The sequence below is a fragment of the Pinus tabuliformis genome, chromosome 6, assembly GCF_031772625.1.
Source record: "Pinus tabuliformis cultivar Carrire ecotype Pingquan chromosome 6, CPIR1, whole genome shotgun sequence".
NCBI lineage: Eukaryota > Viridiplantae > Streptophyta > Pinopsida > Pinales > Pinaceae > Pinus > Pinus tabuliformis.
Window position 1 is genome coordinate 354,216,013 of NC_142292.1, and position 72,089 is coordinate 354,288,101.

The window sequence follows — 72,089 nt, forward strand, 5'->3', positions numbered from 1 at the left end:
CATGCATGCAACAACTCAACTGACCCACAAAGAAAGTGTATTTCCTTTTGATAGCTGCATGTGCCACATGTTTAGCTCAAACTGAAGTGCTCCAAGAGAATAAGATAAAGTTTATAGTCTAAATATTATTATGAGACAATAATATTTGACTTTTCTATTTTTGACTAGCAGTCTAAAAATAGACTCTAATCACTCCTGCTGTGATCCAAAAATAGACTTTGCGCCATAATTGGCCTGTGGGCCCACTTAGTGAAGGTGACTCCTTTCCACTAAGCTCCATCATCTTGTTGCATTCCCAACAGTATCCTCTTGTGAGTGGTCCTTCCCGCTATTCATATAGACTGTGTCCCTATCTTCATATTCTCTGTCTTCTTAGTTTAGTCCCTCTTCTCATGCTTCATCTCCTGTCAGGTAGTTGGGATCCATTTTCTCCTGAGTGATGTTCAGTGCCTCGCACTGGTTTTTACTTTCCTCTTTGTATTGATTCTTCTTGGGGATCACATTTTTCCTGTTGTTCTTGTTCCTGGAGATGAATTTAGTGAAGCCTTCACTGTCTTTTTTTTGCTTGCTTGCTCTAGAGTTTAAGGGGTTTTGTTAAGAGGACATATCAGAAGAGATGTTCATGCTCATGGAACTTCCTCCATCTGAAGGGGATATGTTCATAGTCTATAATTTGAAGCCAGAGTTCATCCTTGAATATTAAGTTTTTTGCTTCTGGAAGGGCTCCAGAAACATCAATGTATACACAGATATAGGCATAGGAAATGTTGTGTCCAGTTCTGGTACCTTCATATATTTTGATATACTCCCCCAGTTGGTCTCCTATTCCTTTTAAGACTGAAGGAGCCCATGATAAATTGGTAAGGAGTAAAGGCAGACACAGACTGGAACTCTTGTGAAATCCTCCTTTTCCGGTGTGAAGTTTTCCTTCCAAAATCTCATGTATAATCCAGCTGAGTTGTAGAAATAGGGTCCTCCTTCAAATATTCTATCTCTATCTTCTAGGAGGTCAAATATGACTGTGAAGAATCCTTTGGATCCCAAATAAAGTCTTATCTCCCCCTTGGGTGCCCATTTTCTTTGTATCCACAAGTTCAGGGCTCTTTCAGTTAGCGACATGCCCATAAACTTTCATATTACTACATGTTCTTGCATGTATTCTCTGTAGACTGCTACTCCTGGGTCGTGGATTTCTAGTTCCGGGATTTTCTTTGCTATGGGGTTGCAATGGTTCTTTGTTTTTTTCCTATGTTCTTGCATGTGCTCCTAAGATTTTGAAAGATTTGTGTCTGCAAGGGAAGGCATGTCCGAGACCTTTCCATTTGTTTTGCTAATATCTTTGTTTTTCCCTTTCTCTATTCCTTTATTCCTCTTAGGCGGTTCTTTTTTCTGAGAGTGGATTTTTCCTTCTTTATCAACATTTCCTCCTATTGAGTAGAAGACAAAGCTAGAGGCAAACTTTGTGAAAAATGAATCATGTTCTAGAGGCCTACAAGTTACCATGTCCTTAAAGGATTGGGTGTGGAGGTTCTGATGTGCTTCCATCATGACGTCCAAGGGGCAGCGTGGCCCTAACCAGCTGTGGAAAGGGAGGCCGCAAAGAGCACTAACACTGGGATTAGGTCACCTTCATCATAGATGCTTTTCACCTTTGAATGTCTTCCATCAACCGTAGAAGAGTTCCTATTTAAATTGTGTTATTTAACTCATATTTATTATTAAAAAGAGTTAAATTTAAACCAATACAATAACAATAAAGTGTTGACACCTAGTCATTGGGACTGGGAGAATATATGTAAATATATCTAAATAAGAAATAATGGAGAATAGGAATATGAAGAGACATTGGGAGGTGAAGCCCAAGAGTATCTCCCTCCTAGTATATATCCATGAGTTATCTCAATGAAAAGAAATAAAATTCAGTTTGAGGAGTTACCTCCTGACTTGACATGGTATTAGACCTAGCTCCCATTATTAACATTTTCTACATTGTAACTCTTGCTAATTTCCTACCATTATTCTCTTCCCCCCTGCCATATTTTGCATTTCTGTAGACAAGCATATCCATGCAAAATTCTGTGCATTACACTGGTCTAGATTACATTTTGTTCTAACTATTGAAGAATCAAATTGTTGCATTGAGGAATTTCTTTGCCTCCTGTGAAGACTGGAGCAAGTTGTTGCGCTGCCTGGAGGTGGTGTGTAATTCTAGTTCAATATTCAATGGTGTTTGTGTGTGGTAAGCCAGTTTAGAAGCATGTATGTTCAATGGTTCATGAATGGTTTAATGGCAGTGTTATATAAAAATTGATTGAGAAGTTCTTGAATGGCAGAAGCAGTACTGTGTTAATAAAAAAAATCATGTCTCTGTCATCGTTTTGTTTTCCCCATCAAACAAAGTTAAAACATCGGGTTGCATATGTTGGAAATTGTTTGAAAATTATGGCGCATTCGTGACTGTGACTGTGTATGGCGTTTTTACCATGCAACTGTGACTGCAACTATGTTAAACCTTCGGGCACCACAGAGGGTTGTCATTGTTCCGGCAGTTAACGTGTGAGGGATCCTATTGTTCCTCCTCTCCTCCATCTTGCAACATCACACTTCCTCCCCCCCATACCACCCACCGACTCCGTGTTACACTCCTCCCATTCATAACATTATATGCTCCAAAGGTTATATCGCCCAAATGCTTATGCTCCAAAGGTTGTATCACCCAAATGCTTACGCTCCAAACGTTGTATGCTCCTCCCCTATCCACGTGGTGCATTTTTTATATAAATGTGGTTTCCTGATACAATTCCTCCAGTCATTGTGTATTGTCTCCACTGTAATACAACCTTCCATACCACTTCGCACAGTAAATACCACCTCCCCTTCCACTTTTGGTTAACACCTCTCCACACCGCCTATTGGCTAAACAATGCAACCATTGACCCTCGTGCGTTAATACCATTCCATCTCCCGGTATTCATATTACATTGACTGTAGTGGTACTGTGTTACCATACCACGTGCCCGAACCTGCCTCCTCCAAACAACTCTTAGTCAGATAATAAGTCCCCCCAAATGCTGAACCCTCCCCCATATACCACCTCCCATAGACATAACATTCCCCATATAATACCTCTGTCCTCAAATATCATAGTGCATTTTTTTTTTTTACACAACAAGTGCAATTTTTTTTGCCAGTAGAAGAGCGATTTTTTTACATAGTACACATTTTTAATTGCATTCATTGATCTCTATAGTTGGAGTGGTTCTCTCTGGGAAAGAGAACTATCCAGAATGGTCGCGAAAGATAAAACATACTCTCATTTTCAATGAGTTGTCGAAAGGAATTGTGTATGAGAAGGAGATAATGTACCTGTATTTGGGAAAACAAGAACAACAAGGCCTATGCCTTGATTGCAGCATCTGCAAATGAAGAGGTGAGTCACCATATATCACCATTTTCAAATTCTTTTGAAGCCTTACAGAGGTTGAAGGAACTCCATGACTTACACTTTGAACTTGAATTTGTCCAATTAATGATTAAATTGTTCAGCCTTGAATTACAAAATGATGATCCTCTTGCTTTGGCATCAGAATTAAGATTTATTATGCATGATATCAAATCCACTGATGTTGAACTAGACATTCCTCTTATAGCTTTTGTTAAGGCACTTTATCCCACTTATTCAAATTATCTTGAGTCATTGCAAGCAAATGGAAACCTTAAAGAGATTACCTTTGACTCCCTTGTGAAGAAATTTGCTGAGAGAGAGAAAGATTTTGGTAAGAAGACAACTCCTTAGTCCTCTAAAGAAGACGTGTGTCTTACACATAGAGAGAAGAATCATGCCCAAGATTCTTCTAGAGGAAAAGGTGGTCGAAGAGGAAGAGCAAGAAGAAATTTTAGAGGCAGGGGGGGTAGACACTCTCAAGGAGAAAAGTTTGATCTTCATTGCATATGTTGCAATAGAGATGGACATGATGCATCTACATGTAAGTTCGCTTGGTACAACATTGAGCAGGAAATAAATCAAGCCAAAGTTAAAACCAATGACAAAGAGAAAGGTAAAGCACCTGAATCCACTCACTATGTTGTGTCACATTGTAATATTGAAGTAACTAAAGAATTTTTTAATGCTTCACTTGCTTCTTGGAAAAATGATTGGTTGCTTGATTCAGGAGCAACTTGCCACATCAATTTTAGAAGAGTTTTTTTTGAAGAATTTACTGAAAATGTTCATGGAGTAGTATGCTTTGTAGACAAACCAAAAATCAAGCCATCAATGCTTGGCGCAATCAGGCTCAAATTGCCTAGTCTTCCATAATTTATTTTGCATGATGTGTTATATCTCCCACAACTGAGGAGAAACTTGTTGTCCTTGGTTCACATGTATAAGCAAGGACACTCCATTAATATATTTGATGGCTAGGTTGAGGTTAGAAAATCATCAGATCACTCACTTGTCATGACGGGGATAGAAGAAGAAAGACTTCTGAATCTGCAAGGTATCTTTGTTCATGCACAAAATTTATCACACAATTCTCATTATGATGAAGGTACATTTCCATCAAGTCTTTTATGGCATGCCAGATTTGGACACTTGAACTATGACAACCTTCGCTTGCTGAAGAAAAATGGTGTTACTGGTTTGCCTACAATTCCTAGGAAACTTAAGCAATGTGATGCTTGTATTCTACAAAAGCATAGCAAAAAATCTTTTCATGATTCACATTCCAGAGCATATAGAAAACTTGAACTCATTGAATCAGATTTATGTGTTCTAATGCCTGTTCCTTCTGCAAATGAAAATAAATATATGATGACATTTATTGATGACTACACCAGAATGTGTTAGGTTTATTTATTGAAGAAAAAATCTGATGCTTTTCAAACATTCAAGAACTTTCATACATGGATTGAAAATGATGCAAAATCTCATATTGGCTATATTTGCACTGATAATGGAAAAGAATACACTTCAAATGAATTTGAAAACTATCTTCACCAGCATGGGATCAAACATCAAACAATTGTGCCTTATAATCCCCAACAGAATGGAGTAGCTGAAAGAATGAATAGGACAATCTTAAATATGGTAGGTTCCATGATTTTTTTCAATAATGTAAAATTGATGTTTTGGGCTGATGCGGTTCTATGTGTTGTGTATGTAAAGGATAGATGTCCATCTAATGCTATTAGAAACAAGACTCCTTATGAATTGTTGTATGGCCACATTCCTTCGATAAAGCATCTCAGGGTCTTTGGTTCAACCTATTATGCCTTGATACCAAAGGAAAAAGGAAACAAACTTGGTGCAAGGAGTCGTAAGTGTATATTCTTGGGGTATTCAAATACCTCCAAAGCATACTTTCTCTATGATGAAGTTAATAAGAAGTTTTTTGTATCCAAAGATGTAATATTTCTTGAATCTTCCAAAGCTGACAATGTTGTTGAGTGGTAGCTTGATTTCTTGGATAGATTCGGAGATACAAAATCGTTTCAAGAATTTGATAATCAAATTCCACATCTTGAAGGGGGGATTCCTATACTGGATCAATTTGTGGAATCTTCTTCTGAAGCACTCTCCCCCCCACATGAAGCTCCAACCACTGATGATACTTTGAGTGATGTGATTGACAGAATTTGGAGTCTCAATATTGATTCAGTCCCAACTCAATCAACTAAGCATCCTGGACTCTCTCAGAAAGGTCCCCCAAAATGGCTGACAAAAACACTTGAAAGTGTTCATCCCGACGAGGTTGGAAAGATAGGAACACGAAGTACAACCAAGAAAAATGAAGGTGATGTAGATGATTCTGATTCACCTGTTGATATAGATGTTTCTTATGATTGTGAACTAAATTTGTCTATAGATTTTGAACCAACTTTCTTCAGAGAAGCTACTTCTCACGATGAATGGAAAGAAGCAATGCAAAAGAAGTATGATGCTTTGATAATGAATGGCACTTGGAATCTGGTTGGTTCTCCATTGGGAACCAAACCAATTGGCTGTAAGTGGGTCTACAAGAACAAGTATAAATTTGATGGCTCACTTGACAAGCACAAAGCCAAGCTTGTGGAAAATTTTTTTGCACAAAAGGAAGGGGTCCATTATGAGGATACTTTCCCCCCCATAACAAAACGGGATACCATCCGGACACTCTTTGTCTTGGCAGCTTAGAACGATTAGAAAGTCCATCAAATGGATGTAAAAATTGCTTTCTTGAAAGGAGATCTGGAAGAAAATGTTTTTATGTCCCAGCCAGAAGGATTTGTTGTGAGGGGACATGAACATAAAGTATGCAAACTTGTGAAATCCTTGTATGGCCTGAAGCAAGCATCACGAGCCTGGTATGAAAAGTTAACTAAGCATCTTCTGAAACTCAAATTCAAACATTATGATCTTAATGATGCAACTTTGTTTGTCAATAAATTTGGCAAAACAATTGTATATCTTGTGGTATATGTAGATGATATTTTGATGATAGGGAACAATGAGAGCTACAATGCATCCATAAATAAGGGATTGAGGAAAGGTTCTGAAATGAATGACTTGGGATATGTTCACTACTATCTTGGTATTGAAGTAACTCAACATCTGAAGTATATATTCCTCTCTCAAAAGAAGTTCATTGGAGATCTGTTGAATAGGTTTGGCATGGTTGAGTGCAATCCTTTGACTACTCCAATGAAACATAACTTAAATCTCACATCCATTGAAGGAAAATAATTTGAGGATGCAACAAGGTATAGATAGCTTGTAGGAAGTCTCAAACACCTAACTACTACCAAACGAGATATTTCATTTGCTGTTGGAATCCTCTCCATGTTTATGCAAGAGCCTTGTGAGGGACGTTGGTCTGCTGCAAAAAGAGTTCTAAAGTACTTGAAGGGAACCCAAGAGTTTGGACTCAAGTATACACAGGTGGTTGACTTTAGCTTGATTGGATACTCAGATCCAGACTTCGATGGAGACAAATAAACTAGGGTATCTACTTCAGGTTATGCTATGAGTCTTGGATCAAGAGTTGTCTCTTGGAGATCACACAAACAATCAGTTCCAACAGATTCCACAACAGAGGTAGAATATGTGGTATCAGCTGAAGCAACAAAGGAAATTGTGTGGCTCAGGAAAATTCTGGAAGATTTGTAGGTAAAACAAGTGCATTCAACTCCACTCATGATTGACAACACCTCTATAATAAAATTGGCTAGGAACCCAAAGTTCCATGACCGAACAGAGCACATCAATAAAAAATACTATCTAATTTGACATCATGTTGAGGCCAAGACAATCTATCTATGCCATTGTTCCACTAATGAGCAGATTATACACAGCTTCACCAAAGAAATTGGAAGAGAAAAGTTCAAAAGGTTCAGAACGATGCTTGGACTCACCAACATCCCTTAAGATTAAGGGGGGAATGTTGACACCTAATCATTGGGACTGGGTGAATATATGTAAATAATAAATAATGGAGAATAGGAATATGAAGAGACACTAGGAGGTGAAGCCCAAGAGTCTCTCCATGCTTGTATATATCCATGAGCTATCTCAATGCAAAGAAACACAATTCAGTTTGAGGAGTTACCTCCTGGCCTGACATAAAGAACCAAAATAACATCAAATTGTTATATCTTTATTACTAGAAAAAAGTTCAATTGCCTCTTTAAGGGAGAACTTCCAATAGAAAAAATCCCCAACTACAAGTAAGTTGATCACAAACCTTATTTTACATTTCTTTGTCCTCTTCTTTAGAGAGAGAAAATTTTAATCTAAATTAGTAAGAGTTGATATAAAGATTAATTTAAATTGCTTGAAAATCTCATAACTTTAGTAATAAAATAAATTGTATAAAAATAGAATTTTTTAAAGTTGTATTAAATCTAAATTAATCACGCCGAGAGGTTCTCTGCAACTTATTATGGGAGAGACGTTGTCACATAATGTTACATTTAAAAATAATAAAATAATAATTGAAATTAACAAATTAAAAAATAGTAATAAGAAAATAAATTAACATCGGCCATAATTACAATACTTCAATTTACACAATAATCTTATATAACTTTATATAGAGATATATGTAACCAAAAGTAAAAAAAAATAGCTTTTATTATGAGGAAGAAATGTAATGAGTAAAAAAATATAATTTACTTTTTACTACAAGGAAAAAATGTATTTTTTTTCACATGATAAGAAATAGTAATATTGATACTACATTATGTGTAATTCATTCTATGTTTACATGTGATATTTAAAACAAAAATATATTTATAACAAAAAATATTTTACTAACAACCATAAGTAAAATATTTCAATGTCCATATTAAATAATATAATTTTATAGATATTTTATATAGAGAAAAATAAAGTAATTTAAATTGAAAATTTTCTTATATTTCACTTTAGTAAGAAAGATTGAGAGAATTCTTATTCCATAAATAGTTGCTTTCTAATTCAATGTATGAGGGATATTTGTAAAATTTTCAAAGTTTAATATGGATTTGATATGTAATATTTTAGAGAATATTAATAATAAAAATAATTAAATGTATACATACAAGAAAAATGTATGAGGGGGCATATTTCAAAATTTTAATGTGGAGAACGTAAATTATAAATAAAATATTTCAATGTCGACTATATATATTATACCAACAACCTAGATCCACCAAGCGCCTAAAGGGATCAAATCTCTTTTCACTCAAAAAGATGTTTGCATATCAAGAGATTTAGCCCCTCTCAGCGCTTGGGAGATCCATAGTTAAGATGGATCTAGGCTGCATATTGTAAAAATTGCTAACTTAAAGTTTTTTAAATTTAACAATAGATTGAATTTTATAAACCAATATTGAATTGGTTAAATTGTATTTTTGAATCATTTATTATTAATAATATTTTATATTAAAAATTGAATGAGTTACACATTTTCGTCTTTTTAAGAACTAACTAAATTATTTTACCTTTAATTATTTTATCGTTGTGAGTATTGAAATATTTTACTAATTAAGTTAGATTGAATATCAATGAACTATCTAAGCAATAGAAAAATATTTATCGTAATTTTACAATCATAGTTTCAACCATACTAAACTTTGTAATTTATAAAAATATCTTTGCATTTTTTTTAAAGTAAGTTGTTTTACATGCAATTTCATATATAAAAGTTTGATATAAATTCACCAATACATAATCTATAATAAACATTATTTCATAAAAATAAGCATCATGACGATAATGATCTAACAAACATAAACATCATCTAAGATACACATTCGAATTCACTACCATCATCTAATTATATATATTTTTAGTAGCACATACAAACGTCATTAGCTAGCATACAAATCTAATAATCTAATAGGGCATCATCATCGTGATCACATCTAACAAAACACAAAGATTGTAATTTATCATCATCACCACACATATCCTCAAATTAATGTAAATCTCATGTCAAATAACTGTTATCATAGCCCATAGGGCTTTGGATTGACGGTGAATGGGTGCACTGTTAAGGCACTCCTTGCTTTAGGTCACTGGTTCAAATCCCCCGTGGGTGCTTACCTACCAAAGTCACGTACACATTTATTTGCAAACAAATTAAATGAACATATCTAACATGACCTAAACAATATACACATGAACACCAACATATAAATTAAGTAAATAAACATGAACAAAAAAAATGCACCCCACACACACACACACACACATATATATAAGTCAAATAACTACATCATGGAATCAAATAAGTGCAATTAAATAGTTGATACAATGACCATAGTAGTGCCTCTGGGCTGTTCTGCAGTAGAAGACAACGTGTAACGCCCTGCGGCTTATGACGGGCGTGCGCACCTCCGGCATGCGAAATTAACTAAGTGTTGGAGCGTCGTCGCACTTGGGCGCGCGAGTTATATGACTTGCGACGATGTTTATACGCGATGGACGATGGGTAATGAGCACACCCAAGCCGACGGTGATAGAACAAAGACTTGGGGCGCTCATGTTAATATTTGAAGGGTCGGCCAGGATAGAACGCACGTTGTGTGAGGCGTATATATATGGCAGGACTGCGGTTCATTTTGGCATCGAGAATTCGCTCAGACATCTACGCAAAGGAGACAAGAAGAGTGTGCAGTTTAGGAAGGAAGTGCGCATATCTCATGCACATTAGACTTGGAGAAGTGCGCAGGACTTGTATCTTGGTTGGTGGTTGGCAAGCGTGCCAAGCGTTGGGTGAATTCTGTAGTACGGTTTGTGCAGGACTTGGTAAAGTAAATTAGTGGCTCGGGTGAGCACTATCCTTTATGCAAGAGGTGTACATGTATTGTAAAAGGCAGGTTGCCTATCTATTGTAAAATTTGGTTAAGTGTGAGACTTGGTTTGGCCAAGACACACTTGTGTTGTAAATATGATATTCTTAATAATATTGTCGGGCAAACTCACATTACGGGGAGTTGCCCCTCCCCTTTATACTTGTTGCAATTGTTGTTGTTCTCGGTTAATTGCATATGGATAATGAATGAGTATGGGCTTCATTAAGTATAAAGGATAATTGCTTTTACTTGGTTGCGAAACACAAACTAAGTATGTTAATGATGAAGTAGGCGTAGTCCACGAATGTTAGTATTGTTGAAAAGAAAGCGTTTGGTGGTGCCGCACCTCGCTACAAGCGGTTGGAAGACTACCGCAGGTGTAGGGGCGTGACAGTTGGTATCGGAGCTCGGTTGGAGCTGGTGAGCAGGGTTGCTCGTGACGAGGTACAAGGCATGGCAAGTTTGGGAGAAGGTGGAAGGAAGCTCTTGCTTACCTTGGACAGGTTGAAGAGGTTGAAGGAAGAGAGGCCCCGAATCTGTGAAGAACTTGAAGCCTTGGAAAAGGATGTTGAAGACAAGCTTCTTCAACTTGGTTGGACAATGGAGCAAGGTGAAGTTGCAGATTGTGCTAACAAGGAAGAGGAAGCCGTGATGATCGAAGATGTTGCAGACATGTCTACGATGGAGGATGAACTTGATGCTGATCAAGTTGAACCAGGATCGTGCAGTTTGTCAACATGTATGGATGAGGTCACTCACATGGAGGAGCCTCATGATGATGAAGTAAGTAATGGTACTTGTGTTTCATTTGGGCATTTGGGAGATGGACCGTGTGCAGGGAAGGGCAAAGCCAATTTGCCAAGGCAAGAGGACATCTTACCATGGATGACTATGATGGAACCTTGTATGGAGAAGCAAGGATTGTCAACCGTTGCAGGGCTTGTTGGGGTTACTTGTGACCTTATGATGAAAGGTGCAAGGACCCGGGACAAGGGTGGAACTTGATGATCGTTGTGGAGGATTGGGTCATGCTTTAGCCACATGAAGAATTGGCTAAGTGCCCGGCATGACTCATGGACAGAATGAGGAGGGCACACACTTGTGATGTTTTGGGTGGACTTCTCATGGCCAAGATCAAGAGATAGTCTTGGTGGACACTTTGGTGGAGGAGCTATGGTGAAGGGACTCATGACATGATGATGATGGGATGGTTGAGTGACCGAGTTCACTAAACCGAAGGTTGAAAACATGAAGACATGGAGCATGGCAGACCTATGTAGGGACATTGTGTGGAAGCACTTGTAGAGATGTCGATGGACATCCAAGGAGGAGTGCCAAGGCAGGAATGTTGTGCAGTTGGGCTTGCTGATGTGACATGGAGACTTACTACTTATGACTGATGGTGAAGTTGTGCACTTTGGTACAACAAAGCCATGAACTTGGATGGACTTGTGAGCAGCTATGGAGCATTCCTACTACATGGGGAGCTGAGGCATCTTGTATGCTTGCTGAGGTGTTGGTTGGGGATGGTTTATGGAGCTCATGATGACATGAGATTGTTGTGACTTTTAGGGACTTCATATGGTGAACTTGGAGGATCTAATGCATTGAGGAGCCGAGGTCAGGAGACTTTGATGCAGTATGGGATGCATACTTCCAAAGTACATGTATGGGCATGGCTTGGAAGGGTGACTTGATGTGGAGGATCGATATGAGGCACTTTGAGGTGATGGAGTTACAACGATGATGATGATGATGCTTTGGTGATACACTTGAGCATGGGTTGAGCCGAGACTCAACTACTTTCTACACATGGGAGCTGATTTGATCAAGGATCATGGGCAGCACATGGATAGATGAGACAAGTGCATACTTGTTTCTATGGAGACTTGAGGATGGCACATTGTAGATGATGAAGAGGCTTCATGGACCTGAATGAGGCACATCGAGAGTTGGTTTGAGGAGATGGTCTCTTCACATGGAGGAGACACACATATGGAAAACATGTTGCAAATGAGATGGAGGGAGTTTCCATGGACCTGAGCATGGATTATGGAGATACATACTTTGGTATGGGGAGCTTGGTGGCAGTGGTCACTACGTCGAGACATAGTGGAGAAAGAGTCTCTACATATGTTGCAAGGATGTTTGCCTTGTGTAGAAAGGTCGACATCCTGAATGATGATGATCTTGGTGGAGAGCTACCGAGATGATATGTTGTCAAGGACGACAACGATTTCAGGTGGAGGAGGATGTAACGCCCTGCGGCTTATGACGGGCGCGCGCACCTCCGGCATGAGAAATTAGCTAAGTGTTGGAGCGCCATCGCACTTGGGCGTGCGCGTTATATGACTTGCGATGATGTTTATACGCGATGGACGATGGGTAATGAGCACACCCAAGCCGACGGTGATAGAACAAAGACTTGGGGCGCTCATGTTAATATTTGAAGGGTCGGCCAGCATAGAACGCACGTTGTGTGAGGCGTATATATATGGCAGGACTGCGGTTCATTTTGGCATCAAGCATTCGCTCAGACATCTACGCAAAGGAGACAAGAAGAGTGCGCAGTTTAGGAAGGAAGTGTGCATATCTCATGCACATTAGACTTGGAGAAGTGCGCAAGACTTGTATCTTGGTTGGTGGTTGGCAAGCGTGCCAAGCGTTCGGTGAATTTTGTAGTACGGTTTGTGCAGGACTTGGTAAAGTAAATTAGTGGCTCGGGTGAGCACTATCCTTTATGCAAGAGGTGTACATGTATTGTAAAAGGCAGGTTGCCTATCTATTGTAAAATTTGGTTAAGTGTGAGACTTGGTTTGGCCAAGACACACTTGTGTTGTAAATCTGATATTCTTAATAATATTGTCGGGCAGACTCACATTATGGGGAGTTGCCCCTCCCCTTTATACTTTTTGCAATTGTTGTTGTTCTCGGTTAATTGCATATGGATAATGAATGAGTATGGGCTTCATTAAGTATAAAGGATAATTGCTTTTACTTGGTTGCAAAACACAAACTAAGTATGTTAATGATGAAGTAGGCGTATTCCACGAATGTTAGTATTGTTGAAAAGAAAGCGTTTGGTGGTGCCGCACCTCGCTACAAGCGGTTGGAAGACTACCGTAGGTGTAGGGGCGTGACACAATGGATGGTCAACTACTACCTGATTAAGTATGTCTGTCGAACTTAGCTGAGGTGGAGGACTAAGAGGTGGTTGGTCTATAGTAGAAGGTGGTCGGTCTGCATGTACTCCCTGTCGAACCAAAACTCTAGCTAATATTTCACAAAAGTCCATCTAAACTCGTAGACTAGCCCTATGACCCTGGGCGCTGACGCTCCCCTGAGGATGTGCCTCACCCTCTTGGGCCACACCTCTTGGGCCTCGCCCATCTCCTCATCTCCTTCAAAATTCGGTGGGGGAGGAGGCATGTCCCCATCGAATGTGTCGATGTGTACAAAATATATAGTACAAAAAAATAATTAGACAATTTCATTAGACAATTTAATAAAACAAGTTAAAGAATGTGCTAGAATAAATTTTATTCTAATTCATTAAAACAAGAAGATGAAACTATATTAATTTAAATAAAACACTAATATTACCTCTATCATCTGAAGTCTCAACCAATCTGAAGAAGAGGTTGAGACACCCTCTCCAATCAATCCCCACGTACGAATACCCCAACACGACAAACACATTGTCATCCTCACTGGCCAAAAGCACCAGTGCCTCATCCAAAATCTTGGTTGGAAACTCTGGCACACCCCTCTTGGGCATCATCTATCCCAAAATGCACATCTAGGCCTCAGTTATTATTCTAGGAGGTGATGATTAAATGTAGGCCATGTCTCAAAAAACCTCTAAAAAAATAAACAAAAAATATTAGAAGAAAAAGGGAAGGTCTCCCTCCCCTGTCTCAACAACACGCGAAATCTATCTAAAGTCATGCAAAACTGCCTAAAAAAAATGGCATACCATCTGATGCAACATGGCACTTGAATCAAATAATGAACATCATACAAAAGAGGGAAACTAATTCGTTTCCCATCACCAAAAGAATGTGTAATGGCGTTGACTAATAATGAGAGGCACCTAACCTCCTCTATAGCAAAAGAAGAAATGTGTTGTTGTCCACCATAGAACTGACACACTTGACCCTTTGACTAAATAAATAGACTTACTCTAACCACTAGACCAGTTCTTCCTACAATTGTCTTTGTAATCATGGTTCGTGGCTCCTTTTATTTCAACTCAAAATTTTTGACCCTCCTTCTGCAAGAGGCTCAACCCTCCTACTTTAGAAATCTCAGCCTTCCTTCTACAATAGTCACAACCCTTTTTGAAATCATCTCTACAACAAGGAACTTCGGCCTCCCTGTAATTGTTTATGCAATTCACATTTTCATCTTCCTCTCTATAATAGTCTTCTAAGATTCTCTACTTCCTCTCCATTTCTCAGTCCTTTTATAGTTTCTTTTAATTCTTGAACAAATGCTTCACTTACCTCCTTCAAATGGTGAAATATTAGGTTATTTATACTTATTGGTCAATTTTCACTTGATCCGACATGAACAATTTGACTTGAAACCGACTTGTAGGCTTGTAATGAAGGCTGACTTGATTATCTTTTGTTTGGAGGCCAGCTTTGAAGGATGAATGGTAATCCTTTTGGGAGAAGGAACTGATTTGGTGGAGGATATATTTAGACACAAAAACATTATTCCTTTCTTGACCTTAAGGATCCCAAGAAGGGTGTCTTATAATAATGACTTTGACTCTGACTCAACAAAAAATTGGCTTCACAATGCCCAAAAATGTATTTGAAGGCAAACATTTAAGCAATTAGATTTCAGAGGCCCTCCCCTTTCTCATTCAGTGTTGTCCTTTATATAATGGCTATGAAGTCAAAGGAACATTTTTTGTTAACAAAATATTTCCATGTAAAACGATCCATTTTCTAGAGTCGATGATAAAAGTTTAAAGAGATGAAAATTATGTTCATTACCCAAGTATCAACTCCTTGGAAATCTGTGGAATAAGCTATAAGTCGAGCACAACATCCCTTCTAATATGTTTGATCACATTTCTTACCTATTGATAGGTTCAAAAATATTTATTTATTAAGCTTGTAACCAATGCTATAGAAAAAAGTCAGAATGAAATTAAATATGAAACAAAAGTTTCGAAAGTTGTAAACCAATATAGAGATTTAGATGACGATGACATGTCTTAGAATGTTATCATGTGGAATTCCTTTGCATGAGTGAATGCTTATTGAATTTACCAGAACCACCCTTAGTGTACCATGAATGAAATGTGAAGCAACGATCTCAAAATAGGTATTTGGAATAAGCACATTGTTACACAACATTTTGTCACTGTCCCTGTACTCTCTGTTCAACGATCCTGGAGGACCTCTATAGTGAACCTCATGTGTTTTCCTATCATGAAGAACATGCCTTTACATCACTCTTCATCTGCAGAACATTTCCCTCTTACATCATTCCCAAAGAATATTCCTTCAAACTTGGTTTTAAAGGTCGACGCATCCTTTTAGTTTCTTCCCTGCACCGATTTGTAGAGTTTAACATTGAGCCTAGCGCCGATCAATGCTGGTATCCATCCATTACCCATGCTGACCCTCTTTTGGAAAGTTTTTAAAAATGGAATCGAAGCTTCCAGGTCTAGAAGCTCTGTGAACGGAAGTCTGGTAAATGGTTAGTCGAGATAGAGCTGAGAGAGATTGTTTGGGCTCCTTTCCCCTATTAAAATGGAACAAACCAAAAGAGATGAGACCTCTCCCATCATAAGAGGATCCATATCCCCTCTTTCAAGCTATATAAACTTCTCCTATTCCAACTTCAGCTAGCTAGGGAAAGGGTTGGAATAATCTGCAAATCTTGATAGCTTCAGCCTTCTAGTTTGTGCTTGCAAAGGGAGAATAAGTTTGTAGTTTTTTTGGTTTGGAGTAAAGAGGAAGAAGCCTTGAACCTCTATTATTTGAGGTGAATCATGAGATGCTAACAATGGTGCTGGAACCCGGACACGTGGAAGGAAACCTGCAACACTAAGGTGAAGGTTGTATTTTCCTCTTTGTCATAATAATACAACTAATATTTTGTTTCATATATCAATTGCATATGGTATTTGGTAGCTTAAGACTCCTTAGCCTCTTAAGTAGGTTGAATCTATTGTATGTTGTCATGTGTGCTTTGGTTTCTTCTATTTGTTTCAGGTGCTTGATTGACATTAAGGCGCTGATTTCTGGAGAAAAGACACAAGGACTTCATCAAACAAGGATAAGCGATATAAGAGGTAGGATCTTATCCATTCTCAATCTAAGGGAACTTATGTCAGATTGTCTTGTTTGTGGCTAGACCCTCTCCCCTGGGCTAGAGGGATTGTCTCTATCCGCAGAGAGAATCTTCCTACTCCACAAATTGGTGACCATACTGGGGAGCCATCCCTCTCTTTGGATTGTTTTTCATTTTATGATTTGTGACGACTTTTGTCGTATCACTCTTTCTCTTTTGTAATCTATACTTTAAGTTATCTACTGCTTTGATTCTTAAATTGCCACTGGCAGGTCTGGTTTTGGTTTGTGGATTTTTTTTTATTTTTCTTTGAATCCCTCGATAAACGCTATTATTTTTCTAATAGTAGCGTTGACTAGTGTGAATTCTTCTTGAACAGTCGCACCACAGCCCCTTATGGCGCTGCTTTCTAGTTAGACAGTCGCGCCGATTCCTGTAGGTTAAAATCAGGGTTTCTCTTGAATCATTGCCATTGTGTCTTGTCCTCATAGGTTTTGTTTCTTGGCTTGTATGCCTTTATTCTCCCTGGCTAGAATGCTTTGTTAGCTTGCTTGATTGGTTTGATATTGCATTACTTGATTCTTTGAATTTTTTGGATGGTTTGTGTTCCTAGGGCATCTAGGTCATTGTCCATTTATTTGCTTACATGCTCATCAAATCAAGTTGGTAATTTTCTAATACATGCATTTCATGTTTTAGTCCTTGCATCTATATTTCTCTGTTTTCAATTGAACAAGTGAAAAAGTTTCTTTTTCTCTTCTCTTGTTGAACGTCTCTTTTATGATCTTAGATTACATTGCTCGGTTTGTTTCGATTGAATCTTTGCATATTTTGTTTGAAAGGAGTTCTTTTTGTCGTGCTTTGCATATGATTGATGTTTGGTTGTTTGAAAATGTTTATGTGAAAGATTCATTTTGCATTTTATGAAAAGAAGAACATCATTCTAGTTTACTTAAGCAAAAATATTGCATTAATAACGTTATTGAGAAGCAAGAATTGCATTGCATTAGCATAGGCATGAGAAATGAAATAAACTTTTTGTTGTCGTTAAAGGAAGATTAAGTGCATTTAGGACATGTATTTTTAAAAGATTTCATTCTTTGGTTGTTGCGTTGATTGTGTGCTCTCTATCCCTCAATTATTGTTAACTTTCATCGAAGAAAGATTTCTTTTCTCATAAAACTGCATATAGGAGTTTTCAAATGATATCCGTAGGGCCTTGTGATTGAAACCTAATTCTAGGTCACCCATTCAAATTTATTGAATTAACCTAAGGAAGCATTGAAACTTAATGCTCACATTTAGTGTTCTAGGCTAGAGACATGTTCCGATGTATTTAAACCTAGCACCTGTCGTTAACTTTAGACAATGCTAGTATGAACTTGTGCTCCCTGTACCGTCGTGTATATAAAGGGAGACCCCTATATGTTGCAATCCTTTATCCATAGGAAGCTGAGTCTGCCACCTTGTAAACATGATACACTGAGCATAACATTCGAAGAGATAGCCTGCTCATACTTTTCGGTTCGACAGGAGGTATTATGTAGTTCACGTTACCTGATAATCATGTTGCATAGATTATCCTAAGTAGTCATTTCAATATTTTTTTACTCTTTAAATTTGAAAAGATCATCGAGCACTTGTCCTTTTGAGCTTGTTAACTCCGAAAGCGACTAGAGTCACCTTTCACTCTTTTCTTGACTCTTAAAATATGAAAAGGTAAAGTTTTGTTTCAGTGTTTTAAAATTAACTACCCATGACATATTCTTGGTTAAATTTATCTTCCTTAGTGATTCTTTAGGGTCGAATCCAATGGCAACATTTCTAGAGTCTACCAGTTAAGGAGCCCCCTCAGATGGGAATCTTGGTCCTTTCCTTCTTTTGGGGCGATGTGGAGTGAAAGGTGATGTACTGAAAAGCTTTCTGAAAATAGCAACAAGAAATGCTAAAATAAGAAGTGCTAAAAATAACACTACTATAAATAGCAGTTCAGGTACCAATGTTGGACATAGCAACAAGGAATGAAAAATGGAAGTGCTAAAAATAGCATTGCTATAAATAGCATTTCGGGATGGATTCCAATTTTAGTCAGTCCCTAGACTAAAATTGAGAAGTAAAATTCGAATTTGTTCTTAGTAGCTGTTTGATTAATAATTAATTAACTCATCTTGAGTTAATTAGTTGGAGAAAATCAAACATGAAGTCTATGTGAAGACATGCAACAGTTTCTCCATTGATTGAGGAATTTATCCCTTAGTTAAGGAGATGAGGATGAGTTGTAATTATTTAGCTCAGTTATTTGAGTTAAGTCCAGTTAGATTAGTTCTAACAGTTTGTAGAATTAATTGTGAGTTCAGTTAGTTAATGCTTGCATGCATGTAACTACTGCACTTCAGATAACTGAACATTCTCTAATAAATAACTCATGCATGTCAGTTCAGTCAGAGACCCAGTTGAGATCAGAGGATTGGATAATGTACTATCAGTTGGAGGATTTTTCCTATATAGGAAACTCATCCACGCAGAAGGAATTATCTCCTTCAGGACTGCATAACTAATTTTGAGTTTAATGTGTTGTGTGAGAGGTAAATTCACACCGGTTGTAGCATTGGACCCCAGGAGAAACTGCGGAAGGAAATAGGAGGCTTGGAAGGTAGAGGAGAAGGTTTGTGAGAAGCCTTTGAATGAGAGCTGGATAGCTTGTGAGCTAAAGCTTTGTGTAATCTGTTCATATTTTCCACTTATATGATATACAGAGATTGGGGTTTTCAGGCTAAGGCTTTCCCTAGGATTATTCTTTTGTGTTCATGTGTGATTGATTTCTCATTATCTGTTATATGTGTTCTATTTGATCTTGTTCATATTCGATTAAGCTTTCGCAAAGTTTGTTGTAGAAGTAGATCTTGTATTTTGCTTTAGTATATTGCATAATCTGTTGATCTACAGTGGGAATTTCTACATGGTATCAGAGCGAGGTTTTGTAGAAAAAGTTCTACATGGTATCAGAGCAAAGGTGATCAAAGGAGAGAATTGTATACAAGAAGGGAGAAGTTCGAAGTTTGATGTTTCTGAATATAGAAATCGAGTTCTTATCACATCTCATTTCCACCAATGGCATTGAACGATTTAAGACTTGAATATGCTCTTGATGGCAGTTCAAATTATATATCCTAGAAGGATCGCATGGAAGTAGTATTAGAAGATAACGGTCTAAGGGAATTCACTGATCAAGAAGTCCCCAACCCCGCAACGGCTAATGCTACAAAATTGGTGGAATGGAAGAAATGTGTGGCTAGAGCAAGGAGAATCCTTCTGGAGGGAGTTCCAGACCACATAGTCTCGAGTCTCCATGGGAAGGAGACACCATTTTCGATGTGGAAAACATTGAAAGATATATATTAGAACAAAAACGATCAGAGGAAGCTAGTGCTGAAAGACAAGCTTCAGAAAATCAAGTGTGAAAAGGGCGACATGATCTCTACGTTCCTGAACAAGCTCACCACCTTCAGGGATGAGCTTGGAAGTGTAGGGATCACGATCGCCAATGACGACATGGTGAGTCTTGCACTCCTTAGTCTTCCTAAGAGCTGGCATAGCTACCAAGACTTAGTTAATGGAAGAGAAAAACTGCCAGATTGGGAACAACTTTGGTCAGATTTGATGCAGGAGGAGATAAGAAGAAGCACCAGAGATGGTTCTTCATCCAAGGAGGATGAAGAAAATTGCACCTTAGCAAGTAAGGCGAAGAAAAGGAAGGAGAAGGATTCTCATTCCAAATCGAGTTCTGCCCATGGTGGGAAGAAGTTTGAAAAATCGAAAGTGCGATGATTTCGTTGTCATGAGGTGGGCCATTTTGCTACAAATTTTCCACTGAAGAAATCCAAGATGGGATCCAAGGAAGGATCTGAAGGTGAGGCATTGGCCTCACAGTTCGAGTTGGATTTCACACTCTTCGCATGCCTGGTTTCATCCATGATGGGATGTGGTTGGTTTCTTGACAGTGGAGCTTCCTTCCACATGACCGGCGACAAGAGTTTGTTCAGTACCTTGGAGGAGAAAGATCTCCAGATGCTCATAGTGATGAGTAATGATAAAAATTATAGTGTCTCAGGTGTAGGCACGGTTGTTTTTCAGAGGGAGCATGGAGCTCGCATTACCTTGACTGATGTCAAGTATGTACCAGGACTAAAGAGAAATTTGGTGTCAATCGCAATGTTGGAAGACAGAGGCTATGATGTAGTCTTCAGTAAGGGAAAGGTTTTCCTTCGACACATCACCACAAGACAAGTGAAGCAGATCGGTTCACGGGTCAAGAACTTGTATGCTCTTGAGGTTCAAGATGCATGCAAAGCCTTGAGGAGCAAGGCAATTGTTGGAGACTTGGTGGTTGAGAGGGAGAGTAAATTACCTCTCAACATGCAGCGCCAGAAGAAGTCCCAGACAATTGTGGAGGAGCCACGATTGGTGAAGTAGCTTCAGGAGGTTGTGGAGCAGCCACAACTGGAGAAGCCGAGAGGAGACAAAGTGGAGGCATCCACTCATGCAGAAACCTCCAGTAGGGGGAAATTTCGAGCCAAGTGGGCAGAGGGATCACATGCATCCATACCTCCAAGTAGGAGGTGGGGCAATGTGGAGTGATAGTCCTAAGAAGGCTGGAATAGGGGTAGGATCATTGAGGTACCCAACCTCTTTGATTATACCTTGCTACGGGAGCCCCGACGAGGAGTAGCAGGACTAGCTGAGTGGGTAGAGACAAATACAGATGGAGCAGTAGAGAGAGCTATAGTGCAGGAGTCCCAAGACTATGCAGAGCTATCAAGTTGCAGGAATGCGAGAGGCACAGGAGTGTTGCACCAGTGCAAGATGGAAAAGAGAGGTGTGCAACGGTGCAGGATGCATGAGTGTTGCAATAACTCAGAGGTCAGAGAGGGAGCACTTGTCAGTAGAAGAGGAAGCTTCAATATCAGAGTATTTTTCTAGCCCAACAGAGAGGTCAGTTGGGAGTTTTTTTTGTTTCTAGAGTTGCTGGAGTAACAACACTTGGAAGAAGCGTTGCTTACAGAACATTCCAAACGTTTAGGATTGGGTTTGAGTTGAATGCCTTTCTTGTTGAGAGGGAGTGTTGAAAATAGAAACAAGAAATGCTAAAAATAGAAGTGCTAAAAATAACACTCCTATAAATAGCAGTTCGGGTACCAATGTTGGACATAGCAACAAGGAATGAATAAATGGAGGTGCTAAAAATAGAATTGCTCTAAATAGCATTTTGGGATGGATTCCAATTTTAGTCAGTCCCTGGAATAAAATTGAGAAGTAAAATTCGAATTTGTTCTTAGCAGCTGTTTGATTAATAATTAATTAATTCATCTTGAGTTAATTAGTTGGAGAAAATCAAACATGAAGTCTATGTGAAGACATGCAATAGTTTCTCCATTGATTGAGGAATTTATCCCTTAGTTAACGAGATGAGGATGAGTTGTACTTTGAGTTAGTTAGCTCAGTTATCTGAGTTAAGTCTAGTTAGATTAGTTCTAACAGTTTGTAGAATTAATTGTGAGTTTAGTTAGTTAATGCTTGCATGCATGTAACTATTGCACTTCAGATAACTGAGTATTCTCTCATAAATAACTCATGCATGTCAATTCAGTCAGAGACCCAGTTGAGATCAGAGGAAGGGACTGTGTACTATTAGTTGGAGGATTTTTCCTATATAGGAAACTCATCCATGCAGAAGGAATTATCTCCTTCAGGACTACATAGTTACTTTTGAGTTTAATATGTTGTGTGAGAGGTAAATTCACACCGGTGGCAGCATTGGACCCCAGGAGAAATTGCACAAGGAAATAGGAGGCTTGGAGGGTAGAGGAGAAGGTTTGTGAGAAGCTTTTGACTATTTATGAGCAGCAGAGGGATTGTACTGAGAGCTGGATAGCTTGTGATCTAAAGCTTTGTGTAATACGTTCATATTTTCCACTTGTATGATATGCGAAGATTGGAGTTTTTAGGCTGAGGCTTTCCCCAAGATTATTATTCTGTGTTCATGTTTGATTGATTTCTCATTCTTTGTTATATGTGTTCTATTTGATCTTGCTCATATTCAATTAAGCTTTCGCAAAGTTTGTTGTAGAAGTAGATCTTGTATTTTGCTTTAGTATATTGCACAATCTGTTGATCTACAGTGGGAATTTCTACATGGTATCAGAGCGAGGTTTTGTAGAAAAAGTTCTACATGGTATCAGAGCAAAGGTGATCAAAGGAGATAATTGTATACAAGAAGGGAGAATTTCGAAGTTTCAGGTTTTTGAATATCTCTTACGAAGAACCCGATCCTGAACCTTTGGAATGTTCTACATGCAACAATTCTCCCAAGTGTTATTGCTCCAGTAACTCTAGAAACAAAAAAAAACTCCCAACTGACCTCTCTATTGGGCTAGAAGCATCCTCTAATGTTGAAGCTCCATCTGCCACTGACAAGTGCTCCCTCTCTGACCTCTGAGCTGCTGCAACACCCCATGCATCTCGCACCGTTGCACACCTCTCTGTGCCATCCTGCACTAGTGCAACACTCCTGTGCCTCTCGCATTGCTGTAGCTTGCTAGCTCTGCACAGTCTTGGGACTCCTGCACTGTAGCTCTCTTTGCCACTCCATATGCATCTACCTATACCCACTCAGCCAGTCTTGCTACTCCTCATCGGGGCTCCCATAGCAAGGTCTAATCAAAGAGGTTGGGTACCTCAAGGATGTTGCCCCTATTTAAGCCTTCTTGGGATTATCACTCCACATCGCCCCGCCTCACACCTAGAGGTATGGCTGCTTGTGATCCATCTTCCCAATTGGCTCAAAATTTCCCCCCACTAGAGGTCTCTGCATGAGTGGATACCTCCACTCGGTCTCCTCTCAGCTTCTCCAGTTGTGGCTGCTCCACAACCTCCTGAAGCTGCTTCACCAATTGTGGCTCCTCCATAATTGTCTGGGACTTCTTTTGGCACTGCATGTTGAGAGGTAATGTACTCTCCCTCTCAACCACTAAGTATCTAACCTTTGCCTTGATCTTCAAGGCTTTGCATACATCTTGTACCTCAAGTGAATACAGGTTCTTGGCTAGCACACCAATCTCTTTCATATTTCCCATCATCACGAAATTTTCTGGAAAAAGAGTTGATTTTAAATCAGTGATATCTCCCTCTTCTGAATTTGGGTCTTTTTCCGCAAGGAATCCAGATCTACTATTTTTTTATGAAAATTTTGCACAAAATTTTTTAGATCTGCTCTGAAAACTCGCAACCCATTTTTTTTTTTTTACTTCGAATTTTCTTCTTCATACACTGTTCACTGCTTCGATCACCTTTGCTCCGATACCATGTAGAACTTTTTCTACAAAACCTTGCTCTGATACCATGTATAAATTTCACCGTAGATTAAATTGATTATGCAATATACTAAAACAAAATACTTAATCTACTTCTACAATCAAACTTTCGGAAGCTTAATCGAATATGAGCAAGATCAATAAGAACCCATATAACTGAGAATGAGAAAGCAATCACACATGAACACAGAAGAATACTCTGGGGAAAGCCTCAGCCTAAAACCCCGATCTCTGTAATATCATACAAGTGGAAATATGTCCGGATTACACAAAGCATTAGCTCACAAGCTATCATGCTCTCAGTATAATCCCTCTGCTGCTCATAGACAGTCAAAGGCTTCTTCAAAAATCTTCTCCTCTGCCCTCCAAGCCTCCTATTTCCTTGCACAGTTTCTCCTCGGTCCTCAAGCTACCACCTGTGTGTAATAATCCCTCACACACTACTCTGACCTTTGAAATAACTGCACAAACCTGAAGGAGATAATTCCTTCTACATGGATGAGTTTCCTAAATAGGAAAATTTCTCCAACTGATAGTACACTGTCCCTTCCTCTGATCTCAACTGGGTCTCTGACTGAACTGACATGCATGAGTTATTTATGAGAGAATATTCAGTTATCTAGAGAGTAGCAGTTACATGCATGCAAGCATTAACTAACTAAACTCACAATTAATTCTACAATTTGTTAGAACTAATCTAACTGGACTTAACTCAGATAACTGAGCTAACTAATTACAACTCAAAGTACAACTCATCCTCATCTCCTTAACTAAGGGATAAATTCCTCAATCAATGGAGAAACCGTTGCATGTCTTCACATAGACTTCATGTTTGATTTTCTCCAACTAATTAACTCAAGATGAATTAATTAATTATTAATCAAATAGTTGTTAAGAACAAATTCGAATTTTACTTCTCAATTTTAGTTCAGGGACTAACTAAAATTGGAATCCATCCGGAAATGCTATTTATAGCAATGCTATTTTTAGCATTTCTTGTTGCCATTTTCATCAATTTTTTTTTCTCGAACTCTCTCCAACTCTGTTGGAAATTCTACATGGTATCAGAGTGAGGTTTTGTAGAAAAATTTCTACATGGTATCGGAGCCAAGTGTATCGGAGTAGTGAACAATATACGAAGAAGAGAATTCGAAGTAAAAAAAAAAAGAAGAATTTGGCCGCGAGTTTTTAGAGAAGATCTGAAAATTTTTGTGCAAAATTTTCAAAAACAAATAAAAGATCTGGATTTTTTGCGGAAAAATACCCAAATTAAAAAAAAAAAAGGCTGAATCGGAGTTCGGATGAGGGAGATATCACTGATTTAAAATCAACTCTTTTTTCCGACAATTTCGTGATGGAGGGATAGATGAAACAGATTGGTGTGCTAGCCAAGAACCTGTATGCTCTTGAGGTTCAATATGCATGAAAATCCTTGAGGAGCAAGGCAAAGGTTAGAGACTTGGTGGTTGAGAGGGAGAGTAAATTACCTCTCGACATGCAGTCCCAGAAGAAGTCTCAGACAATTGTGGAGGAGCCACAATTGGAGATGCTGAGAGGAGACCGAGTGGAGGCATCCACTCATGCAGAGACCTCCATTAGGGTGAAATTTGAAGCCAAGTGGACAGAGGGATCACATGCATCCATACCTCCAGGTGGGAGGTGGGGCGATGTGAAGTGATAGTCCTAAGAAGGCTAAAATAGGGGTAGGATCCTTGAGGTACCTAGCCTCTTTGATTAGACCTTGCTACGGGAACCTCGACGAGTAGTAGTAGGACTAGCTAAGTGGATAGAGACAGATGCAAATGGAGCAACAGAGGAAGCTTCAACATCAGAGGGTGTTTCTAGCCTAACAGGGAGGTTAGTTGGGAGATCAGTTACTTACTTCTTAGTAACTGAGTTGCAGTGCAGCAGTGGGCAGCACGATGCAACATGATGAGAGGAGGTGTAGTGCGGAGGTAGTGCTGGGAGACAGGACCAGCAACAACACAGATGTAGTAGGAGGAATCAGTGGGATTGGTGCAGTCAGAGATCAAACTGTGATGCAGGAGCATTCACACAAGAGAAAATCATTGTAATTAAGTAGACATAGGGGGGTCATGTATTTTTAGGACGTTGGATTCCTAAGTGATGAATTAATGTAATTTAGGATTTTAAGTGCATAGAATAGGAATAAATAAGATAATGTGAGGATGTTGTAAATGCTCTCAAATAAATGAGAACATGAGTGGGTAGTAATGACAAAAGAGTCCAAAGTCAATTATAACTCTTAAACAGTTGCATGATTCAAGGAACTAGACGGACAACTTTTGGGAATTAATTGAAACTAGAAGTGGACATAGTGGATAGAGGATTTAGGAATTGGTTCAATACATATAGGAATCAAACCAGAATTATTTCAACAGAACCATTCTGAATATATGTAAGCCTACGGGCAGAGTAGAGGGAGGAGGCCACTGATATTGAAGAACAGGCCTGTGCGAGACAAAGGAGTCTGAAATGTAACCTTTGTTATATATATATATATATATATATATATATATATATATATATATATATAGTTTTATTCCTGGCTATGTCAGTGTGTGTAAAAGAGTATTTCTTGAATGGATTACTGTGAATTCGTAGGCTCTGTTACAGGGTTGCAGACAGAATTATGAAGAATGCATAGAGTGAGTAGAATGACGCAGAAGAATCGTAAAAGGAGCTTAGAATCCAAATTGAAGAAGAAGAGTGAAGCTTTGGAGAGAAGTAGCGAAGTGAAGGTTCGTTGAGGAGTTAAGCTCAGAGAAGTTGAGCCGCAGAAGCGGAAGAATAAAACCCTAAGAAACAACCCAAACCCATAGAGAAATGCTGAGAAGATAGCGGAAACATAAGCAAAGAGAGGAGCAGAGAAGCAAGAGGAGTCGTGCAGCAGAAATAGCAAAGGACAGAAGCTTTTGAAGAAACTCAACCACAAATAAAAATGAAAGAAACAAAGGAAAAAACCAAGTGAAAGGAAGAACAGAGGAATTAAGCATTGGCTCACAACAACCGTTAGATCTCCAAAGATCAACGGTCCAGATCGTATCGCATCAGCGGGACCTTTTTAAGTCATCAGAACAGCCATTGAATTATAGCGATAGTGATCATCCGATTAAGTGTGGATCGTCGAATCAAGATTCATATCGATGGTCCAGATCTAATCATTAATCGCATTATCGGAGCAGTCAAGAGACAATGCGATGGAAGGCCGATACGCCGATGAGTGATATGGAAATATCGCCGATTTGCGATGATCGGCGATTGGAGGTGTCGGTAATCGGAGATAAGGATATCGGAACAGCGCTACGGAAAGCGGAAGACAGACCCGACAATTTATATAGATGCGGGTCTATAAGATTTGAAATCCGGCTATGTGTGCCGGAGTGGGTTTTTCCCGTTATTCCTTTGTATTTGTGTTAAAGTGATGCGGCCCGATTCCAAAGGAAAATCGCATATTGGAAAGTGGAAGGAGTATAGGTTAATGCGAACCGCTGATAGGCCGATACTCGATTGCGATAAAGTGCAATTCTCGGAAAGTGTGCAGAGGTTGTACGAAAGGCGAAAAAGGTGTGTTATGCATATAATTCCTTTAAAAAAGGGTTTAGAAGGAAATAATGCCGATGGAGCATTTCATGTGAGAAACATATATTAACCAAGGGTTTGAAAGGGAAAGTATATATATATGGGTTATATAAAGGTTCTAATGGATTTTTAATTCGCGATAGAAGGACCTAGAAGGAAGACTTTAATAAAGTCATAAACAAAGGCTTGAGGGTGGTTTAAAAGTCCCAATATGAGGTTTTGGCGGGGTGATTGAGTTCCGAATAAAAGGAACTGATAAAAGGGGCCTTAACCATTTATGGTTGAACTTTTGACTCCTTTGAGAGTCAAATACCTGGGAGAGTCGTGTTTATGCATATTGTGGGTATGTGTAGGGGTAAGCCCTGCATCATTAGTGGTATCAGAGCAGGTTTGTAATCAGAGTAGATGTGGTATCAAAGCAGAATTGAAGTTGAAACAATTGGTTAAAATAGAACAAAGAAATTCTATGAGAAAGAATTGAGAACAGAATATGTGTTAAGGTGTTTATGCAAGCAAGAGGAAGGATCAGATTCTAATTTGACAGAAGAAGACACGCAGAGGTGATGTGTAGTAGAATTTGCAGATGTAAGAGACAGAGGAAATCCATTCAAAGTACAGGTGGAATGGTGAAACAAGATCATGCTGAGATCTTGAAGGGGAGGTAATATGTTCTGTTTTAAATTGAGAATGTGTGTTTTTATACTAAAGCACAGGTGACAGCAAGAGAAGCTGTGAGAGGAGAACCAGATGTGTTCTTGAAGACATAGTAAGGAGCATACTCTAAAGGAAAAGTGGTAGTGAACCTGAAGAATCCAACAAGAGATTGGACAGAGAGGACAGTGTAAGTGTTCTCAAGAGAGAGTGAGAGATTGCAGAAGCCTAGAACGAGCAAAGGTGTTGCTCAAGAGGAGGTTCCAGATAGAGGACCATACTTGCCAAAAGATTGAGTGAGGAGAGCTTAGTGAGGTAAGATTACAGCAAGGAGGACTAGTTGTTGCAGAGGCTTATTGCAGGTGAGTGAGGAGCTCATGAAGATAGAGAAGAAGAAGATGACTACTGATAGTCATAGCAGAGGTTCAGAGAGAAGACACAGTAGAAGATATGAGAAGAAGGATGCCAAGGAAAATGGCAAGAAGATGAGTCAAGAGGAAATTGACAAAGAGATTGTAGAGTTAAAAGAACAACTTGATGCATTAAGGAGAATACTTGAGGAAAGCCAGAGACTACGTTGGGTCTTGAGGAAGAAGCCAGGGGAGTGGCATGAAATGCGGAGAAGGCTACAACAAAAGCAAGTAAAGTGGTTAAGGGAAAAACTCAAAGAAGTTGAGTTAGAAATGGAAGAATCCATTTGTGAACCAGAATAGGGAGAAATTCTAGGAGAAAGTGAATACTACACTGAAGCTAAAGAATGGATATCAAGTGAAGATCTCATGGACTATTGGGATAGTTCAAAACAACATGAGGAGATGCTGAATGAAGATGAAGACTTGAGGACTGAAACTTCAAGTGAGGCCAAAGGGTCACATGGTTTTAAATCTAACAATTTGTTTATTTTTACAGGTGAAACATGTAAGGAAGGACAATTTGCTGACATTGTCATAGAGGAGGGAGAAGACAAACAAAATTTAAATTCTGTTTTGGAAGAAGATGAGATAGATAGGTCTCATATATAGTTGGAAGAAGATATCAAGCAACCAAGTGAAGGGCTTGAAGATATTGAAGAAGATACCATTGAAGAATTTTTGAATCATATGAAGGATTTAGAACAACAAGGAGATATGATGACTGAAACATCAAGTGGGACCATAGAGTCTTATGTTTTTAAAATTGATAGTTTGTCTGTGAATGCAGAACAAATGCATGAGAATATTGATGAAGATGATGAGACAAGGATAGCTCTTGGAGAAGGTAAACAACAAGAGACTAGAGGAAAACTTGAAGAAGAGACTATGTTAGCTGAAAACATAGTAAAGGATCATTAATCCACCATGATGATAGGCACAATGGAAATAGCCATGGAAACTGTTGAGACAGTCAGTAAGAAAGAAGGACATCTACTGAAAGATGTTAAGAAGGAATAAGTCTATGCAAAAGACTTAGCAAAGGGAGAAAAGACATCTGATGATTTATCAGTAACAAAGGAAGGTATGGAGAATTGTGTGAAATTTCCAAAATCTACTCCAATTGAAATTGTTGAGTTATATAGAAAATTAGATTTTCAAAGAAGGGAGTTCGAAAGACAAAGAATAGATGTTCAAGAGAGATTTCTGAAAAAGGAAAACAAAAGAATTGTCATGAATGATAGTCACAAGAGAAAGTAGATGATAATGAAAGTTCAACAGATTGACACTGCAAAAGAAAGAGTTCACTACAGTGGACAAGGGCAGGAAGACATCATTAGGACAGATGGTGTGGAAGAGAGACTAATGGATAGTCTCATGAATTCTTTTGAGAGTTCAAATCAGCATAATGATGTGCTGACAGAGGAGAAAGAAATAGTGCAACAAGTTGAATTTTTGCCAAAGGAAGATAAGGCACAAAAGCCTTGTGTTTTTTATTTTAACAAGTGTTTTGTGAGTGCAGGTTTTGTTGCAATTGCTGGAGGAGATTTGGCACAAGTGAACAGCCAAATAAAGGTGAAAGAAGAAGACTCGGTGGAAGAATTCAATCCATGGAACAAAGATGTTAAATTGTTGGAGAGAGTGCTGGACAATCATGATTTAATCATGAAAGAGGGTAAGGATGATAGGGAGGTAGTCAGTATAAGAGTCAGCATAGGAGTTAAAGCAAGCAAAGAAAAAGTTGGAACAAGAGCAAAAGAAGAAGAAAAAGTAAACCAACAGCTACAAAGAGGAAGTAACCAGCAACAGATTAAAGAGTTAGTGGACAATAGCAGCAACTTGAAGCAAAGAGAAAGAGGAAGAAGTAAATGGCAAAGTATAGACCAGCCCAAAGATATGCTGGAAAAAGAGATTGAAGAAATGTGGCAGCTGATGATGAAGCAGTCCATATGGAGGAGATTAATAGTAGCAGGAAGAATGATCAATCAGATTTTGAAACTAATTGACAAGAAGAAGAAGATGGAGCAAAAGACAGTAGAAGTACAACAGTAGCAAAGGAGCTAAGCATTTGAGCAATTACAAAAAAAAGTATGGGGTCCAGGTAGACAAGATCAAAAGACACATGATCAGGAGATCATGAATACTTTCTGCTTTGGGAGTCTGATGCAGGAGCATTCACCCAAGAGAAAATCATTGTAATTAAGTAGACATAGGGGGTCATGTATTTTTAGGAAGTTGGATTCCTAAGTGATGAATTAATGCAATTTAGGCTTTTAAGTGCATAGAATAAGAATAAATTAGATAATGTGAGAATGTTGTAAATTCTCTCAAATAAATGAGAAAATGAGTGGGTTGTAATGAAAAAAGAGTCCAAAGTCAATTATAACTCTTAAAAATTTGCATGATTCGAGGAACTAGAGGGAGAGCTTTTGGGAATTAATTTAAACTAGAAGTGGACATAGTGGACAGAGGATTAGGAGTCGGTTCAGTAGATATAGGAATCAAACCAAAATTAGTTCAACAAAACCATTCTGAATATATGTAAGCCTATGGGCAGAGTAGAGGGAGAAGGCCACTGATATTGAAGAACAAGCTTGTGCGAGATAGAGGAGTCTCGAATGTAACCTGTGTTATATATATATATATATATATATATATATATATATATATATATATAGATATATATATATATATATATATATATATATATATATATATATATAGTTTTATTCCTAACTGTGTCAGTGTGTGTAAAAGAGTATTTCATGAATGGATTACTGTGAATTCGTAGGCTCTGTTACAGGGTTGCAGACATAATTTTGAAGAATGCACAGAGTGAGTAGAATGATGTAGAGGAATCGTAAAAGGATCTTAGAATCCAAATTGAAGAAGTAGAGTGAAGCTTTGGAGAGAAGTAGTGAAGTGAAGGTTCGCTGAGGATTTAAGCTTAGAGAAGTTGAGTAGCAGAAGCGAAAGAATAAAACCCTAAGAAATAACCCAAAACCATAGAGAAACGCTGAGAAGATAGCGGAAACATAAGCAAAGAGAGGAGCAGAGAAGCAAGAGGAGTCGCGCAGCAGAAACAACGAAGGACAAAAGCTTTTGAAGAAACTCAACCACAAAGAAAAATCGAAGAAACAACGGAAAAATCCAAGTGAAAGGAAGAACAGAGGAATTAAGCATTGGTGCATAGCAACTGTTAGATCTCCGAAGAACAATAGTCTAGATTGTATCGCATTGGTGGAACCTTTTTAAGTCATCAGAACGACCATTGAATTATAGCAATAGCGATCATCCGATTAAGCATGGACAGTCGGATCAAGATTCAAATCGACGGTCCAGATCTAATCGCTAATCGCATTATCGGAGCAGTCAAGAGATAGTGTGATGGAAGGTCGATACGCCGATGAGCGATATGGCGATATCGCCGATATGCAATGATCGGCGATCGGAGGTGTCGGTAATTGGAGATCGGGATATCGGAACAGCGCTGCGGAAAGCAGAAGACATACTCGACGATTTATATAGATGCAGGTCTATAAGATTTGAAATCTGGCTATGTGTGTCGGAGCAGGTTTTTCCCATTATTCCTTTGTATTTGTGTTAATGTGATGCGGCCCGATTCCAAAGGAAAATCACATATTGGAAAGTGGAAGGAGTATAGGTTAATGCAAACCGTCGATAGGCTGATACCCGATTGCAGTAAAGTGCAATTCTCGAAAAGTGTGTAGAGGTTGTACGAAAGGCGAAAAAGGTGTGTTATGCATATAATTCCTTTAAAAAAGGGTTTAGAAGGAAATAGTGCCGATAGAGCATTTCATGCGAGAAACATATATTAACCAAGGGTTTGAAAGGGAAAGTATATATATATGGGTTATATAAAGGTTTTGAACGGTTTTTAATTCTCAATAGAAGGACCTAGAAGGAAGACTTTAATAAAGTCATAAACAAAGCCTTGAGGGTTGTTTAAAAGTCTCGATAGGAGGTTTTGGCGGGGTGATTGAGTTCCGAATAAAAGGAATTGATAAAAGGGGCCTTAACCATTTATGGTTGAATTTTTGACTCCTTTGAGAATCAAATACCTGGGACTGTCATGTTTATGCATTTTATGCATACTGTGGGTAGGTGCGGGGGTAAGCCTTGCATCAAAGTGACAAAGGCTAGAGTAGTCACATACTGAAGAGAACAAAGGTGCAAAGTTTTCAGTCAATAGAGGTAATAGTAGTTAAAGACTTTGATGACAGAGGCATCATTCTGATTCAGGTTGGATATTTTATGTGTTCTTAGGGTTGCTGGAGCAACAACACTTGAGAGAAGTGTTGCATGCAAAACGTTCCAAAGGTTCAGGATCGGGTTCGAGTTGAATGCCTTTCTTGTTGAAAGGGAGTGTTGGAAATGGCAACAAGAAATGCTAAAAATAGAAATGCTAAAAATAGCATTGCTATAAATAGCATTTCAGGATATACTCCAACTCTGTTGGAAATAGAAAAAAATAGAAATGCTAAAAGTAGCATTGCTATAAATAGCATTTCTGGATAGATTCCAATTTTAATTAGTCCCTTAATTAAAATTGAGAATTAAAATTCAAATTTAGTTTCACCAGGTGTTTGAAAAATAATTAATTAATTCATCTTGAGTTAATTAGTTGGAGAAAATCAAACATGAAGTCTTTGTGAAGACATGCAACAGTTATCCCTTTGATTGAGGAAGTTATCCCTTAATTAAGGAGATAAGGATGAGTTGTATTTGAGTTGTAATTAGTTAGCTCAGTTAACTAAGTTAAGTCCAGTTAAATTAGTTCCAAACAATTTGAGGAACTAATTGTGAGTTTAGTCAGCTAATGCATGCATGCATACAACTAGTGTTCTCCAGATAACTGAATATTCTCTCATAAATAACTCATGCATGTTAGTTCAGAGAAAGACCCAGTTGAGATTAAAGGAAGGGACAGTGTACTATCAGTTGGAGGAATTTTCCTATAAAGGAAACTCATCCATGTAGAAGGAATCATCTCCTTCAGGATTGCACAATTATTTCAGAGGTCAGTGTTGTGTGTGAGAGGATTATTCACACAGGTTGCAACTAGAGGACCCAGGAGAAACTGTGCAAAGAAATAGGAGGCTTGGAGGACTGAAGGAAGGCATATGTGTTGTCTATTCTGTCTATAACCAACAGTGAGGGATTGTACTGAGAGCTGGATAGCTTGAGAGCTAAATCTTTGTGTAATCATGAGATATTTCCACTTGTATGATAATACAGATAGCGGGGTTTTTTAGTTGAGGCTTTCCCCAGAGTATTCTTCTGTGTTTCATGTGTGATTGCTTTCTCATTCTCTGTTATATGTGTTCTATTTTATCTTGCTCAAAATCGATTAAGCTTCCACAAGTTTGTTTGTAGAAGTAGATCAATTATTTTACTTTAGTATGTTGCATTATCAGGTGATCTACGGTGAGAATTTCTATATGGTATCAGAGGTAGCTAATCCATAGACAAAGTTCTACACACACCAATCTGTTTCATCTTTCCCGCCGTATCAGAGTGGGAAATAGCATTTCTTGTTGCCATTTTCAACATTTCAGGATATACTCCAACTCTGTTGGAAATAGCAAAAAATAGAAAAAAAAATGTAGAATTTCCCACTGTAGATCAAAATATTATGCAATATACTAAAGCAAAATACAAGATCTTCTTCTACAAAAAACTTTGTGGAAGCTTAATCGAATACAAGCAAGATCAATAAGAACACATATAACTGAGAATGATAAAGAAATCACACATGAACACAGAAGAATAATCTTGGGGTAAGCCTCATCCTAACCCCAATCTCTATATATCATACAAGTGGAAAATATGCCTGATTACATAAAGCCTTAGCTCAGAAAACTATCCAGCTCACAACACAATCAGATAATCCAGCTCACAGACTATCCAGGCAACATATATGCCTTTCCTCAGCCCTCCAAGCCTACTATTTCCTTGCGTAGTTTTCTCTTGGGGTCTAGTGAAGCCACATGTGTGAATTGGCCTCATCACACTCACTAAACAGGAAGAAGTAACTGCATAATCCTCAAGGAAATAATTCCTTCTTCATGCAAGAGATATTCACAATGGAATATTCCTATAACTGATGGTACACTGCCCCTCCATCTGATCTCAACTAGGTCTCTGTCTGAACTGACATGCATGAGTTATTTATGAGAGAATATTTAGTTATCTGGAGAGCAGCAGTTACATGCATGCAAGCATTAACTAACGAAACTCACAATTAATTCTGCAAACTATTATAACTGATCGAAATAGACTTAACTCAGTTAACTGAGCCAACTAATTACAACTCAAATTACAAGTCATCCTTATCTCTTTAACTGATGGATAAATTCCTCATTCAATGGAGAAACTATTGCATGTCTTCACATAGACTTCATGTTTGATTTTCTACAACTAATTAACTCAAGATGAATTAATTAATTATTAATCAAATAGCTGTTAAGAAAAAAATCGAATTTTACTTCTCTATTTTAGTTTAGGGACTAACTAAAATAGGAATCCATCCTGAAATGCTATTTATAGCAATGCTATTTTTAGCACTTCCATTTTTCATTCCTTGTTGCTATGTCCAACACTGGTATCCGAACTACTATTTATAACAATGCTATTTTTAGCATTTATTGTTGAAATTTTCAACACTCCCTCTCAACAAGAAAGACATTCAACTCGAACCCAATCCTGAACCTTTGGAATGTTCTGCATGCAACACTTCTCCCAAGCATTATTGCTCCAACAACTCTAAAAACAAAAAAACTTCCAACTGACCTCTCTGTTGGGCTAGAAACATCCTTTGATGCTGAAGCTCCATCTGCCACTGACAAGTGCTCCCTCTCTGACCTCTGAGCTACTGCAACACTCCATGCATCTCGCATCGTTGCACACCTCTCTGTGCCATCCTGCACTGGTGCAACACTCCTGTGCCTCTCGCATTGCTGCAGCTTGCTAGCTCTGCACAGTCTTGGGATTCCTACATTATAGCTCTCTCTGCCGCTCCATCCACATCTGTCTCTACCCACTCAGCCAATCCTGTTACTCCTCATCAGGGCTCCCGTAGCAAGGTCTAATCAAAGAGGTTGGGTACCTCAATGATCCTGCCCCTATTCCAGCCTTCTTGGGATTGTCACTCCACATCGCCTCACCTCCGACCTGGAGGTATGGATGCATGTGATCCCTCTACCCACTTGGCTTGAAATTTCCCCCTACTGGAGGTCTCTGCATGAGTGGAAGCCTCCACTTGGTCTCCTCTCAGCTTCTCCAATTATGGCTGCTCCACAACCTCCTGAAGCTGCTTCACCAATCGTGGCTCCTCCACAATTGTCTGAGACTTCGTCTAGCACTGCATGTTGAGAGGTAGTGTACTCTCCCTCTCACCCACCAAGCCTCCAACAGTTTCCTTGCTCCTCAAGGCTTTGCATGCATCTTGAACCTCAAGAGCATACAGGTTCTTGACCCGTGAACTGATTTGCTTCACTTGTCTCGTGGTGATGTGTCGAAGAAAAACATTTCCCTTACTGAAGACTACATCATAGCCTTTGTCTTCCAACATTGCGATTGACACCAAATTTCTCTTCAGTCTTGGTACATACTTGACATCAATTAAGGTAATGCGAGCTCCATGCACCCTCTGAAAAACAACCGTGCCTACACTTGGGACACTATAATTTTCATCATTACCCCTCGCTATGAGTATTTGGAGATCTTTCTCCTCCAAGGTACTGAACAAACTCTTGTGACCAGTCATGTGGAAATAAGCTCCACTGTCAAGAAACCAACCACATCCCACCATGGATGAAACCATGCATGCGAAGAGTGTGAAATCCAACTCGAACTGTGAGGCCAATGCCTCACCTTCAGATCCTTCCTTGGATCCCATCTTGGATTTCTTCAGTGGACAATTTGTAGCAAAATGGTCCACCTCATGACAAAGAAAGCATCACACTTTCGATTTGTCAAACTTCTTCCCACCATGGGAAGAACTCAATTTTGAATGAGAATCCTTCTCCTTCCCTTTATTCGCCTTAGTCGCTAAGGCACAATTTTCTTCATCCTCCTTGGATGAAGAACCATCTCTGGTGCTTCTTCTTATCTCCTCCTGCATCAGATCCAACCAAATTCATTCCCAATTTGGTAGTTTTTCTCTTCCATTAACCAAGTCTTGGTAGCTATGCCAGCTCTTAGGAAGACTGAGTAGAGCTAGACTCACCATGTCGTCATCAGCGGTTGTGATCCCCACATTTCCAAGCTCATCCCTGCAGGTGGTGAGCTTGTTCAGGAACGTAGTGTAGGTTTTAACCCTGTACAGAAACTACCTGCATATGAATTCTAAAACACAGAAAATAAACAATGCGAGAGCATAACACATAAAACACATATACACAGAGATTTTCCCTTGGATCCCAAAACCGAGACTACCAGCTTAATTTTTCATTATGTTCCTTTCAATGTTACAATACATATTTATACATGTCGAAGCATCCAATACCATGGACTGAAAACCATCGTGTCCCAAAAAAATGTGTGAAAATCATGCACAAAACCATAGGTGGGTCTGCCCAACCTAACATAGGGTCCAAAACCAAAATTTTATGAGGCGCTACCCCAGACCCCATAAAGTGGGGTTACAGGTACACCTCAAACCCCCTGTGACCCCCCCCGCTACACAATCGGCGCAACGAAGGGGGGCTCCGCCCCCCTCTAACCCCTTGGTTAACAATGTGGGCTAGTTGTGGAAAGAATATAACACAACCCAACATTCTCCCACTTTTTGTTTTCTTTCCACAGGGGGCCACAAGAGAGCTTAGTCATTTTTCCAGCCCTGAAACGCCCATTGTCTCTCTACACCAAGGGAACTTCTCAGAGCTCACAGATTTTGTCAATGCATCTGTAGCATTCTTCAAAGTGTCCACCTTTATCAGCAACACCTTTTTGTCTTCTATCATATCCCTCACAAAGTGATACTGAACATCAATGTGCTTTGTCTTTAAATGATATGCGAGGTTCTTTGCCAAGAAAGTTTCACTCTGGCTATCACAGTCTATCCTCATAGCTCCCTGTACTAACCCCATACTTGAACACAATCTCTGCAACTAAACTGCTTCCTTGCTTGCATGAGTGGCTACCATGTATTCTGCCTCTGTAGTTGATAGTGCAACTACAGATTGTTTCTTACTCATCCAACTGACAACACCTCCAAATAGGTTAAACACATACCCACTTGTAGATCTTCTTTGATCCAGATCTCCAACCCAGTCTACATCAACAAAGCCACAAATATCCAACATTCTGTCCAATCCTGATCTTCCTTGGTAGCACAAACCATAATCACTAGTGCCACACAAATACCTGAAAACCCCCTTCACTGCTGTTTAGTGCTCCTTCCCTGGTTTTGACATAAACCTGCTCAATACTCCCACTACATGTGAAATGTTTGGTCTAGTACATACCATTGCATACATTAGGCTACCGACTGCACTTGCATATGGAACACGGGACATTTCCTCTTCCTCTTCTTGTGTCTTGGGACACTGTTCAGTAGATAACCTCACACCTACAGGAATAGGAACCTTCACCAGTTTACTATCCTGCATATTAAACCTCTGTAGTATTGTCTTGACATACTTCCTCTGGTTTAACCAGAGCTTCCACTTTGCCCGATCTCTTTTAATTTCCATGCCCAAAATATAGTTTGCAACACCAAGATCTTTCATGTTGAATTTGGAGGACAATTGGGTCTTCAAATCCTAGATAATTTCTTTGTCATTTCCAACCAACAACATATCATCCACATACAGGACCAGATAAATAACATGGTCACCAATTAACTTAAAATACACACAATGATCTTCTTTGCTTCTCGTGAAGCCAAGTCCTCATATAAATGTATCAAATTTCTGATACCACATCCTTGGTGACTGTTTTAACCCACACAAAGACTTCTTTAACTTGCATATTAGTCCCTTTTTACCCTTCACTACAAAGCCTTCAGGTTGCTTCATGTAGATCTCCTCTTCCAGATCCCTGTAAAGAAATGTTGTCTTCACATCCATCTGTTCTACCTCAAAATCAAAAGTAGCAGCAACAGATAAATTAACCTAATAGAAGTTACCTTGGCAACAGGAGAAAAAATATCACCAAAATCAATTCTCGACAGCTGGGAATAACCTTTTGCTACCAACCGAGATTTTTATTTATCCACCTTTCTTTTTGCATTTGTCTTCTTCTTGAACACCCATTTGCTGCCAATGGGTTTCCTTCCAGCCGGCAACTCCACCAGGTCCCAAGCCTAATTTTTGTGCAAAGATGCCATTCATCAACCATGGCCTCTTTCTAGAGTTTTCCATCCTCTGAATCTACTGCTTCCTTCATAGTTCTGGGATCATCATCAGTAATAGATAAAGCAAAATTTGAATAGAAAGCAGATGGACTATACCTTTCTGGCTGCTTTCTTTCTCGAACTGATCTTCTTACACCTGGAGTTTGTGGCTTTTCATCTTCTAATTCCTCCTCTGCTACAGAGTCCGATTCTTCCTCCTTTAGCTCAAACTCTATCTTCTCAGGTTCCTTTGGTTGGAATTCATGTTTAATAACATCTTTCACCTCTCTGAACACCACATCTCAGCTGTACACAACCTTCCTTGTTGTTGGGTTCCAAAGCTTATAACCATTTAAACCATCCTTATACCTAATAAAGATGCACTTTTCAGGTTTACTATCCAACTTGGTTTGTTTCTCCTTTGGAACATGTACATATGCATCACATCCAAATACCCTCAGATGTGAAAGAGAGGGTTTCGTACCAGTCCATACTTCTTGTGGAGTCTTATCCTCCAACACTGATGAAGGTGATCTGTTGACCAGGTAACATGCTGTCTCCACCACCTCTGCCCAGAATTCCTGTCCTAACCCGACACCACTGAGCATGCTTCTTGCCATTTCCATCAATGTCTTGTTCATTTTTTTGCAGCTCCATTTTGCTGAGGTGTATATGGAGTAGTCTTCTGCCATGCTATACCACACTTCTTACATAATTCTTCAAACTCCATACTGCAAAACTCTCCACCGTTATCTGTCCTTAGCACCTTTATCTTCTTCTCTGTCTGGTTTTCCACCAGAGCCTTAAATTCTTTAAACCTGTCAAAGACTTCAGATTTCTTCTTAAGGAAATATATCCATGTATTCCTTGAGAAGTAATCTATAAATGATACATAGTACATAGGCTTACCTAGTGATGGAACCTTCACAGGTCCAAACACATCACTGTGCACAAGTTCTAGTATCTGTTTCGCCCTCTTACTACCAGAGGGGAAACTCACCCGATTTTGCTTCCCATATACACAATTTTCACAGAAATCAAAATCCAGAGAGCTATTACTCATACCTTCTACCATACCTTTACCATGAAGTATTTGAAGGCCCTTCTCTCCAATATGTCCAAGCCTTTGATGCCACAGCATGGTCTTCTCTCCAGAGACCACTAGATTTTCTGCTCCACTTTCAGGAACCACATAATTGTTGCACCCATCAAAAACAGTGCTACCTTGCAGCCTGTACAGAGTTCCAGTCCGAACTCCCCGCATCAATACCAGTGCTCCTCTAACCATCTTGCAGGTGTCCTTCTCGAACACTGTTTCTACACTTGCATCATCCAACTTGCTTACAGAAATCAGATTCTTGGCTAATGCAGGAATATGCAGAACACCCGGAAGTGTTCTAACCCTTCCACCTTGCATCTTCAACTTTACTTTTCTGCGACCAACGATTCTAGCCTTCCTGTCATCCCCCAAGAAGACATCACCACCATCATATTTCTCATACTCATAGAACCACTCTCTATGAGGAGTGAAGTGAAAGGATGCACTTGAGTCAATCAACCATGCCTCATGATCTACATGTGTACTTGAAGAAGCTAAGTACACATCCCCACCTTCATCTGAGGTGGTTTTCGCCTCTGTAGAAGGAGCCTCATCAGATCCCTTTTCTTTTTCAGGAACTTTAGAGTTACAATACCTTTTGAAGTGGCCTTCCTTTCTGCATTTCCAGCACACCACCTTTACAGGTTTTCCTGGAGATTTAGATTTCCCTCTAGATTTAGATATCCCACTCAATGACTTATTTTTGTTTCTGTTCTGGGACCGTCCTTGTACAGGCAAGGCATCACCATTCTGGCTCTCCACATATTTCTGTCTCATCTCCTCCGTCAGCAAGGCTGAGACTATTTCATCAAACTGCAAGGCAGTTGCATTGCTACCTATTGCAATAACCAGACTATCCCACGAATCTGGTAGAGAACACAAAAAACTGATGCACTTATCTTCATCTAAAATTTTAATATCAATAGATGCTAACTAACTTACGACAGTATTAAATGCATTCAGATGCTCTGTCACCGAGTCTCCTTCTTTCATCCTCAGGTTATACAACTTTTTCCGTAGGAACAGTTTATTCACCAGAGACTTAAATTGGTACAAAGTCCCTAACTTGTCCCACAAAGCCTTCACTGTAGCTTCCCTTGATACATTCAACAATACTGAATCTGAGACACACAATCGTATTGCGCTCTTTGCCTTCCGATCCAACTTCTTCCATTCTTCATCAGACACTCCCATTGGTTTAGTACCCGGATCTACCGTGATCCACTGATCTTTATCCACCAACAGATCCTCCATCTTGATTTTCCACAACTCAAAACCCTAACCATTAAATTTCTCGATCTCTATGTTTCCACTACTCGCCATCTTCTTTCACCACCAGAATCGATCTCACAGATATCCTACTGAACAGAGTATACCACAGGCTTGAGCGAAACCCCTCAGCAACAAAGGTGTCCCCTTGAAACCAAAACAGCTTTGATACCAAATGTAGGTTTTAACCCTGTACAAAAATTACCTGCATACGAATTCTAAAGCACAGAAAATAAACAATGCGAGAGTATAACACATAAAACACATATACACATAGATTTTCCCTTGGATCTCAAAACCGGGACTACCAACTTGATTTTTCATTATGTTCCTTTTAATGTTACAATACATATTTATACATGCCGAAGCATCCAATACCATGGACCGAAAACCAATCGCGTCCAATACCATGGACCGAAAACCATTGCGTCCAAAAAACATGTGCGAAAATCATGCACAAAACCATAGGTGGGTCTACCCAACTTAACATAGGGTCTAAAACCAAAATTTTCTAGGGTGCTGCCTCAGACCCCATAAAGTGGGGTTACGGGTACACCTCAACCCCCTTGTGACCCCCCCCGCTACACAATCGACGCAACGAAGGGGGGCTCTGCCCCCCCCCACTAACCCCCTGGTTAACAACGTGCGCTAGTCGTGGAAAGAATATAACACAACCCAATACGTAGAGATCGTGTCACCCTTTTCACACTTGATTTCTGAAGCTTGTCTTTCAGCGCCAGCTTCCTCTAATTGCCGTTGTTCTGATATAGATATTTCAATGTTTTCCACATCGAAAATGGTGTCTCCTTCCCATGTAGACTTGAGACTATGTGGTCTCGAACTCCCTCCAAAAGGATTCTCCTCGCTCTATCCACACATTTCTTCCACTCCACCAATTCTGTAGCATTAACCGCTGCGAGCTTGGGGACCTCTTGATCAATGAAGTCCTTTAGACTGTTATCCTCTAACACTGCTTCCATGCGATCCTTCCAGGATATATAATTTGAACTGACATCAAGAGCATATTCGAGTCTTAAACCGTTGAACGCCATTGGTGGAAATGAGATGTGATAAGAACTTGATTTCTATATTCAGGAACCACAAACTTCGAACTTATCCCTTCTTGTATACTATTATATCCTTTGATCACCTTTGCTCTAATACCATGTAGAAATTCCCACTGTAGATCAACAGATTATGCAATATACTAAAGCAAAATACAATATATACTTCTACAACCAACTTTGCGGAAGCTTATTCGAATATGAGCAAGTTCAATAAGAACACATATAACTGAGAATGAGAAAGCAAATCAGATATAGAAATTCCCACTGTAGATCAACAGATTATGCAATATACTAAAGAAAAATACAAGATCTACTTCTACAACAAACTTTGCAGAAGCTTAATCGAATATGAGCAAGATCAAATAGAACACATATAACTGAGAATGAGAAAGAAATCACACATGAACACAGAATAATAATCCTGGGGAAAGCCTCAGCCTAAAACCCCAATCTCTGTATATCATACAAGTGGGAAATATGTCTGATCACACAAAGCCTTAGCTCAGAAAACTATCCAGCTCTCAACACACTCAAACAATACAACTCACAGACTGTCCAAGCAACATATATGCCTTTCCTCAGCCATCCAAACCTGCTATTTCCTTGCGCAGTTTTTCCTGGGGTCCAATGAAGCCACATGTGTGAATTGGCCTCATCACACTCACTAAACAGGAAGAAGTAACCGTGCAATCCTGAAGGAGATAATTCCTTTGGCATGGATGAGTTTCCTATATAGGAAAAATCCTCCAACTGACTAAACACTGTCCCTCCATCTGATCTCAACCAGGTCTCTGTCTGAACTGACATGCATGAGTTATTTATGAGAGAATATTCAGTTATCTAAAGTGCAGTAGTTACATGCATGCAAGCATTAACTAACTGAACTCACAATTAATTCTACAAACTGTTAGAACTAATATAACTGGACTTAACTCAGTTAACTGAGCTAACTAATTACAACTCAAAGTACAACTCATCCTCATCTCTTTAACTGATGGATAAATTCCTCAATCAATGGAGAAACTGTTGCATGTCTTCACATAGACTTCATGTTTGGTTTTCTACAATTAATTAACTCAAGATGAATTAATTAATTATTAGTCAAACAGCTGCTAAGAACAAATTCGAATTTTACTTCTCAATTTTAGTCCAGGGACTGACGAAAATTGGAATCCATCTAGAAATGCTATTGATAGCACTTCCATTTTTCATTCCTTGTTGCTATGTCCAACACTAGTGTTATAGACATATTTGGGCACTGCAACCCCAAACTCATATGTCCAAAAACTAAGGGCTCTTTAAGTCCTTAAAAGTGTTGTTTCATACCCTAAAGGATCATGGTCAACTGATTACATCATTTCCTAGAAGTTCCACCTAAAAAACTACTCAGAACTGGCCAAAACTAGACCATACTGACTACTCCATGGTCAAGGTGCGATGCATACTGGCTACCACACTGGCTAGGTGTGATGCATACTGAAATGGCCTTCTATAGGGTGCGATGAGTGAGAATAGACAAATGGCAGAGACAGTTTGCTAAGTGGATGATCATGGAATCTTCCAGAAACTTCTCCTGTGACACTTGCCTCTTTGAATTCGCCCAAGGGTGAGTAAGAGATCAATGAAATCTCCAAGTGGAACCAAGAACTATCAGTGGAATGACACTAATCCAAAACCTAGAGCTAACTCACACCCTTGCAAGACATCTATAAATGGATCCCTCATCTGAGAGATCTAGAGGCTGGAATTTTGTATTTTGTAAGGAAGTGTTGTTGGTTTATCGGTGAGAAGAAACATTGTATTGTTGGGTGATCTTGCTTTTCATGAGGTGAAGAGGGCTTCTACACTGGGAGGATGATGTTGGATAAGACAGCTAGGTTGTAATCCTCTCTTTCACTATTAATAAAGTTCTTTGAGTTTTCCTCCACATAATCGTGTGTTTATGAATCTTATTGTTTATGAATGCAATTGTATGGTCAATGTGTTTCTGATTCCACATTGTTTATGACGTTTTAGATGGAGATGCTTTGATGGTTTTCTATTACTTTGACTCTACATGTACTCTTTGAAGCAGGACAAGTAGGAGAGGAGTGGCAAATTCTACAAGGGAAGGAGAAATCAAGCTAGGATCAAAGTGGAAGATCTAGGTTGGTCCTCTTTTCTTCTCTCTTACCTATCACACTTAAAGGAACTCTTAGAAGGCTTTCATTGTTTGTTTCTAAGATAGCTACCCACCTTAGTGGGACTAGCAGTTTGAATCAACACTAGTTTTCCCTGAAACAAAATGGCGACTCCGCTAGGGATCGAATATTTTGTTTTGTTTATTTATTGTTTGCTTTATATACTATAGACAGAGCCTGAAGTTAGCCAACTAGCCTTCGAAACGCCTTTGCCATTCAATTGCGAAGTAGATGAATGCTGCTTTAGTCTATATTCGAGTTGGTTTATGAATTGAACATCTGACTTACAAGCATTCTAAGTGCCCTTGTGGTAGCTCAGAACCTCATAAGATCTTACCCCTATGCTTTGTTTTTACTGTCCATCATAACTCAGCCTAAATCACTGAACTTAGCTGCAAATTTTGAGCAAAAACCAATCTCAGTCTCGCTCCCTGGTCCATCACACTGTCTGTAACTAGGAAACCTGTATGCATCGCACCTCCTGTGTGTTGTAGGTGTGATGCATCTCTGTTTCCCTGTGTTGTAGGTGCGATGATTGAGTGATACTATTTTTCTCTCTGAGAGTTGGTTTTTTCTCCTTGTTTTCAACTCTATTCGGTAATTTTGTTGTTCATGATCAGTATCTTCTTGCTGAAACCTTCCTCCTTCACATATTTCAACCTCCATCAGTTAGGAATTGTAAATGTTTTTGTGTATTTGTGAATCATTTACAATCTTCCTTTGTTGAAAGTAGCTTAATCGAACTGTTGTTTTTGATGCAAGTGTCATAATTGTCATTTTGAATCAAAAGAAGATTGTCATAAAGCCTTCCTCTTCTAGATAGTTGATTGCACTTTTGTCATTGTGCTTGATTTGAGTTATTAGTATTTGAAGTGTCAAAAATAGTTTTCAAATTCGAAATCGAAAAGTGTTGTCTTAGTCTTCCTTTTGTTTTGAAAAGAAATTGTTAGAAATGTTGCTTTGAAAGAAAATAGTTCAGATTTGTACTTAGCTTTCCTTTTTGGCATTCACACATTAAGGAAGCGGAAAACAAATACATGCATGTGCATTTGAATTTTGACTGCATGCGAAATTTGATTTAGGAAAGTGCATTTAGTGTGTGCTCTATGCTCTCTGCTGAAAGAAAAATCATTATCTTCTTTCCTTTGTAGCTAGGATTTTCATTGCTAAAAGAAAATAAATGACTATTTATCATTTTATATTGCATATTTAGGAATTTTACATCTACATCACGTGGTGAACCTTGAAAGACAAACTTCTAAGCAAGATCAACTCTAAAATAAATCCTAATGAACATAAAAACGCTTTGGAACCTAACACAACACATCTACAAGTCTAGGCTAGAGACATGTTCCGGCGTCGTAAAACCTGGTAACTATCGTTTTCATTGAAGGTTGGGTGATTCCTCCTCTTTGATACGACAAGTGCCAGTACGGACTTGTGCTCCCCGTACCGTCGAGTATATATTGGGAGAACACAATAGGATGATATCATTTTATCCTTAGGAAGCCGTGTCTACCGCCCTATCGATCGCAATGCACTGAACACAACATTTGGGAAGATTGACTGCTGTACATAAGTCCTTGGTAATTTCTCTATCATTTATCACCAAGGTGTATTTTGCAGTTTTGTGATCGGTTTGGTAATCCCTCTGTCTAGATTTCCAGAGTAGTCACTTTCGTTCCTTTTCGACTCCTTAAAAGAAAAGGTCCATCTGAGCACTTGTCACTTCAGGCTCATTAAAAATCGAAGGCAACTAGAGTCACCTTTAGCTTTTTCTCGACTCTTAAAAATTGAAAAAGCAAGTTGCGTCAAAGTGTCTTAAAATTTATTTAAATTGAAATAGCATCCCTGTTCCTTCATTGATCTGAGGTTGAGATAATGGAGTCCACCAATCAAAGAATCCCTCTTGGAGGCAATCCTAGTCCTTTCTCCTCTTGGGGAGATATTGGTTCTCCACATATGGCTACATTGTCCCTTCCAGGAATCACAATCGACCTGCTGGTATGGCTTTTCTCGACCTCTGTCATTGAAAACACTGTAATTCCTCAACAATCTAATTAGTAACCAGATGATACTGAAGTTACCCCTGGGACTTCCATTTGGTAACTTGAAAATTCTCCTTTTACTGAAACACCTGGGGGCATGCAAACCTTTGTATGCAAGTGAAAAACGACCTTTGATTTTCTTAGTTTGTAGGTTCTCAACCCTTTAACCTTGTAGCTCGGTCGTTTCTAGCTTGCATAAAAAGGCCATGAGCACATGTTATAGTAGTGTTCAAGCTCATTAAAAAATAAATCTACCAAGAGACATTTTCAAACGACTGGTAAGAGCAATGTTCCTGCGAGGTTCAAGCTCATTAAAAAATAAACCTACCACTGAGCATAGTTTTCTCCTGGTTCAAGCTCATTAAAAAATGAAACCACCTTTGGTAAATAACCTTTGTGATCACTTTGCTATCAGCCCTTTCGAACCTTGGTTGTGTTCCTACCGTCACCTCCATTCATTTGGTTGACCATATACTTCCACTTGATTGTTTACCCTTTTGCGGAATAGCTACGACAAGTGATTCTGATTGCCACCCTCTTCACATTGCCATGTTTTGAGAAGTTCCAAACTTACTTGGAACTGGTTGCTACCCGAAAATACCACTCGTTCCTAAAAAATGAGTCCCTTTTAAACTCTTTTTAGATTTGTCAAATATAAAAAGATTGTCTAGCTATTGGCCTTTCCAGCTCGTTAAAGTAAGGGGAACGCCATCCCTCCCATATATTTTAATCTTTTTGGTCCTGAGGGATTATTAAACAAAAAGATCGAGCGCTTGTCTTTGTTGGCTCGTTAAAGTGATCAAAAATCCATCCCTTTTGTATTATTTTATACTTTTTCGGACTTAAGGGATTATGCCACGAAAAAGGACTGTTGGAGTTTCCTTTTCATCCCTTTTCAAACTCTCTAAACATGAAAAGGACCGAGTTATCTTTGTCGTTAAACTCATTAACAATAGCGACAAACTTGTCCACCCAGACAAGAATGAGTCTCACTGATGCTAGGCTCGCTAAACACAGAGCGACAGGTTTGCCCGAAGGGAAAATTATAGACCAAGCATATGTTATCCTCCTCAAGCTTGACAAAAATAAAGAGGTACTGGTCAGAAATGACTGGGGAAAAAGGGAAGAAAACTTGAAGAACTTTATTGGTAGCAGGTCGCTCTTGAACATGACACTTTCACTCCATCACCATGATTGAGTTGGGTTGGGTTTTTCTGTTCACCATCACCATTGGTCCTCCATACCATCCATGGGGTTAATGCTACCAGTCCATATCAGTGTCGCCAATATGTTCAAGAGAAGTCATTCAGAGAATTCACCATCCAGCAAACGCCTCATCCACTACAATACATCCACCCTTCATTTTTCATGGCTGCCATTCCTGAACCTTATATCATCAGATTGTTTTCACCTCCACAAAAATCATTTGCTCCATTTTGCGTCGTAGATGTGGGATACATCAAGGCCCTCCTACAACAGGTCACTTCTTGTCGACATTAGCTCATTATCCAAGAAGTTGACTTAGAAACAACCCTTTCAATATTTTGAAGCTTGCATGCCTCAATGGCAAGTTTCTCACTTCCGGTGACAGGTTTACATCAATGACCTTTGACAGAAATATTTTGCGTGGTGTTCGACATCGGCTCATATATTCACATCACGTGAATTGTACAGTAGTACCTTGAGGGTCATCATCATTATCGATGACTCCTCTCGCGTCTGTTAATAGCTTACATTATTGGCTAGTAATCAGGCAATGTCTTTCCATGTTCGACTTCAGAACATCTTTTCACATGGATCGACTTGTACATTGGGTGAAGATTGAATGAGTTTTGAAGACCCTGGATCTAGTTTCATCCATCCGGGCTGCGATATATTTAGGAAAATAAAGACATCAATTGTACACAGAAGCTACACAGATAGTCATCTAAGCCAGGGAAGATGACTCTTCATGCGAAGAATCACCAGTCTGCAACAACAGACGATTGTCTGTCCTATGTACATGAAAATGAATTTATAAAGCTGAGCATGGGAATGCCTGCCTTAGCTAGATCATGAAAATAATATGATGATGATGTATTGTATTGTATCTTATACAGGTCACCTTCCAGTTCGAATACCTCAGATCCTCATGATAAATCATTTCACCCGACATCAGAAGATTTACGACCTCATGCTTTAGGGGGCAGCTGTTATAGACATATTTGGGCACTGCAACCCCAAACTCATATGTCCATAAAATAAGGGCTCTTTAAGTCCTTAAAATTGTTTTTTCATACCCTAAAGGATCATGGTCAACTGATTACATCATTTCCCAGAAGTTCCACCTAAAAAACTACTCATAACTAGCCAAAACTGGACCATACTGACTGGTCCATGGTCAAGGTGTGATGCATATTGGCTGCCACACTGGCCAGGAGTGATGCATACTAAAATGGCCTTCTGTGGGGTGCGATGAGCGAGAATGGACAAATGGCAGAGACAATTTGCTAAGTGTATGATCATGGAATCTTCCAGAAACTTCTCCTGTGACACTTGCCTCTTTGAATTTTCCTAGGTATGAGTACGAGATCAATGAAATCTCCAAGTGGAACCAAGAACTATCAGTGGAATGACACTAATAAAAAACCCAGAGCTAACTCACACCCTTGCAATACATCTATAAATGGATCCCTCATCTGAGAGATCTAGAGGCTGGAATTTTGTATTTTGTAAGGAAGTGTTGTTGGTTTATCAGTGAGAAGAAACATTGTATTGTTGGGTGATCTTGCTTTTCAAGAGGTGAAGAGGGCTTCTACACTAGGAGGATAATGCTAGATCAGACAGTTGGGTTGTAATCCTCTCTTTCACTATTAATAAAGTTCTTTGAGTTTTCCTCCATGTAATCGTGCGTTTATGCATCTTATTGTTTATGAATGCAATTGTATGGTCAATGTGTTTGTAATTCCGCATTGTTTATGATGTTTTAGATGGAGATGCTTTGATGGTTTTATGTTACTTTGACTCTACAGGTACTCTTTGAAGCGGGACAAGTAGGAGAGGAGTGGAAAATTCTATCAAGGGAAGGAGAAATCAAGTTGGATCAAAGCGGAAGATCCAGGTTGGTCCTCTTTTCTTCTCTCTTACCTATCACACTTAAATGAACTCTCAAAAGGCTTTCATTGTTTGTTTCTAAGATAGCTACCCCTCTTAGTGGGACTAGCAGTTCGAATCGACACTAGTTTTCCCTGAAACAACTAGTACCCGAACTGCTATTTATAGCAGTGCTATTTTTAGCACTTTTATTTTTAGCATTTCTTGTTGCTATTTTCAACAGGTTGATTCCAATGGCAACATTTCTAGAGTCTACCAGTTAAGGAGCCCCCTCAGATGGGAATCCTGGTCCTTTTCATACTTTTGGAAATGTTGGTGCTCCTTATATGGTAGCGTTGTCCCTCCATGGGTTAACCATTGGTTTACCTATCTGGTTATTTTCGACCTCGGTGGTCCTAAGTGTCCCAACTCCTGTCCAGCCATCTCCTTCATTTGAACCACAACACGTTTATTCTAAGGTTGACCTCTCACCTTCTTCCCCTATTTCTTCACCTTCCTCTTCTACTTCTCTTGGTGAAAGTTTGAAATCCAGTAACCGGGAGGCTAAGAAGAAGAAGAATAAGACGAAGAAGGAGTCAGATAAGCGAGAGGCCAACCATGTAGTTGTTACTCCAAATGCACCTCCCATAGACAAACCTTCAGATCCTCCACGGAAGGTCAGATTCCCTTGCAAGCTATGTAAGGGTGACCATCTCCTTCGAGACTGTCCTAACATTCCCAGAATCTTAGAGGTGTAGTCTCAAGACCTGAATCAACCATCCCTGTTGACCTCTAGAGATCATGTCGATGCTACAACTTCAGCGAATGATGGTAAGAAGGAGGGAAAGATTAGATTCCCCTATAGGTTATGTGAAGGGAAGCATCTTCTTCACCTTGTCCTCTTATGGATAAAATTTCCAAACTTTTGGAAAACCTTGTTCATTGCTAGAGACTTTCTTCTGACCCTCTCCTAGTTGGTAAAGATATTGACTTGGATTCATCTCTTGTCTATCCTTCTCATCCAAAGAATGACTCTTTTCTGTCTGTTCCTGACCAACCATTAGTCAGAAAGAGTGGCGACTTGGTGCCGCCTTCAATCGTTCGCTCTGTTCCCGAAGAGAGTGATGATCATACTGCTCATGTTCTTCTTGTCTCCTCAGATTCTCATGAATCGAAGAGTGAACCTCTCATCCCGATTGTTAAGGAGACTCCTTCTCCTATTCCTGTAGAGCATGGGGGGAATCATATGATACCCCCACCAATTATTTATGTTGTTTCTTTTGATTGGAGTAAATTGACTACATTTCGCCTTCCATCTTATGTGCCTTTCCAGATCACAGTACAAGCCTCTAATATGGTAGTACATGGCATTGTATTAGATGAAGGTGCTTCTGTCAGCATCATGCCTTCTCCTACTTGGCAAGCTTTGGGTTCCCCACAGCTTGTGTCTATCACAGTTGGCTTTCAACAGAGGAACCATTCAGCCCTCAGGGATCTTTCCGAAGTTCCCTATTACTTTGGGAGGAAAGACTATCTATATAGACTTGATGGTAGTCTAAGGTCCCTTAAATTTCAATCTTCTCCTTGGATGCGACTATGTTTGTGTCATGGGAGCTCTTGCTTCTTCGATTTTTTGTGTGATTTGTTTTCCACACGAAGGAGAATAGTGACCATTGATCAATTGTCATTCATTGGTCACCAGGTGCCTCCTATGCAACCATCATCCCCTATTGGTTCTTGTTTGCAAGTAGTACCCTCCCCACCACAAGTCAATTATGTGGCTACTTGTTCCATCTCCACATCTGCTAAATCTCATACAGATGGTATAGTACATTATGTACTGGGGAAATCGGAACCCGATCTGTCATTGGTACCAGTTGACATGTATTTCTCCCAGAGCATGGTTCTCCTGTCTAGTGAGGATCTCTTAGGAGCCATGTTCTCGTATGGTCCATGAACAAGGGCTGGAGCATAGTTCTTTGTCTTGTGTCAAGATCGTTAAAAAATGAAACAAGGGAAATGGAGCATAGTTTCCTTGTCTTGTGTCAAGCTCATTAAAAAATGAAACAAGGGATGTGAGCATAGTTCCTTGTCTTGTGTCAAGCTCGTTAAAAAGTGAATCAAGGAGTCCAAGGATAGTTTCTTCCTATATTAACCTCGTTAAAAAATGAAGCAAATGTCCGAGGATAGATTCTTCCTGTATCTACCTCATTCAAGGACAATTTCTTCTTGTATCTAGCTCGTTAAAAAATGTAATAGATGCCCGAGGATAGTTCTTTTACTATGTCAACCTCATTAAAAAATGAAACAACTCCCTTTTCCAAATCGAGTCTTTGATTGAGATCTCGTAAAATCCCAGTCGAGTCTTTCTTGGATCTTGAAAGTGAACCTTTGTTCCATCCACCTAGATGAATGAAATGAAGCTTGGGGGGCATGTACCTCTAATTGAGTCGTTATGCTGGGGCGCATGTAAACTTAACTCAAGCATAGTTTGTCTTTGTTTCAAGCTTGTGTAAAAATGAAACCAAACTCAAGCATATTTTTTCATTTCAAGCTTGTGTAAACATGAAACCAAATTCAAGCAGAGTTCCCCATGGTTCAAGCTTGTGTAAAAATGAACCCATGCCCAATTTACATCTCGTGATTTCCATTTTTATCAGCTAATTTCTGCTAGATGAGCCTTGGTTGTTTCATTCCATCGCCACCATCTCTTTGGCCGATCATATGCTTTCACTTGGTTGTTTTTCCTTTCCTGAGGAACCACAACAATGAGTGGTTTTGCTAGCTAGCCTCTTGACCTTTCAGTGTTTTGAGTAGTTTCCCCTTAATTGGAACCTGTTTCTACCCTTTATACCACTCGTTCCTCCAGGACGAGTCACCTTTAAGCTCTTTTCTGACTCGTAAAAAATTGAAAATATTGTCGAGTATTTTTTCCCTTTTAGACTCGTTAAAGTAAATAAAAGCAGGAAGTCATCTTTGAGCTCTTTTCGGATTCTCAAAATATGAAAATATTGTAGAGTATTTTTCCCTTTTTGACACTGGGGATTTTTCTTTAAGCTCTTTTCCGACTCTCAAAAACACGAAAAGATTGCCGAGCTCTTGTCGTTTTTACCTTGTAAACGGTTCCGAAACGTCGTTTACCCAATATATGTTTACCCATTTTTCGGCATAGGATAAACTATTTACAAAAAAGGAATACCTTAGTCAAACATGACTAGGAGGTTCTCTTGGATGTTGTTTTCTACCTTTTCGGGTTCAAGGGATAGATTTATGAAAAGGGACCTTTGGAGTTTTATTTACTGCTTCTTTTTCAAACTCTCTAAAAATGAAAAAGATGTCGAGTTTCACCTTTGTCAGACTCGTTAAAAGATTAAACGACATTGGACTTGTCATTATGACGAGACTGAGATACTCATTCCTAGGGCTAGTAAAAATTATTAGGATGGAATTATATTACAAGCATATGATATCCTCATTAAGCTTGTGTAAAAATAACTGGGGTACTCGCGAGAAATGGTGGGGGAAAATTGGAAGTATTTCATCAGTTGTATTCTTCACTTGAGGCAACATGTCGCTCTTGAACATTGACACATATGTTGTTCATGTCGGGTTTTGGGACATCCTCACTTTGTCGCTTGCCTCCCTTGGTTTTGGGTTATCCATTTTAAAACTCTCATATTATCTCTGCCACGTCACCATGACCTTTGATCCTATGATGTCAAATTCTGCCAAAATCCGGAGTTTTGTCATCCACATGTTCAAGAGAAGTATTCTTTCCTGTACATTATCTGATCATTTGTCACATTCATGGATTACTCTCATTCCTTGTGTTTCCCGTTTCATGCTGATGATGAAAGATCCATTATGACCTTCCTTCGATGTATCGCTTCTTGTCGACTTCAACTCATTATCCGGGAAATTGGCTAAGAGACTCCCTGCTAGTACCTTAGAGCTTGCATGGCCTAATTGCAAGTTCTTCACATTTGATGGTAGGTTCTCATCATTGGCTTTCAATCGAGTGACTTCACGGGTGTTCAAATTTAGTTCCTTATTCACACTCCATGAATTGTGCTGTTGGTACCTTGAGAGCCATTGTAATTATTGGTGGTTTCTCTTGCGCTTGTTAACAACTCACATCATTGACTGGTAATCAAGCGACTTTCTAGCGTGTTCGACTTTGATACAACTATTCACATGTTAGAATTTGTACTTTGATCGGGTCATGTTGGAGCACAAGACCCTGGGCTCAGATTACAAAAGTCTAGGTTGCGAGGCGATGTGACATGATCATGCTTATATATATGTCTCTTTCAGATGGATGGTTGTGACCATACCATGAGTCTGTTATATGTGATCCTTATCATTATTGGATGGCTATGACCATACCTTGGGTTAGATATGATACTTCTTACTGATGGCGGAACCCATACCTTGGATCCATTTACATGATCTTTTTCTGGATGGATGCGTCCATACCATGATTCATGTATCTTTTATCAAAGATTTCAGTGATGTATATGTATCTATGATTTCTTGTAGGTTTTCCGACGACAGTTTCCGGTTCCATGCATCTACTCGTAAAGCATTTCACCCCTCACTCTTGTTCGACCTTCACGCTTTAGGGGGCATATGTTACACAACATTTTGTCACTGTCCCTGTACTCCCCGTTCCTCGATCCTGGAGGACCTCTACAGTGAACCTCATGTGTTTTCCTATCATGAAGAACATGTCTTTACATCACTCTTCATCTGCAGAACATTTCCCTCTTACATCATTTCCAGAGAATATTCCTTCAAACTCAGTTTTAAAGGCCGATGCTATCCCTTAGTTTCTTCCCCGTGCCGATTTGCAGAGTTTAACATTGAGCCTAGCGCCGATCAATGCTGGTATCCATCCATTACCCACGTTGACCCTCTTTTGGAAAGTTTTTAAAAATGGAATCAAAGCTTCCAGGTCTAGAAGCTTCGTGAATGAAAGTCTGGTAAATGGTTAGTCGAGATAGAGCCAAGAGAGACTGTTTGGGCTCCTTTCCCCTATTAAAATGGAACAAACCAAAAGGGATAAGACCTCTCCCATCATAAGAGGATCCATATCCCCTCTCTCAAGCTATATAAACTTCTCCTATTCCAACTTCAGCTAGTTAGGGAAAGGGCTAGAATAATCTACAAATCTTGATAGCTTTAGCCTTCTAGTTTGTGCTTGCAAAGGGAGAATAAGCTTGTAGTTTTTTTGGTTTGGAGAAAAGAGGAAGAAGCCTTGAACTTCTATTATTTGAGGTGAATCATGAGATGCTAACAGTGGTGCTGGAACCCAGACACGTCGAAGGAAACCTGCAATGCTAAGGCGAAGGTTGTACTTTCCTTTTTGTCATAATAATACAACTGATATTTTGTTTCCTATATCAATCACATATGGTATTTGGTAGCTTAAGACTCCTTAGCCTCTTAAGTAGGTTGAATCTATTGTATGCTATCATGTGTGCTTTGGTTTCTTGTCTATTTGTTTCAGGTGCTTGATTGACATTAAGGAGCTGATCATTGGAGCAAAGACACAAGGACTTCATCAAATAAGGATAAGTGATACAAGAGGTAGGATCTTATCCATTCTCAATCTAAGGGAAATTATGTCGGATTGTCTTTTTTGTGGCTAAACCATATCCCCTGGGATAAAGGGATTGTCTCTGTCTACAGAGAGAATCTTCCTACTCCACACACATGCAACTGGTGACTATGTGGCCTGATTGCATTAACTGGTGATTATGTGGCATGATGGCATGTAATAATGACATGGATCTAGGTACAAATTTGGCTTACATGGAATGCTACTGTATTCATTATAGTCAATCAGTCAAAGATATGAAATTCTAGATTCCCCATTAGTATGCCACATTGTCACCAATCATATCCAAATGCTTGGAAATTGTAAAAGACCCTTCTTTTCAAAAAGCTAGATTTCAAAATATTTGTCGGAAAATGAAAACACTGCATGGTAAAGTGAATATATGAAGCTTGATAGGCATATGGTACTCAGAGGTATATATACTAAGATAGGTGTAATCATTTTTGTTTTGACCTAGGTTCAAACGTAATATATGATTAAAAATATACCTCGTTTCTAGTAATCCTGAAGAACATGAAGAATTCTTTTAACAATATGGCAGATGTGTTATAGACATATTTGGGAACTGCAGCCCCAATCTTATATGTCGATAAACCAAGGGTTCTTTAACCCCTTAAAGTGTTGTTTCATACCCTAAAAGATCATGGTCAACTGATTACATCATTCCCCAAAAGTTCCACCTGAAAAACCACTCAGAACTGGCCAAAACTGGACCATACTGACTGTCCCATTGTCAAGGTGCGATGCATACTGAATTCTACACTAGCCAGGTGTGATGCATACTAAATAGGTCTTCTGTAGGGTGCGATGGGCGAGGATGGACAAATGTCCAAGATATTTTGCTAAGTGGATGATCATGGAATCTTCCAAAAACTTCCCCTATGACACTTGCCTCTCTGAATTCGCCCAGGGATGAGTAAGAGATCCAAGAAATCTCCAAGTGGAACCAAGTGGAATGACACTAATAAAAAACCCAGAGATGACTCACACCCTTACAGACAGCTATAAATGGATCCCTCATCTAAGAGATTTGGAGGCAGGAATTTTGTAATTTGTAAGGAAGTGTTGATAGTTTATCTTTGAGAGAAGACATTGTATTGTTGAGTGATCTTACTTTTCATGAGGTGAAGAGGGATTTGATGCTGGGAGGATGATGTTGGATTAGACAGCTGGGTTGTAATTCTCCCTTCTACTGTTAATAAAGTTCTTTGAGTTTTCCTCCATACAATCGTGTATTTGTGAATGTTGTTGTTTATGAATGCCATTGTATGATCAATGTACTTCTGATTCTGCATTGTTTATGATATAATAGATTGAGATGCTTTGATGGTGTTTTGTTACTTTGTCTCTACAGGTATTCATTGAACGGGATAAGTAGGAGAAGAGGTGCAAGCTCTATCAAGGGAGAGAGGAATCAAGCAAGGAGTCAAGCGGAAGATCCAGGTTGGTCTCTTTGTTCCTCTCTTATCTATCATACATAAAGGAAATTGCAAATTGCTTTGATTGTTTGTTTCTAGGATAGCTGCCAATCCTAGTGGGACTAGCAGATCGAAAAGACACTAGTTTTCCAAAAACAAAATGGCGACTCCACTGGGGATCAAATAGTTTGTTTGTTTGTTTTATAAACTATAGACGGAGCCTGAAGTTAGCCAGATAGCCTTTGAACTGCTCTTACTCTGCAATTGCAAAGTATATGAATGTTTCTTTAGTCAATCTCCAGTTTAGTTTATGATTTGAACATCTGACTTACAAGCATTCTAGATGCCTTGTTGGTAGCTCAATAACCTCCCAAGATCATACCCCTATACTTTGTTCTTTACTGTTCATAATAGCTCAGCCTAAATCACTGAACTCAGCTACAAATTTGAGAAAAAACCCACCTCAGTTTCGTTCCCTGGCCCATCACACTGTCTATCACTGGAAGCCAGTATGCATCACACCTCCCGTGTGTAGCAGGTGAGATGCATCCCTGTTTCTGTGAAGCACAAGTGCGATGACTGAGTAATCCTATTTCTTTCCTTGAAATTTGGGTTTTTTGTCCTTGTTTTCAGCTCTCTTTAGTTGTTTTGTTGCTTATGAACAATATCTCATTGTTGAAGCCTCCTTGCTTTACATAGTTCAGCCTCCATTGGTTAGGATTAGTAAATTTTTTTATGTATTTGTCCATCATTTGCAATCCTTAGTAAAAAAGTTGCTTAAATCGAACTGTCGTTTTGGTGCAAAAAGTGTCGTAACTGTCGCTTTGTATCAAAAAGCAAAGTGTCATTGAGTCTTCCTTCCTTGGATAGTTGATTGAACTTTTTGTCATGTATTTGATTTGATTTGTTGATATTTGAAGTGTCAAAAGCATCTTCTATTCGAAATTGAAAAGTGTCATTTAAGTCTTCCTTTCTATTTTGAAAAGAAATTATCGAAATGTCACTTTGAAGAAAATATTTCAGATCTATACTCAATTTTCCTTTTTGGCATTTCTCACATTAAGGGAACAAAAAAAATACATGCATTTGCATTTGCATTTAGACTGTGTGCGAAAAATGATTTAGGAAAAGTGCATTTAGTGTGTGCTGTTTGCTCTCTATTTGAAAGAATCGTAATCTTCTTTCCTTAGTAGCAAGGATTTTCATTGCTAAAAATAAACAATGATTGTTTATCATTTAAGATTGCATATTTAGGAATTTTACATATACATCATGCGGTGAACCTTGAAAGGCAAAATTCTAAACAAGATCAACTCTAAAATAAATTTCATTGAACTTAACAATGCTTTGGAATTTGCCGTGACACATCTAGAGGTCTAGGCTAGAGACGTGTTCCTACGTCATAAAATCTAGTAACTATTGTTTTCATCGAAGGTTGGGTGATTCCTCCTCTTTGATATGACAAATGCTAGCATGAACTTGTGCTCCCCGTACCGTTGAGTATATATTGGGAGACCACAAAAGGCTTATATCCTTTATCCATAAGAAGCCATGTCTGCCACCCTATCGATCGCAATGCACTGAACACAACATTCGGGAAGATTGACTGCCGTACATAAGTCCTTGGTAATTTCTCTTTAATTTATCACCAAGGTGTATTTTGCAGTTTTGCGATTGGTTTGGTAATCCCTCTATCTAGATTTCTAGAGTAGTCACTTTTGTTCCTTTTCGACTCCTTAAAAGAAAAGGTCCATCTGAGCACTTGCCACTTCAGGCTCATTAAAAAATGAAGGGGACTAGAGTCATATTTAGCTTTTTCTCGACTCTTAAAAATTGAAAAAGAAAATTTGCGTGAAAGCATCATTAAAATTTATTAAATTCAGAATAACATCCCTGTTCCTTCGTTGATCTTAGGTAGAGTTAATGGAGTCTACCAATCATGGAATCCCTCTTGAGGGGATTACTAGCCTTTTTATATCTAGGGGAAATATTGGTGCACCTCATATGGCCACATTGTCTCTGCCAGGTCTGACTATTGGCTTGCCAGTGTAGCTGTTCTCAACCTCTGTGGTTCAAAATAACGTGATTCCTCAGCAACCGAATCAACATCTAGTTGATACTGAAGTTCACCCTTTGCCTTCCTCTATGTTTGTTTCTCCCTCCCCTTCTTCATCTTCGCTTGGTGAAATCAGTGATGCTAGTAACCAAGTGCCTAAGAAGAAGAAGAAAGGAAAGGAGAAGAAAAATAAGAAGGCAGTTAAACAAGGGGGCAACCATGAATCATCTGGTGAAAATCCACACACTAAATCTCCAAAATATCCTTGTCTAATTTGCAGAGAAAACCATTTTCATCGAGATTGTCCTTGCATTTTGCGGATCTTGAGAGAATGGTCTCCCCGTTCGCACCATCCAGTGTCATCAACCTCTGGTGATCATGTTGACAGCACACCATCAACTAGTGAAAATGAAATTCCTGGGCAGAAAGGAAAGGTCAGAACTCCATGTGGATTATGTGAAGGGGATCATCGTCTTCCCCATTGTCCTTTTTTGGATGAGGCCAAAAGAGTCTTGCATAACCATCCTACTTCATCGTAGCAACTTCCACCTGGATACAAGAAACTTTCCCCTAGTCCTTTACTAGTTGAAAATCCGACTGACTTAACTGAACCATTGGTCGAAAAACCTATCATTGAAAGTAAATCTTCTGAGTCCACACTAGACCAAAGTCAACAGGTCAAGATGGCAGTCAACCCAGTCTTGCCTTCAGAAGATCCACCTTCAGATGATATCATTCCCAAAGAGAGTGAGAACGATACTGTTCAAATTCTTTTTGTCAATTCAGAGTCCGATGAACTTGGGGGCAATCCGCCCATTCCTTCACAACAGGAAGAGAATCCCCCAGTTCCCGCTACTCAAGGGGTTATTTCACCTGTTTATTCGGTACCCCCTCCAAGCAGTCTAATCGCTTCCTTTGATTGGAATTGACTAGCAAGATATCACCTTCCTTATAATGTACCATTCCGAATCATAGTACAAGTTTACAAAATGATCGTGTTTGGCACTATCATAGATGAAGGGGCTTCAGTGAGTATCCTTTCCTCAACTGCTTGGAAAGCGCTTGGTTCACCATCGCTTATGCCTGGTAAACAAAATTTATCAGGCTTTAACAAAGGAACCAGTCGACCATTAGGGATCCTTCCTAAGTTGCCGATAACTTTGAGAAGGAAAACCGTTCACTTGAACGTGATGGTGGTCCAAGGGCCATTAGATTATAATTTACTCCTTGGATGTGACTATGTTTATAGCATGGAATCTATTGTTTCCACACTCTTTCGAGTGATGTGTTTCCCACATGAAGGCAAAATTGTCCAGCTTATTGACCAGCTTTCATTTCCCGGTTCAAACACAGTGCCAAGTCAATCATCATCCCTAAATGGTCTTTTTGAGTCAAGAGTGTCTCTTCAACCTTCATTCCATCCACCTAATTACCGCGAGTAGACTGGTGAATGTAATGAAGCTTAGGGGCATGCACCCTTGTCTATTTTGAATACAAACCTAGCTGAAAAAGATAGGTTTCCCTGTAGGTTATGTGATTGGTCTAGAACAACATTCACTTTTGTCTACGCTGTGGACGAAGCCAAGGAAGTGTTTTGTCTATTCTGTGGTCGAAACCATCCTACCATATGAATTTCCTTGTAATTTAAGTGATTGGTCTGACACACACTCACCTTTGTCTAATTGGCAGACAAAGCCAAGGAAATGCTTTTGTTTAATCGTTGACAAAAAACAATCCTACTTAACTATAGTGATTCCCATATGGTTACTAGAGACTCTCCTTTTCTCGATGCCTGGGGGCATGCAAACCTTTTTATGCAAGCAAAAAATGACCAATTTCATTTTTTAGATTTTTAGATTTTTTAGCTTTTTAGTTTAATTCCTGAGGTCAGCAATGATTGGTCTAACACACTATTCACCTTTGTCTATTCTGCGGATGAAGCAAAGGAAAGGTTTTGTCTAAACAAGTTGATGAAACATCCTACCTAACCTCAGTAGTTCCTTAGCTTTAATAGTTTTTTTAGCTTTATAGTTTGGTCGTTCCTAGCTTACATAAAAAGGAAACTGAGCATATGTTATCGTAGAGTTCAAGCGCACTAAAAATGAACCTACCAATGAAGGACATCTTTGACTACTGCAATGAGCATACTTTCCGCAAGGTTTGAGCTCGTTAAAAAATGAACCCGCACTCTCATGAGCAATGTTATTGTATAGTTCAAGCTCGTTAAAAAATAAACCTACCACTGAGCATATGTTCCCCCAGAGTTCAAGCTCGTTAAAAAATGAACCCATACCTGAGCATATGTTCCCCTAGAGTTCAAGTTCTTTAAAAAATGAACCTACCTTCGGTAAATAACCTTTGTGATTGCCACTACATCAACCTTTTGAGCCTTGGTTGTGTTCCTGCCATCACCTCCATTCTTTTGGCCGATCGTTACGCTTCCACTTGATTGTTTACCATTTTGAGGAATAGCTGCGATGAGTGGTCTTGTTAGCCACCCTCTTCACATCACCATGTTTTAAGAAGTTCCAAGATGACCCGGAACCAGTTGCTACCCCGGATACCACTCGTTCCTCAAAAAAACGAGTCCACTTTAAACCCTTTTCAGACTCACTAAATATGAAAAGATTGTCGAGCAATTGGCCTCTCTAGCTCACTAAAGTGATTGGAAGCGCCATCCCTCCTATGTATTTTAAACTTTTCAGACCTTAGGGATTATCTCATTAAAAAAAAAGTTCGAGCGCTTGTCTTTTTTGGCTCGCTAAAGTGATCAAAAAGTCATCCCTTTTGTATTATTTTAATCATTTTCAGACTTAAGGGATTATGCTACGAAAAAGAACTGCTGGAGTTCTCTTTTCATCCCTTTTCAAACTCTCTAAACATGAAAAGGACTGAGTTTTCTTTGTCGTTAAACTCGTTAAAACAATAGCGACAAACTTGTCCACCCGGACAAGAACAAGTTTCACTGTCACTAGGCTCCCTAAAACATAGCGACAGGTTTGCCTGCAGGTAAAATTATAGAACAAGAATATGTTATCCTCCTCAAGCTTCACAAAAATAAAGAGGTGTTGGTTAGCAATGATTGGGGAAAAAGGGAAGAAAACTTGAAGAATTTTATTAGTAGTAGGTCACTCTTGAACATGACACTTTCACTCCATCACCATGATTGAGTTGGGTTGGGTTATTCCATTCACCGATCATTTCACCATTGGTCCTCCATACCATCCATCTTTTGGGGTTAACGCTACCAATCCATCTTAGTGTCGCCGATATGTTCAAGAGAAGTCATTCAGAGAATTCACCATCCAGCCAATGCCTCATCCACTGCAATACCTTCACCCTCTATTTTTCATGACTACCATTCCTGAACCTTGTATCATCAGATCATTTTCACCTCTAGAAAGTCATTTGCTCCGTTTCGTGTCGTAGATGTGGGATACATTAAGGCCCTCCTACGATGGGTCACTTCTTGTCAACATCAGCTCATTATCCAAGAAGTTGACTTAGAAACAACCCTTTTAGTACTTTGAAGCTTGCATGCCTCAATGGCAAGTTTCTCACTTTTGGCGACAAGTTTACATCAATGGCCTTCGACCGAAATATTTTGTGTGGTGTTTGACATCAGATCATATATTCACACCACGTGAATTGTACTGTAGTACCTTGAGGGTCATTATCATTATTGGTGATTCATCTCGCGCTTGTTAACATCTTACATTATTGGCTAGTAATCAGGCGATGTCTTTCCATGTTCGACTTCAGAACATCTTGTTACACTAAAAAATGTCACCATGGCTATTTACAGTCAGTATGGCTCAATCAACAGTCATACTACCCTTTTGAGCAAGTCTTATGCCTCTGCTATTCATGTCAAAATCCAAGAAAGAGAGAAAGTCCTTATAAAATATGTTTATCTCTGGGTACGCAGGTTCTCTCAAGCCTTGCCTGCGGGTACGCACCTTTTGTTCATAAGGTCTGCGTCCAAGGACGCTCTGTATCTAAAGGGGCAGGTGCGTCCCTCTGAAAAGGTTAAAATGCGCGAGTTTCATCTTCAAAAACTTACTTGTGGTCACTTCTAGAGCCTTCTAGAAGGTTCTTGGATGAGTATTGAGCACCTCCAGATGGTTCATGCACTCCTATCAAAGAGGAACTTATCCCATCAATAAGGGAGTGATCCCATCCAAAGAGGGGACTATCCCATTGATGGTGGACCTGATTAACTTCCTCTTGAGCACTATAAAAAGAGGCATTGAGCCAGAAGGAAGAAGGTTGAAAGCTATAGATTTCTAAGGGTAAATGTTGCAGGAATTAGGACTCCCATTTAGAAGTTTGCAAGGAGAGATTGTCACCCTTACTTGTTCTATTTGGAAGTGGGTGAGCTTTTTCAAAGTAGAGGAAGACTCTTGTGGACCCTGGAAGGAGCTTGCACAACACCAAGGCTCATGTTGTAATGGTTCCTTTTGATTACCTTTAATGCAAATTGGTCCATTCTTCTCAATAGCTTGTTGTTAATGGGTTATTTCATGTACTCCTTGGTCTATATGTTGAATATGCTTTGTTTTATGTTATAATCAGGTGCTATTTAATTGTTTGACTGTTGGTGATTGCAGGTTTTGGAGAACGGGAGGAGCTCATCCGGATCAACAAAGCTTGGACTTCTACAACAGCGTTTGGACAGAGGTAAGAACGAAACACTTGATTTCTCATATCATAATGTATGTTTAGAGAAGGATAGCTCCAGTTTGTTTTGTTTGTCATTAGAATGTCTTAGACTTCTAGGAAGGTCAGCTGTGTCCGCACCCTTGACTGATTCCATGTGACAAATTGGCGACTCCACTGGGGATTCCATTAATGAGAAAAGTCTTTTCCTTTGTGTGAACTTTGCTTTGAGAAAATTGGTTTATTTTTCTGGTTTTGGCTTTGTGACTTTGTCTCTGGGTGGGTTAGCTTAGGGTTAGATTCATTTGAGTTTTTCTTGAATTTTCCAGTAGGACGCACCCTCTGAGTATTGCACAGTGCGTCCCTGGACGCACTGTCGCTGTGTGCACAGTGCGGGCCCGCACCTGTTCTAACGGGTTGCCTGCGTCCCCTGCTAAAATTTGAAAAAATTCCATTTTTTGCATTTTTTCTCTTAGTTTTTGCTTTTTCTTAGTTTTTACTGCCCAGATCCATTAGTCTCCTGTCAAAGATCTTCACCTAAGCTTGTTTCATTAGCATTCCTGCTTTAGGCTTTCATCAATTGGGTGTTTTGAGTCTCTTTTTTGAGAAATTCTTAATTTGATTTCCTTTGGTCATTACTTGGAGGTTTGTCTCAGTCCTTTCACAATTTTGTATGAGTGTTAATCGCCTCTGAGTGTTTTTATTTTTGATCTTTGGAACTCTCACCCAATTTTCTCGACTTGCACTTGATTGGTTCTTAGATCACATTAGAATCATCTTGTGTTTGAGAATTCTCTTGCATAGATCACATTTGCATAATTAGAATTCTCATTTTCAGAATATGAATGAAAAATGTGCATAGATTACATTTGCATACTTTTCAAGTGAATTGTGCATAGATTACAATTGCATAGTTTACATTCTGAAAAATCAATCATAGATTTAGATCAGTTTTCTTTGATTTGAATTTACACAAAAATAAAAAAAACAAAAATGGTTTGGAATTGATTTGCATTAGTTTTTCTTGATGAAATTAGTGCATTAGAGAATTTGTTATATTTTCTCTTAGTGATCAATTTTTGCATTGTTGGAAGTGAATGGAAACTCTCTCCTTACTTTAGGTAGGATTCATCGAATTGAAAAGATTACATTATCATATTCGATTGCATTCAGTTGAGTCGGGTCATAACACCATTGGTTTCGTATCCATTTACCCATTTGAGTAATAACAGCCTTAATAACACAGCGCTTAATTAAAATTCATCTAGTAATTTTTACATTTCTAGGGCTCTGAAGCACCAACATAGCTTAGGTTAGTGTCTTGGAGTAGGTGAGTACTTAACTCTCCAAGACAGTAAAACCAAACAAGTAGCTGATCTTGTGATAGAATCAAATCCAATTGTTACATTTACACTCAGGGAAAGCTCCTCTTAAAGGAGAAGCACGAGCTCGTGTCCGAACCAGTGAGGGGATCCATCCTCCCTCGTTGGGAAAGACGCCAGACACGCACGTATTACAAATGGTAAACCTCGGATTAACCATTGTCGAGGAGCCAGGGGTCACTTATCGGTAAACCTTGGATTACTGTCAAGGAGACGGTAAGGGGATTGAGCTTGCTACTCTGCCCTTGCGTGTTGTCGGAGTTTAGACTGTTCCCCCAGGTGTACTTGTGGCCGTTGGTAACCTTAGTGACCATAATCTTTAGGATTCTACCCAAGGTGACGGTGGAGGGAAGATCCCACTGTACCTGGAGCAGATGTCGGTTATACTCACTTGGATTTTCCGGGGGGTTCGCTTCACTTCGAGACGGTTAAAGTGGAGGAACTTGTGCCGGTCTATTCATTAAGCAGGTTGCCGGGGTAACTGTTCCACCCTCCACTTCTGTACTGAATTCGGCGATGTTGGATTTCATCACCAACTAGTGTTTTCGGTCCGGAAGGCTACTTTTTGTGTGTGGTTTGACTCCTAGATTTGATAGCGCGTGTTAATTTGTTTGTTTTTACTTTTAGAGACCATAGGTGTGAATTGTGAATTTTAATTGTTAGGTGTAAATTGTGAATTGTTAATTTTAGTTTTAAAATTGTTAATAAAATTCACTGAAGTTGAATATAATGGCAAATGTTCCGGAATTTATCAACCTAGGAACCCCTCCTAATGAGAATCCTAGTACTTTTCCTTACTTTGGAAATGTTGGTCCTCCTTATATGGCTACTTTGTCATTACCTGGATTTACAATAGGATTACCGATATGGTTATTTTCAACTTCGTTGGCCCAAAGTACTCCAATTGTTCCATCTCAACCGGATGCTTCACCTCAACAGAGTTCACCATCTCAACATCACCAACCTTCTGTTGACCCTTTACCTTCTTCGCCTAATTTTTCTTCCTCCATTTCTTCCTCTTCATCTGGTAAAAGCCTTGATGCTAGTAACCAGGAGGCTAAGAAGAAGAAGAAAGGGAAGAAGAAGAAGAAGAAGAAGAAGCAAGATAAGAAAGAAGTCAACCAACCAACCATGGCTGTAAGTGTTAGTTGTGTTGAGGAAAATTCCGACATGCACCGTAAACCCAAATACCCTTGCAGGCTTTGTAAGGGTGACCACTTCCTTGTCAATTGTCCTGGTATTCCAAAGGTCTTGGAAGTATGGTCAGAAAAATCTCATCAACTTTCCGTTGATCCATCAACCAGTGATAGTCAGGTTCCTGGGAAAAAGGGTAAAGTTAGGTTTCCTTGTAAGTTATGCAAAGGGAGTCATCAAACTCACATTTGCCCTCACATGGATGAAGCCTCAACATTGTTAGAAAACCTTACTGTTCCACAGCAAGAATTTCCAACTGGTTACCGTAAACTTTCTCCCAACCTACCGTCAACTGACAGAGTGATTGATCTAAATTCAAGTACAGTCAATCACACTCTTCCATTGGAGAGTGAAACTCATGTCACTCAGGTTGATGATCCTTTAGTTGATCAAGTGGTCGATTCAATTTCACATTCGGTCGATCACACTCTCCCTTTCGAGAGTAAACTTCATACCACTGAGGTTCTTCTTGTTACATCAGATTCTTCTATGCTGGGGGGCATTTCACCTGTTCATACAGAACCCCCTCCAAGCACTGAGGTCTTTTCCTTTGATTGGAATAGACTGACAGAACCTCGTCTTCCTTCCTCCATCCCTTTCCAAATCATTGTTAAGGCTGGTAGTAGGGACATACATCGTACTCAGGTAGATGAAGGTGCTTCTGTTAGTATTTTATCCTCAACTGTTTGGAAAGCTTTGGGTTCCCCTCAGCTTGCGCCTATTACGCAGAATCTGAAAGCTTTTAACAGAACCATTAGTGAACCTTTAGGGATCCTTCCTAAGTTTTCTATTACCTTGGAAGGTAAAACTGTCTGTATTGATCTTATGGTAGTTCGAGGTCCCTTGGATTTCAATTTACTCCTTGGGCGAGACTATGTTTATGCAATGAAAGCTGTCGTATCGACACTCTTTCGCGTGATGTCTTTCCCTCACAATGGCAGTATTGTGACTGTAGACCAGCTTTCGTTCCCTAGTCTTGTTTCAACTACCAATAATATGACGACCCTAAATGTTCCTGATTCTAAAGTGGTATCTACCCTGCCACGGGTAAATTATGTGGCAACTGGTCCCATGTTTTCAGTTACCGATGTAAGTGAGCCTCTCACTGTTTGCTCATCTTCCTTTGATTTAGATCCGGTAATTGACATGGAAAATTCTATGGGATTACTTAAACACGATGTTCTTATCCCTTTTGAGTCCCTTGACATGTGTTCCTTCCAGAGAAGTATTCTTCCTTCTGATGAAGACCTCTTGGAAGCCATGATCAAGGTGTGTCCATTGACATGTCTTTCTTCCAATTGGAAGCCATGATCAGTTGCACGAGGATAGTTTGTTCCTGTCTCAACCTCATTAAAAAATGAAATTGGATGCTGTGAGGAAATTTCCTTTTACTGAGTCAACCTCGTTAAAAAATGAATCAGTGTGTACGAGGAAAGTTCCTTTTACTGTGTCAACCTCGTTAAAAAATGAATCAGTTGGGTGAGGAAAGTTCCTTTTACTGTGTCAACCTCGTTAAAAAATGAATCAGTGTGTACGAGGATAGTTTGTTCCTCTCTCAACCTCGTTAAAAAATGAAATTGGACGTTATGAGGAAAGTTCCCTTTACTGTGTCGACCTCGTTTAAAAAATGAATCAGTATGTACGAGGATAGTTTTTTCCTGTATCAACCTCGTTAAAAAATGAAAAGGCTAAAGTGAGGAAAGTTCCTTTTACTGTGTCAACCTCATTAAAAAATGAATCAGTGTGTACGAGGAAAGTTCTTTTTACTGAGTCAACCTCATTAAAAAATGAATCAGCTAGATTTTAGGATATGTAGCTAGATTGTAGAAAGTAGGGTTTTTGAGGATAGTTCCTGTTACTGAGTCAACCTCGTTAAAAAATGAATCAGGTGCGAGGATAGTTTTTTCCTGTATCAACCTCGTTAAAAAATGAAATAGGATGCTGTGAGGAAAGTTCTTTTTACTGTGTCAACCTCGTTTAAAAATGAATCAGGTATGAGGATAGTTCTTTTCTTGTGTCAACCTCCTTAAAAATGAAACAACTCCCTTTTCAAGTTAAATATTGAAAGTAAACCTTCATTTCATCCAGCCGGTTGAATGCAATGAAGCCTGGGGGGCATGTACCTCGCTTTGCATCATTATGCTGGGGGCATGCAAACTTTTTGAGCATAGTTCCTTGTCTTGTGTCAAGCTCGTTAAAAAATGAAACAAAGGTAGGTTAAGTAGGTAGATTGTAGATAGTAGTCATGAGCATAGTTCCTTGTCTTGTGACAAGCTCATTAAAAAATGAATCAAGGATTTAAGAGCATAGTTCCTTGTCTTGTGTCAAGCTCGTTAAAAAATGAATCAAGGTTTTTAGAGTAAAGTTTTTTGTTAGGTAGATTGTAGAGTAGTTATGAGCATAGTTCCTTATCTTGTGTCAAGCTCGTTTAAAAAATGAAACAACTCCCACAAGTCTTTCCAAGATCTTGAAAGTAAAGCTTCATTCCATCCACCTTTTTGAATGCAATGAAGCTTGGGGGGCATGTACCTCGTTTTGCGTCATTATGCTGGGGGCATGTGAATGTATAACAAGCATAGTTTTTCGTTTCAAGCTTGCGTAAACATGAAACCGAATCCGAGCATAGTTCTTTTCCTGTGTCAAGCTCGTTAAAAAATGAAACAAATCCTCCTCTACTTGAGTCGAGAGTTTGACTAGACCTCATAGATGTTAGGTTGTATGTTTAGGTTAGTTATTTCATTTTTTCATAATTTTCTTACAATTTTAGGTCGAGTCTTTCAAATGATCTCGTAACTCAACCTTCATTTCATCCAAATGAAGCTGGGGGGCATGCACTCTAGCAGTTACGCTTAGGGGGCATCAAGCACAGTTTTCTCTCTGTTTCAAGCTTGTGAAAAAATGAAATTACTTTGAAGCATAGTTTTTGTCTGTTTCAAGCTTTTGTAAAAATGAAACCTATCTCGAGTCAATTTCAGTTATTTTCAAGACTCGTTAAACTCATGAAAATCCCGAGATTATTTTGCTATCTTTCATTCTCGTAAAACAAATGAAAATGCCGAGTTCTTTCCGTCTTTTCCTGCTCGTAAATTAAATTGAAAGTCGGCCATATGAGTACATTTTTATCCCTTTTTCGAACTCGTTAAAATTTACGAAAAAGTGAAACCTCAGAGTCATCTTTTAAGTCCTTTTCTGACTCCTAAAACATGAAAAGATTGCCGAGCGTTTCTTTTACACTCGTTAAAACGGAATTAAAAGACGGTCCCCTTATATCTCTTTTCTGACCGTAAAATCAGGAAAAGATAGTCGTGTTTTTGTTGTTTCAAACTCGATATGGAAATAAAATGACGTGTCCTTGATCGCTTTTTACTTTTCAGGTCAGTGACACTAACTATGAAAGTACTCCTTGGTCATAAGATCAAGCGGTTCCCCCAGGTATTATTTTATACTTTTTCGGGATTGAGGGACACAAATTTACGAAAAAGTTCAACTTGGAGTTTCCTTAAGTTTTTCAGACTCTCTAAAATTGAAAAACGCCGAGTTTCTCCTATGCTGGGCTCGTTAAACATTTCACAGTAAAGGACCTGTTCAATTACAAACAGGAACGAACCACTCCTTCCTAGGGTTCGAATCAAAACTGGGTTGGACTCGTCCGAAGGATGAGCTTATAATCAAGCATATGTTATCCTCCTCAAGCTTGTTAAAAATAAAGAGGTACTTGCCAGAAATGGCGGGGGAAAAGAGAGAAGAATGAGCCTATTTGTTACCTTTTGTCTCAAAAGAAACTTTATTACCACTCTTGGACACGACACTTTTCATTCACCTGGGTTGGGAAATCTTTTACCTCACAGTCAATCAAACCACTTTTGAACGTCTTCAACCGGGTTCTGGGGATTAACTTTGAGTTATTTAGCACCAAACCATCTGTCGTGTCGTTATGTGTTCAAGAGGTCTGCAAACAAAACTTTCATTTGCAAAATACTTGTCATCCATTTGACCATCCCTGAGTCAGTCCTTACAGCAATATTTTTTCAACTTGAACAATGATTTCGTGTTGTGGGCTTGCCTGCAACGAGTCTCTTTCTATCGACATCAGCACATTATCTAGAGAGATGACTTAGAAATCGTCAGTGCCTTGAAGTCTGCATGCATCAATGGCAGGTTTCTCGCCTTTGACGTCAGTTTACATCATTGACTTTCGATCGAAGGATTCCGTGAAATGTTCGACACCAACTCATTCATTCACATCTCATGGATTGTACTGGGTAATTTGAGAACCATTGACATTACTGGTGGTCTCTCTCACGCTTGTTAACAGTTCACATCATCGACTGGTAATCAAGTGGTTTCTACCATGTTCGACATCGACTCATTTATTCGCATGGCTAGAATCGTACCAATTCGAGAAGTAGGAATGAAGACCCTGGATCAAATCTTTACCGTCCAGGCTGCGAGGAGTTTTGTATTCATTATCTAAGTAGACTAATCATAAACAGATGGCTGCGCCCATACTGTGTCTACAAAAGTCTATGATTATGATGTACTACAAAATCATTTATGTATCAGAGTATTTTAGTCTGTTAGTTAAAGTTTTTATCTGAGTATGGGAATGCCTACCTCAGTGATGATATAATCTTATCCATGTATTTTGTGTTGAAAATTGCAGGTTTCAACCAGGTTCTCCACGAGATAATCCTCGAAATTATAAAGCGCTTCACCCTTCCTAGATAATACAAAACCCTAATCTATTCCAGGCTTCGCACTTTAGGGGGCAATCTGTTACACTAAAAAATGTCACCATGGCTATTTACAGTCAGTATGGCTCAATCAACAGTCATACTACCCTTTTGAGCAAGTCTTATGCCTCTGCTATTCATGTCAAAATCCAAGAAAGAGAGAAAGTCCTTATAAAATATGTTTATCTCTGGGTACGCAGGTTCTCTCAAGCCTTGCCTGCGGGTACGCACCTTTTGTTCATAAGGTCTGCGTCCAAGGACGCTCTGTATCTAAAGGGGCAGGTGCGTCCCTCTGAAAAGGTTAAAATGCGCGAGTTTCATCTTCAAAAACTTACTTGTGGTCACTTCTAGAGCCTTCTAGAAGGTTCTTGGATGAGTATTGAGCGCCTCCAGATGGTTCATGCACTCCTATCAAAGAGGAACTTATCCCATCAATAAGGGAGTGATCCCATCCAAAGAGGGGACTATCCCATTGATGGTGGACCTAATTAACTTCCTCTTGAGCACTATAAAAAGAGGCATTGAGCCAGAAGGAAGAAGGTTGAAAGCTATAGATTTCTAAGGGTAAATGCTGCAGGAATTAGGACTCCCATTTAGAAGTTTGCGAGGAGAGATTGTCACCCTTACTTGTTCTATTTGGAAGTGGGTGAGCTTTGTCAAATTAGAGGAAGACTCTTGTGGACCCTGGAAGGAGCTTGCACAACACCAAGGCTCAGGTTGTAATGGTTCCTTTTGATTACCTTTAATGCAAATTGGTCCATTCTTCTCAATAGCTTGTTGTTAATGGGTTATTTCATGTACTCCTTAGTCTATATGTTGAATATGCTTTGTTTTATGTTATAATCAGGTGCTATTTAATTGTTTGACTGTTGGTGATTGCAGGTTTTGGAGAACGGGAGGAGCTCATCCGGATCAACAAAGCTTGGACTTCTACAACAGCGTTTGGACAGAGGTAAGAACGAAACACTTGATTTCTCATATCATAATGTATGTTTAGAGAAGGATAGCTCCAGTTTGTTTTGTTTGTCATTAGAATGTCTTAGACTTCTAGGAAGGTCAGCTGTGTCCGCACCCTTGACTGATTCCGTGTGACACATCTTTTCACGTGGATCGACTTGTACATCGGGCGAAGATTGAACGAGTTTTGAAGACCCCGGATCTATTTTCATCCATCCGGGCTGTGATATATTTAGGGACATAAAGACATCAAATGTACACAAAAGTTGCATAGATAGTCATCTAAGCCAGGGAAGATGACTCTTCATA